Source organism: Eleutherodactylus coqui, chromosome 1 (assembly GCF_035609145.1).
Source record: "Eleutherodactylus coqui strain aEleCoq1 chromosome 1, aEleCoq1.hap1, whole genome shotgun sequence".
Taxonomy (NCBI): domain Eukaryota; kingdom Metazoa; phylum Chordata; class Amphibia; order Anura; family Eleutherodactylidae; genus Eleutherodactylus; species Eleutherodactylus coqui.
Genome location: NC_089837.1, coordinates 296,858,902 through 296,930,585, shown reverse-complemented (window position 1 = coordinate 296,930,585; position 71,684 = coordinate 296,858,902). Strand labels below are relative to the sequence as shown.

Here is a 71,684-nt window from a genome sequence, read left to right as displayed (position 1 = left end):
ACAGAGCTCCGTCTATGGAAAATGTAAAAAATTATAGGTCTTTGAATGCAGCCATATAGAAAAAAAATGATTTACAAAAAAAGAATTTTTATTGGGGAAAAGGGGAAAAAAACTAAAGAAAAATAATTTTGGTATTGTCATAATGGATCTGCAGAAAAAATGTACCATGCCATTTATTCTGTGTGATTAAGGGCACATTCAGACGACCGTATATATATATACGGCGTCCCTCTCTGCAGGGGGAGGAGGCTGGAAGAGCCGGGAGCAGTGCTCTGAGCTCCTGCCCCCTCTCTGCCTCCTCTCCATCCCCCTGCACTATTTTCAATAAGGAGAGGCGGGACGGGGGTGGAGCTAATTCCCGGAACTTGGCCCTGCCCCAGCCCCGCCTCCTCTCATTGCAAATAGTGCAGAGGGGCGGAGAGGAAGCAGAGAGGGGGCGGAAGCTCAGAGCACTGCTCCCGGCTCTTCCAGCCTCCTCCCCCTGCAGAGAGAGACGACGTATATCATCTGGTGTGCATACCTGGCTGATATACAGTTGTCTGAATGCGCCCTTAGGCTGTAAAAAAAAAAAAAAAAAGCAAGAAAAAATAATGGCAGAATTTATGTGTTTTTTCTCCCTGCTCTCAAAATAAATTAATAAAAGTTTTACAATATAGTATATGTGCCCAAAATGGTACCAATAAGAACTACAGCTTGCCACGGAAAAAAGAAGCCCTCATACAACCATGTCGACGGAAAAATAAAAAAGTAATGACTTTTTGAAAGTGAATTCGAATATCCACAAAAAAATCATTCTCTCCCTATGCCCAAAATTGGCAATGTCTTTAAGGGATTAATAGCCAAAATCCACATGCTGAAAGACCAATGCGTTTTTGCATGGATCCACACGACGAAAATTCGCTTGCTAATTTTGCCAATTGACGGCTAAATCTGTGTGTGGATCCACGGCAAAAACTGCAGCAGAATAGCTGTGGGTTTCTCTTGCAGTTTTACATGCAAATTTCAGGTGGAATCTGCCATGTGAACATATCCTTATTGTCCCCTCATCTCCCCACGTGTCACATTATTACCGTCCCCTCATCTCCCCACGTGTCACATTATTACCGTCCCCTCATCTCCCCACGTGTCACATTATTACCGTCCCCTCATCTCCCCACGTGTCACATTATTACCGCCCCCTCATCTCCCCACGTGTCACATTATTACCGTCCCCTTATCTTCCCACGTGTCACATTATTACCGTCCCCTCATCTCCCCACGTGTCACATTATTACTGTCCCCTCATCTCCCCACGTGTCACATTATTACCGTCCCCTCATCTCCCCACGGGTCACATTTTTACTGTCCCCCAAACAGAAGATACGCCTGTGTGAATGAGGCCCCGCTGTCAGGACAGTCTGTATCCGGCCGCTCTCTCTCTCTTAGGGTGCATTCATCGTGTGAGATGTGTGCATTACAAGACACATAAAACTCGCACGAAAATGCAGCCCATTATTTGTACCGGTGTATTTATATGGGAGATTCTTCTCCCGCAGCGATGCTGTGAGACGGATAAATAACAGCATGGTCTATATTTGTGCGACTCACACGATAATAGAATATGCAGATGTGCGGTCCCCCTGTGCCCATATGTACTCCTGGAATGTCTGTGTGCTGGGCAATGCGAGTCACGCCTGAGAATGTCAGACGCGACTCACTGTCACCAATGTGAATGCACCCTAAAGCATCAGATCCCCTCCCCTCCCTTCAGTTCCGTCCCATTGTTCGTGCAAGGCTTAAGCCGGTTGGTGGGGGAGTGAGTGGATGTTTTACAGAGAGAGAGCATGCTGCCCAGATACAGACTGTCCTGACAGTGGGTGATAGACATCACTCAGGAGGTGTGGGGGCACTGCCACTATTGGGGCCACGAATAGTGGCACTGATACTATTGGGGCCACTGCATGGGGCACTGTTACTATTAGGGCAACCTATGCTGGCACTGTTACTATTGGGACAACCAATGGTGGCACTGTTACTATTAGGGCCACTGCAGGGGGCCACTGTTACTATTGGAAAAATTCAGATTTAAGCAATTTTTGCTTGTGTAAATATATGCAGCATATATGTGAAACCGAAATGTGTTTACACTAGAGATGAGCGAGCCTACTCGCTAAGGCAAATTACTCGAGCAAGTATTGCCTTTTGCGAGTACCTGCCCGCTCGTCTCAAAAGATTCGGGTGCCAGCAGGGGGTGGGGAGCGGCGGGGGAGAGCTGGGAGGAACGGGGGAGAGATCTCTCTCTCTCCCCCACGCTCCCCCCTGCTTACTCCCGCAACTCACCGCTCACCCCCGCCGACACCCAGATCTTTTGAGACGAGTGGGCAGATACTCGCAAAAGGCAATACTCGCTCGAGTAATATGCCTTAGGCTGCATTCCCACGAACATATATCGGCTCGGTTTTCACGCCAAGCCGATATACGTCGTCCTCATCTGCAGGGGGGGAGGATGGAAGAGCCAGGAGCAGGAACTGAGCTCCCGCCCCCTCTCTGCCTCCTCTCCGCCCCTCTGCACTCTTTGCAATGGGGAGAGGCGGGGCAGGGGTGGGGCTAAATCTCAGGACTTAGCCCCGCCCTCACACAGCCTTCTTCCATTGCAAAGAGTGCAGAGGGGCGGAGAGGGGGTGGAGAGGGGGCGGGAGCTCAGTTCCTGCTCCTGGCTCTTCTATCCTCCCCCCCCCCCCCTGCAGATGAGGACGACGTATATCGGCTCGGCGTGAAAACCGAGCCGATATACGTTCGTGGAAATGCAGCCTTAGCAAGCATGCTCGCTCGTCTCTAGTTTACACCCATTTAAACGAGCCCTGGGGTTATATGCACATGGATGTATTAGAAAGTTGTGCCTGAGATTCTACAGCACAACTTGGACAAGTGGTGAGAAAAGATAAGTAGCACATTCTGTGCACAAATATAGCCTGCACTAAAAATTTTTACTTTTGGGCTTTTTGCACCCCGTTCCACACTTTTAGAGAGGTAGGTTGGGGACACCCACTATATTTAGTAGCGTTTACACCAGAGAACATAGCTACTAAAGATTTCTTCTTCTGGCACATGATCAGCCCAAGACACATGTATAAAGTGACATACACTTAACCCCTTAACGCCACAGGACATAAAGTTACATTAGTGGTTGCAATTACTGGTCCTAATAAATCAGCTCCATTGTGTTTGAACATAGAAGAAAACCGTGTTCTGTCCTAGTCCAGCATGGAGAGGGTCCTGGAGCCAGTTTGGAAAAAGTTGGGAGGATCCCCAACCCACATTCCATCCAATGAATTACACCTGCTGCTGTGACTGACCAGGTGAGAAGAGCTGACTCTTTCTATAGGAGTACTAGTGAGTGATGGCTGTAAGACTGGAGCAGACAAGAGGGGTAAGACCAGGGCATGGACTGCTGATGGGGCTGTGCTGCTAGTATGACCCTGCTAGGATGGAGGAGTACTAGTGAGTGATGGCTGTAAGACTGGAGCAGACAAGAGGGGTAAGACCAGGGGATAGACTGCTGATGGGTCTGTGCTGAAGTCAATGGAAGCCGTCCGATCCACGGCACACCCGCAGCTCTCACTGTGGACATGCCATGGATCCGCAGAAAAACAGGAGATTTTAAAACAAAAAGACAGCACTGTACATGAGCCGGGCCCTTTGGCCAACGCTCCCGGATGCATGCTCTGTGCTGCTGAAAGAAGATCCAGCCAGCACGGAGGAGACCCACGCTGGTTCCGGAGAGGTAAGAAACTGTCTTTTAATGTCCATGGCCGTGGGCACGGCTGGATTCTGCTGCAGGATTCAACAGTGGAATCCGTGCGTGCAAGTGGACATTAGGCCTAAGAACGTATCACTAGTCACAAAGATAAAAACAGGCAAGTCACTGAAAAATGCCATATATTTATTGATACAGGAGGGCAGGCATGTACATCACCTATCCCTCAGCACGCAGACAGCCAAATGAGGGGGCAAATTACACCTGTGGAGGACACCAATGAGACAGCCTCATTTGGCACTTTGGCTGTCTGCATGCTGAAGGATAGGTGGTGTACATGCCTGCCCTCCTGTATCAGTAAGTATATGGCCGTTTCAGGGATCTTTTATCTGTTTTTCTATTTCCCGTTCATTGATACTTTACTTATATTAGTGTAGGGACCAACAATAAGTCAGAAGTATTGACGCTGGCTTGTGAGCTCATATTTTGGCCAAAATATCATCTAATACCTTGCATATATTAGTAACGTGCAGTGCGGCTTTTTAAATGCCAGTAGAGCCCGGGGTGCCGGGTGAAATGTGGTTCACCTTTGGGATTTAGATATGGCATCACTAATAGGTTGCTGGCCTGCATGGTGTACAACATGTACCAGAATGTCTGACACCCTGTATTTACTACTACATGTAGGTGTATACACTAAGCCGCCACACCACATCAGGACCGTCTGCACACGACCGGATTTGCATTACGGAATTCGAAGCGGGCATCTGTCTTCAGATTCTGCAGCAAATACATTCCATAGCATACTATGGAAAAGTGATTCTTCCTGCACACAAGCGGAAGTCAATTGCAATTTCCACTCATGGAGGAAATATCGCAGCATGCTGTATTTTTGAGCAGATTCCGCTCGGACAGCTTCCATTGAAGTCAAAGGAATCCGTCCGACATGCGTCCAATCTGCAATTAACATTCCAAAAAAGTTGCTGGGCCCACGTAATCGCTTAGTGACGGCGCAGGAATATCTGTACTGCACATATCTAACTGCGAGTCACACTAGAAAAATGAATTTAATTTATTCTATTTTATGCCAGTAATTGGCATCATTTATGGTGTAAATGTGAAATTCTGGTGCATGGATGGGCACACAAAGATGTGGCATATCTAATAATGGGCCTCTTAATAAATTTAGAGCGTCTTGCGCCAAAGTTAGTAACAAATTCTAGTATTAGTAAATTCTCCACTTAACTTTACTGTCGTAGCAACATAGCTGTGTGATGTGGAAGCTTTATGGCTTTGCTTGGAATGAGTTGGTAGTAAAAACAGCAGTTGTACTCTTGTTTTAATTTTCTAAAATTGTACAGTATAAGTGCTAACTTTATTCTGCAGAGTAAGATTACTCCGATTCCATATATTTTTTGTTGAAATATTTTCGTATGTGAATAAGGACCAAAATAACACATACTGCGGTTTTTCACCAATGTAAAGTAATGGTGTTGTATGCTGTCCGTATTACATCCGTAAAACAATAACGAACGTAATATGGATGAAAAATACGCTTGAATGAGGCCTCCCTGTCAGGACAGTCTGTATCCCAACCAGCACGCTGTCTCTCTGTTCGGGTGGTTTCACAGAGCGATATCGCCCTCGCCATCCATGTGAAAGCTCCAGTGATGCAAGGCGTTTTCATGTGATCAACGGAATCCCCCGCCACAGCCATGGCAGAGGATCGCAGAGTTCTCCTATTGCTTTCAACGGCCCCGTTTGCGTTGATGCAGATGTTCAGTATCGCAAGATGATGAAACATGCTGCGTTGTGTTGCCCGCAGGAAAGATCACTCATGTGCATGACCCCATTCAAATGAAAGAGGTTCATATTTGTCCAAGATTTGTGTCTTGCAACGCACAAATCTTGCATGATTTTCTCCGCCGTGTGAAGCCGGCTTTAGGTTGCATTCACATAGGCATGAAAATCGTGCGAGTTGTCTGCGTTACAAGACGCACAAAACTCAAACGAAAATACAGCCCATTATTTGTAATAGGTATATTTATATGGGAGATTCTTCTTCCACAGCGATGCTGTGAGATGATAAATCACAGATGTGCGGCCCCCTGTGTGCCCATATGCAGTCTTGGAATGTCCATGTGCTGAGCAATGCCAATCGCATCTGACATTTTCGCTGTCACCAATGTGATTGCACCCTAAAGCCTCAGATTACCTCTCTCCCCCTCCCCCAAACGCTCCATCACTTTGTTAGTGCAAGACAACTGTCTGCCACAGAAGCCGGTTAGTGGGGGAGTGAGTGGCTGCTTTACAGAAAGAGAGCGTGCTACCCAGATACAGACTGTCCTGACAGTGGGATAGACATCACTCAGGAGGTGTGGGGGCACTACTACTATTGGGGCCAATAAGCGGGGCACTATTACTATTGGGGCCACTATAAATAATAGGGCTATTAAAGGGGGCACTGTTACTATTGGGACCACTGCAGGGGTCACTGTTATGGTATTAGTGTATCTTGACGCCACCAGAAGCTAGGGGTTTGACATAAGTAACGCCCCTCTCACACCCCTAGCTCCCGATAGGGTGACGAGACGAAGGTTCTAGCAGCACAGTGTGCATTGCTTCTTGCCGGCTGTGGTGGCTTAGGGTGAGGGTTACTTTGCCATTTAGGCTTACATTGTCAGCTGCAACCAGAAAACTAACCCTCACCATAAGCCACCAGGGCTAGCAAAAAGTAATGTAGAGGGTGCACCTGTCACTGTCACCGCTGTTGGTCTATGATGGCTCCTGGCCACAGGGAGGATGAGGACTGATTGATGGACGCCAGCTATGTCTTCCGTTCAGGCGGCGGGCTACCTGCTGCGAGCATCCCGGGTTCTGTGTGCTCCCTTAAGGTCGCTCCCCCACGCACACCTAGTCGCCATGTGTCGGCACCGCCGCTGACGATCCTGCAGCGGTACCGCGGTGCACTACGATCCCTGGTCTGCTGCTGCACTGTGCATCTGTCCGGCTGTCACAGTGCCTTCCCACTGCCTGGGGCCCTCCCTGCTGCGGCCGTCAGGGGTAAGCTACATGGCAGAGTCCACAAGTGGGCTGGAGGATAAGTCGACTAGTGGGAGAATGTGCCGGCGGCGCTCCGCTCACCATTGTGCTGCGGTTCTGCTGTCCGCCCGGTTCTGACAGTGGCTTCCCCCGCCACCATGGTGCACTCCCTGCTGCAGACGCCATCACAAAGTTACATGGGGGGGTGCTAGTTGGCTGCAGGAGAAGCCGCTTCACAGCTCTTTCACCTCACTGCATAGTAGCCTGGCTCCGCACAGGCCGACACTGTATGTCTTTCTACACCCAGGTTTAATCGCCTTCCAGGAACTACTGCATTGCCAGCTGTCCCCCCCCACTGTTATTATAGGGGGACCACTAAGGGGGGGCTCTGTTACTAATGCAGCCACTCCAGAAGGAATGGCCACTGCACAAGAACTTGCTAAACTTTGGGCCTGTACAGAGTGGCCATTCCCCCTGGGGATAACGGATTTCGGGGTCCTGTTTCTTTATGCCTGACACATAAACAGAAGGAGAAAACTTGTTATATGGACGCACAAATTTCTCAATTTTCATGTAGGTGTCAGTTCATGATCCAGAAAGTCAGATAAACACTTGCTGTGAGCAGATATAAATTCATACAATAATGTATGCTATATAATAAATCTGTCAGATTAAGTGCTCGTTCAAACTCAGTGAATAGAACCCATTGATGTCCTATCTTGGTGCGCATTATGCACTCATTGAAATGATTGCAGGAAACATTGCAAATATAAGGAATAGAGATGAGCGAGCACCAAAATGCTCGGGTGCTCGTTACTCGAGACGAACTTTTCGCGATGCTCGAGGGTTCGTTTCGAATAACGAACCCCATTGAAGTCAATGGGCGACCCGAGCATTTTTGTATATCGCCGATGCTCGCTAAGGTTTTCGTTTGTGAAAATCTGGGCAATTCAAGAGAGTGATGGGAACGACACAGCAACGGATAGGGCAGGCGAGGGGCTACATGTTGGGCTGCATCTCAAGTTCCCAGGTCCCACTATTAAGCCACAATAGCAGCAAGAGTGGGCCCCCCCTCCCAACAACTTTTACTTCTGAAAAGCCCTCATTAGCAATGCATACCTTAGCTAAGCACCACACTACCTACAACAAAGCACAATCACTGCCTGCATGACACTCCGCTGCCACTTCTCCTGGGTAACATGCTGCCCAACCCCCCCCCCCCACGACCCAGTGTCCACAGCGCACACCAAACTGTCCCTGCCCAGCCTTCAGCTGCCCTCATGCCACGCCACCCTCATGTCTATTTATAAGTGCGTCTGCCAGAGGAACCGCAGGCACACACTGCAGAGGGTTGGCACGGCTAGGCAGCGACCCTCTTTAAAAGGGGCGGGGCGATAGTCCACAATGCTGTACATAAGCAATGAGAAATCCAATCCTGTGCCACCTCCATTTGGAGCTGCACACGTGGGCATAGCAATGGGGAACCTATGCGCCACACACAATTCATTCTGTCAAGGTGTCTGCATGCCCCAGTCAGACCGCGGTTTTTTATAAATAGTCACAGGCAGGTACAACTCCGCAATGGGAATTCCGTGTGCACCCACAGCATGGGTGGCTCCCTGGAACCCACCGGCGGTACATAAATATATCCCATTGCAGTGCCCAGCACAGCTGAGGTAACGTCCGATTAAATGCAGGAGGGCTTCGGCCCACACTGCATGCCCCAACCTGACCGGGCTTTTTAATTCATAGACACAGGCAGGTACAACTCCCTATTGTGAAGTCCCTGTGGACCGACAGCATGGGTGGGTGCCAGGAAGCCACCGGCGGCACATAAATATATCCCATTGCATTGCCCATCACAGCTGAGGTAATGTCATGTTTAATGCAGGTGGGCTTCGGCCCACACTGCATGCCCCAGTCAGACTGGGGTTCTTTAGAAGTGGACACATGCAGTTACAACTCCCTGTGGACCCACAGCATGGGTGGAAAAATTATATGACTGAGCCTTGTGGGCCTAAGAAAAATTGCCCGTTCAGCGTGATTATGTGAGGTTTCAGGAGGAGGAGCAGCAGGAGGAGGAGGAATATTATACACAGATTGATGAAGCAAAAAGGTCCCCGTTTTTGATGGGGATAGAGAACGATGCTTCCATCCGCGGGTGCAGCCTACGTATTGCTTAGGTATCGCTGCTGTCCGCTGGTGGAGAAGAGAAGTCTGGGGAAATCCAGGCTTTGTTCATCTTGATGAGTGTAAGCCTGTTGGCACTGTCGGTTGACAGGCGGGTACGCTTATCTGTGATGATTCCCCCAGCCGCACTAAACACCCTCTCTGACAAGACGCTAGCTGCAGGACAAGCAAGCACCTCCAGGGCATACAGCGCGAGTTCAGGCCACGTGTCCAGCTTCGACACCCAGTAGTTGTAGGGGACAGAGGCGTCACGGAGGACGGTCGTGCGATCGGCTACGTACTCCCTCACCATCCTTTTACAGTGCTCCCGCCAACTCAGCCTTGACTGGGGAGCGGTGACACAGTCTTGCTGGAGAGCCATAAAGCGGTCAAGGGCCTTAGAGAGTGTTCCCCTGCCTGTGCTGTACATGCTGCCTGATCTCCGCGCCTCCCCTGCTACCTGGCCCTCGGAACTGCGCCTTCGGCCACTAGCGCTGTCGGATGGGAATTTTACCATCAGTTTGTCCGCCAGGGTCCTGTGGTATAGCATCACTCTCGAACCCCTTTCCTCTTCAGGTATGAGAGTGGAAAGGTTCTCCTTATACCGTGGGTCGAGCAGTGTGTACACCCAGTAATCCGTAGTGGCCAGAATGCGTGTAACGCGAGGGTCACGTGAAAGGCATCCTAACATAAAGTCAGCCATGTGTGCCAGGGTACCTGTATGCAACACATGGCTGTCCTCACTAGGAAGATCACTTTCAGGATCCTCCTCCTCCTCAGGCCATACACGCTGAAAGGATGACAGGCAAGCAGCATGTGTACCCTCAGCAGTGGGCCAAGCTGTCTCTTCCCCCTCCTCCTCATCTTCCTCCTCCTCCTCCTCACCGCGCTGAGATATAGACAGGAGGGTGCTCTGACTATCCAGCGACATACTGTCTTCCCCCGGCTCTGTTTCCGAGCGCAAAGCGTCTGCCTTTATGCTTTGCAGGGAACTTCTCAAGAGGCATAGCAGAGGAATGGTGACGCTAATGATTGCAGCATCGCCGCTCACCACCTGGGTAGACTCCTCAAACTTTCCAAGGACCTGGCAGATGTCTGCCAACCAGGCCCATTCTACTGAAAAGAATTGAGGAGGCTGACTCCCACTGCGCCGCCCATATTGGAGTTGGTATTCCACTATAGCTCTACGCTGCTCATAGAGCCTGGCCAACATGTGGAGCATAGAGTTCCACCGTGTGGGCACGTCGCACAGCAGTCGGTGCACTGGCAGATTAAACCGATGTTGCAGGGTGCGCAGGGTGGCAGCGTTCGTGTGGGACTTGCGGAAATGTGCGCAGAGCCGGCGCACCTTTCCGAGCAGGTCTGACAAGCGTGGTTAGCTTTTCAGAAAGCGCTGAACCACCAAATTAAAGATGTGGGCCAGGCATGGCACGTGCGTGAGGCTGCCGAGCTGCAGAGCCGCCACCAGGTTACGGCCGTTGTCACACACGACCATGCCCGGTTGGAGGCTCAGTGGCGCAAGCCAGCGGTCGGTCTGCTCTGTCAGACCCTGCAGCAGTTCGTGGGCCATGTGCCTCTTCTCTCCTAAGCTGAGTAGTTTCAGCACGGCCTGCTGACGCTTGCCCACCGCTGTGCTGCCACGCCGCGCGACACCGACTGCTGGCGACGTGCTGCTGCTGCTGACACATCTTGATTGCGAGACAGAGGTTGCGTTGGAGGAGGAGGAGGAGGGTGCTTTAGTGGAGGAAGCATACACCACCGCAGATACCAGCACCGAGCTGGGGCCCGCAATTCTGGGGGTGGGTAGGACGTGAGCGGTCCCAGGCTCTGACTCGGTCCCAGCCTCCACTAAATTCACCCAATGTGCCGTCAGAGATATAGTGGCCCTGCCCGCCTGTGCTTGTCCACGTGTCCGTTGTTAAGTGGACCTTGGCAGTAACCGTGTTGGTGAGGGCGCGTACAATGTTGCGGGAGACGTGGTCGTGCAGGGCTGGGACGGCACATCGGGAAAAGTAGTGGCGACTGGGAACTGAGTAGCGCGGGGCCGCCGCCGCCATCATACTTTTGAAGGACTCCGTTTCCACAACCCTATATGGCAGCATCTCCAGGCTGATAAATTTGGCTATGTGCACATTTAACGCTTGAGCGTGCGGGTGCGTGGCGGCGTACTTGCGCTTGTGCTCAAACACTTGCGCTAGCGACGGCTGGACGGTGCGCTGACAGACATTGCTGGATGGGGCCGAGGACAGCGGAGGTGAGGGTGTGGGTGCAGGCCAGGAGACTGTAGTGCCTGTGTCCTCAGAGCGGGGTTGGATCTCAGTGGCAGGTTGGGGCACAGGGGGAGAGGCAGCGGTGCAAACCGGAGGCGGTGAACGGCCTTTGTCCCACCTTGTGGGGTGCTTGGCCATCATATGTCTGCGCATGCTGGTGGTGGTGAGGCTGGTGGTGGTGGCTCCCCGGCTGATCTTGGCGCGACAAAGGTTGCACACCACTGTTCGTCGGTCGTCTGCACTCTCAGTGAAAAACTGCCAGACCTTTGAGTACCTCGGCCTCTGCAGGGTGGCATGGCGCGAGGGGGAGCTTTGGGAAACAGTTGGTGGATTATTCGGTCTGGCCCTGCCTCTACCCCTGGACACCGCACTGCCTCTTGCAACATGCCCTGCTGCTGCCCTTGCCTCCCCCTCTGAAGACCTGTCCTCAGTAGGCGTAGCAAACCAGGTGGGGTCAGTCACCTCATTGTCCTGCTGCTCTTCCTCCGAATCCTCTGTGCGCTCCTCCCTCGGACTTACTGCCCTTACTACTACCTCACTGATAGACAACTGTGTCTCAACGTCATCGTCCTCCTCACCCACTGAAAGGTCTTGGGACAGTTGCCGGAAGTCCCCAGCCTCATCCCCCGGACCCTGGGAACTTTCCAATGGTTGGGCATCAGTCACGATAAACTCCTCTGGTGGGAGAGGAACCACTGCTGCCCAATCTGAGCAGGGGCCCGAGAACAGTTCCTGGGAGTCTGCCCGCTCCTCAGAATGTCTCATCAGGAGGCTGGGAGGAAGGAGGAGCAGCAGCCAGAGGATTCTGAGTTGCAGCAGTGGACGGCGCAGAACTGTGGGTGGACGATAGATTGCTGAAAGCACTTTCTGCCATCCACGACAGGACCTGCTCACACTGCTCATTTTCTAATAAAGGTCTACCGCGTGGACCCATTAATTGTGCAATGAATGTGGGGACGCCAGAAACGTGCCTCTCTCCTAATCCCGCAGCAGTCGGCTGCGATACACCTGGATCAGGAGCTCGGCCTGTGCCCACACCCTGACTTGGGCCTCCGCGTCCTCAGCCGCATCCACGTCCTCTAGGCCTACCCCTACCCCTCAGCATGCTGTATTACCAGTAATGCAGAAACAGAACGCTGTAATTAAATGTGCCGCTTATTGGCCTGTGGTTGGAGGCTGACTTCGCTTACGGAACGCCAGGAAATAATTTTGCGCAAGCCTGCTGTAACACTTAGCTGGCTGCGTATGAATTTGGAGAACTACTACACCCAGCACAGACCCAGAGCACTGAGGACAGTCACAGGCAGCCCAGATAGATTTTTTTCCCCAAATTTTTTTGCAAAGGCCCACTGCCTATATTCAAGCAATATGTCTTCTGTCCCTGCCTAAGCGCTTCTGGCCCTGGAGTATTACTGCAGGGCGCAATGCTCTGCACGCCCGATATACCAAAAAAAAAAAAGGTGCAACACTGCAAAAAGCAGCCTCCACAGTACTGCACATGGTTAGATGTGGCCCTAAGAAGGACCGTTGGGGTTCTTGATGCCTAAAATACTCCTAACACTCTCCCTATAGCAGCTCCAACAAGATAGCACTTTCCCTCCTCTATGTCAGAACGCATCTGTGGCGAGCCGCGGGTGGGGCCGATTTTTATACTCGGGTGACACCTTATCTCGCCAGCCACTCACTGCAGGGGGGTGGTATAGGGCTTGAACGTCGCAGGGGGAAGTTGTAATGCCTTCCCTGTCTTTCAATTGGCCAGAAAAGCGCGCTAACGTCTCAGAGATGAAAGTGAAAGTAACCCGAACATCGCGTGGTACTCGTTACGAGTAACGAGCATCTCGAACACGCTAATACTCGAACGAGTATCAAGCTCGGACGAGTACGTTTGCTCATCTCTAATAAGGAAGTATAAAGGACATTTCCATTGGCCCAACTACATGTTATTTTGTGTATGCAAATAACAATAAGGCCTCATGTCCATGGGCATAATTGAGTTGTGAAATCCGCATGGGTCACCCGCGTGGATGATCCGCAGCTCAATATGCCAATAGACTATCATTGGGCATCCGCAGGTATTTAAATACCTGCAGATGTCATTTTTTTCCAGGCATGCGGATCGCTCACTGGGAAAAAATTCAGCATGCTCCATTTTTATGTGGATCCTGCAGCGATGGCTTCCATTGAAGTCAATGTAAGCCGTCCGGAAAGCACCACGCTTCAGCTAACCTTTGCGTATGTGCCGTAAATCCGCTGGAAATTTTTAAAAAAGAAAAAAGGCACCGCTCATGAGTGCAACACGCCTGCTGAGCCCATCCGCTGTGCAGAAGAAAGGGGATCCGTCCGCAAAGCTGGACACCCGTGCCGTGTCCAGACAGGAGAGTAAATGTATTTTTTGCCTCATGTATGTGGGCACAGCAGGAATCTGCTGCGTGCCTGTGGACACGAGGCATAAGAATTCACACCAGAGAACAGTTTCATAGCTGTTAAAGATTTCTTTTTCTGGCACATGATCGGCCCAAGACACATGTATTAAGTGGCATACACCTCAACGCCACAGGACGTAAAGTTACATTACTGGTTAGTTACTGGTCTTAATAAATCAGCCCCATTGTGTTTCAATATAGAAGAAACCATGTTCTGTCCCAGTCCAGCATGGAGAGTGTCCTGGAGCCGGTTGGGGAAGAGTTGGGAGTATCCTCAACCCCCATTCCATCCCATGAATTACACCTGCTGCTCTGACTGACCAGGTGAGATTGGGTCTTTTTCATGCTTGACCGTGCACCTATTCCTTTGTTTGTTCTCATCTTGGAATATTGGTTGTGCTGCTATCCATACATTTACTATTGGGATCACAGGTGAGAAGAGCTGACTCTTTCTATAGGGGTACTAGTGAGTGATAGCTGTAAGACTAAAGCAGACAAGAGGGGTAAGAACAGGACAGAGACTGCTGATGGGTCTGTGCTGCTAGTATGACCCCGCTGTCACGGGGGAGGTTTTTGGGTTGCTGGGATCAGTTGGTTACTTATGTTGCTGTGAGAAATGTCCCCTCCGTACAGACGGATAATATACTACAACATAGAGGAACCTCTGTTGGACTGTATAACTTCTTAGGATATGGGAACACTGTGGAAATGCTGTGGATCCCCCATTGCAGAGTTTATTGTGAAAAGTCTGCAGCGTTTTATAGAACCAGGAATGTGGATGAGACCTCAGGAATGAGACTAAAGGAAACCTATTTCATTCCCACAGCACCAAATACTGAGTTATGGCGCTGTTAGTACTTCTGACAGGGAGCTGTATGATGTATTTTTTTAGACACTCCCACGATGCCCCCTCTGAAGATGATGCATGGCACTCTTTTTAGAGTCCTGGGCATGCAAAGTAATGGCTCAGGGCCCCCATTATACCTAGACCCATGCCCAAATCATGCTGCCTGTTCTATTTTTGCATTTTCACGTTTTTTTAAATTCCATCTCCTCACCCATCACAATGATGCGAAAACATAGAAGCTTCGTTTTGAGCACCAGTCAAAAAAGAGAACTGAGTGCAAGGCTCTTTTTGTAGATCTCATTGAAGTAAATGGCTGCTAAGGAAACGGCACAGCCCAGCACACTACACTGTTATAAATATTCTAGGAGTTAAGGGAACAGCATAGTAGTCTGTGTTATGCTGTTTCCATAGCTTCCTTTTTCTTCAATGACACCTACAGAACTAGCGCTGTGCTGAACTCTCGACATAACCTGTAGGATCTGGACGGGTGGCCGGTACCCATGTTAGTGGTTTTTCCCTTTTAAGTACTTGCCTAGCACTGAATGACAATATGCCTTTACACCATCGTTCTTCTTGCAGAAGCTTGCTTTGAGGCCTGCCAGAGTGTATGTCCTCAGCTCAGAGCTTAGTGGGCCCTTAGTTCAAAGTACGATCCAGGTCACAGGCTACTACTGATAGTATGTATACGTGGACTTAAAAACAGCACACATTGTATTTAACAGGTCTTTATTTATCAGCTAAATCAGCGATACATTCACAAAACTTAGCACAGTTTTAAATATTTTGGCAATGCTGGCTTTACTAAACAACACTGTCTCTGCCTGCCAGCATTTGTAGGAAAAAGTCTCTTAAAGTATGGGACCACCTCTGTGTTGGGTGGAATGGGCGGGCCCTCTGATTTGCTGGAGCGGGGGTGGGCTTCTTTGTTGGCTGGAGCGGGGGTTGGCTTCTGTGTTGGCTGGAGCGGGGGCGGGCCTCTGTGTTGGCTGGAGCGGGGGCGGGCCTCTGTGTTGGCTGGAGCGGGGGCGGGCCTCTGTGTTGGCTGGAGCGGGGGCGGGCCTCTGTGTTGGCTGGAGCGGGGGCGGGCCTCTGTGTTGGCTGGAGCGGGGGCGGGCCTCTGTGTTGGCTGGAGCGGGGGCGGGCCTCTGTGTTGGCTGGAGCGGGGGCTTGCCTCTGTGTTGGCTGGAGGTGGGGCGAGCCTCTGTGTTGGCTGGAGCGAGGGGTGGGCCTCTGTGTTGGCTGGAGGTGGGGCGAGCTTCTGTCTTGGCCTCTGTGTTGGCTGGAGCCGGATGGGACTCTGTGTTGGCTGGAGATTGGGCGGGCCTCAGTGTTGGCTGGAGTGGGGGCGGGCCTCTGTCTTGGGTGGAGCATGTCTGCCAATCCGGTCTCTGGAAAGAAAAAGAAATGAATGAGTAAAGCAATTAATTTTTTAAAGGCCGGTCCCGCGTAGGGCCTCTCGGCCGGTCTGTCCCGCGTAGGGCCTCTCGGCCGGTCTGTCCCGCGTAGGGCCTCTCGGCCGGTCTGTCCCGCGTAGGGCCTCTCGGCCGGTCTGTCCCGCGTAGGGCCTCTCGGCCGGTCTGTCCCGCGTAGGGCCTCTCGGCCGGTCTGTCCCGCGTAGGGCCTCTCGGCCGGTCTGTCCCGCGTAGGGCCTCTCGGCCGGTCTGTCCCGCGTAGGGCCTCTCGGCCGGTCTGTCCCGCGTAGGGCCTCTCGGCCGGTCTGTCCCGCGTAGGGCCTCTCGGCCGGTCTGTCCCGCGTAGGGCCTCTCGGCCGGTCTGTCCCGCGTAGGGCCTCTCGGCCGGTCTGTCCCGCGTAGGGCCTCTCGGCCGGTCTGTCCCGCGTAGGGCCTCTCGGCCGGTCTGTCCCGCGTAGGGCCTCTCGGCCGGTCTGTCCCGCGTAGGGCCTCTCGGCCGGTCTGTCCCGCGTAGGGCCTCTCGGCCGGTCTGTCCCGCGTAGGGCCTCTCGGCCGGTCTGTCCCGCGTAGGGCCTCTCGGCCGGTCTGTCCCGCGTAGGGCCTCTCGGCCGGTCTGTCCCGCGTAGGGCCTCTCGGCCGGTCTGTCCCGCGTAGGGCCTCTCGGCCGGTCTGTCCCGCGTAGGGCCTCTCGGCCGGTCTGTCCCGCGTAGGGCCTCTCGGCCGGTCTGTCCCGCGTAGGGCCTCTCGGCCGGTCTGTCCCGCGTAGGGCCTCTCGGCCGGTCTGTCCCGCGTAGGGCCTCTCGGCCGGTCTGTCCCGCGTAGGGCCTCTCGGCCGGTCTGTCCCGCGTAGGGCCTCTCGGCCGGTCTGTCCCGCGTAGGGCCTCTCGGCCGGTCTGTCCCGCGTAGGGCCTCTCGGCCGGTCTGTCCCGCGTAGGGCCTCTCGGCCGGTCTGTCCCGCGTAGGGCCTCTCGGCCGGTCTGTCCCGCGTAGGGCCTCTCGGCCGGTCTGTCCCGCGTAGGGCCTCTCGGCCGGTCTGTCCCGCGTAGGGCCTCTCGGCCGGTCTGTCCCGCGTAGGGCCTCTCGGCCGGTCTGTCCCGCGTAGGGCCTCTCGGCCGGTCTGTCCCGCGTAGGGCCTCTCGGCCGGTCTGTCCCGCGTAGGGCCTCTCGGCCGGTCTGTCCCGCGTAGGGCCTCTCGGCCGGTCTGTCCCGCGTAGGGCCTCTCGGCCGGTCTGTCCCGCGTAGGGCCTCTCGGCCGGTCTGTCCCGCGTAGGGCCTCTCGGCCGGTCTGTCCCGCGTAGGGCCTCTCGGCCGGTCTGTCCCGCGTAGGGCCTCTCGGCCGGTCTGTCCCGCGTAGGGCCTCTCGGCCGGTCTGTCCCGCGTAGGGCCTCTCGGCCGGTCTGTCCCGCGTAGGGCCTCTCGGCCGGTCTGTCCCGCGTAGGGCCTCTCGGCCGGTCTGTCCCGCGTAGGGCCTCTCGGCCGGTCTGTCCCGCGTAGGGCCTCTCGGCCGGTCTGTCCCGCGTAGGGCCTCTCGGCCGGTCTGTCCCGCGTAGGGCCTCTCGGCCGGTCTGTCCCGCGTAGGGCCTCTCGGCCGGTCTGTCCCGCGTAGGGCCTCTCGGCCGGTCTGTCCCGCGTAGGGCCTCTCGGCCGGTCTGTCCCGCGTAGGGCCTCTCGGCCGGTCTGTCCCGCGTAGGGCCTCTCGGCCGGTCTGTCCCGCGTAGGGCCTCTCGGCCGGTCTGTCCCGCGTAGGGCCTCTCGGCCGGTCTGTCCCGCGTAGGGCCTCTCGGCCGGTCTGTCCCGCGTAGGGCCTCTCGGCCGGTCTGTCCCGCGTAGGGCCTCTCGGCCGGTCTGTCCCGCGTAGGGCCTCTCGGCCGGTCTGTCCCGCGTAGGGCCTCTCGGCCGGTCTGTCCCGCGTAGGGCCTCTCGGCCGGTCTGTCCCGCGTAGGGCCTCTCGGCCGGTCTGTCCCGCGTAGGGCCTCTCGGCCGGTCTGTCCCGCGTAGGGCCTCTCGGCCGGTCTGTCCCGCGTAGGGCCTCTCGGCCGGTCTGTCCCGCGTAGGGCCTCTCGGCCGGTCTGTCCCGCGTAGGGCCTCTCGGCCGGTCTGTCCCGCGTAGGGCCTCTCGGCCGGTCTGTCCCGCGTAGGGCCTCTCGGCCGGTCTGTCCCGCGTAGGGCCTCTCGGCCGGTCTGTCCCGCGTAGGGCCTCTCGGCCGGTCTGTCCCGCGTAGGGCCTCTCGGCCGGTCTGTCCCGCGTAGGGCCTCTCGGCCGGTCTGTCCCGCGTAGGGCCTCTCGGCCGGTCTGTCCCGCGTAGGGCCTCTCGGCCGGTCTGTCCCGCGTAGGGCCTCTCGGCCGGTCTGTCCCGCGTAGGGCCTCTCGGCCGGTCTGTCCCGCGTAGGGCCTCTCGGCCGGTCTGTCCCGCGTAGGGCCTCTCGGCCGGTCTGTCCCGCGTAGGGCCTCTCGGCCGGTCTGTCCCGCGTAGGGCCTCTCGGCCGGTCTGTCCCGCGTAGGGCCTCTCGGCCGGTCTGTCCCGCGTAGGGCCTCTCGGCCGGTCTGTCCCGCGTAGGGCCTCTCGGCCGGTCTGTCCCGCGTAGGGCCTCTCGGCCGGTCTGTCCCGCGTAGGGCCTCTCGGCCGGTCTGTCCCGCGTAGGGCCTCTCGGCCGGTCTGTCCCGCGTAGGGCCTCTCGGCCGGTCTGTCCCGCGTAGGGCCTCTCGGCCGGTCTGTCCCGCGTAGGGCCTCTCGGCCGGTCTGTCCCGCGTAGGGCCTCTCGGCCGGTCTGTCCCGCGTAGGGCCTCTCGGCCGGTCTGTCCCGCGTAGGGCCTCTCGGCCGGTCTGTCCCGCGTAGGGCCTCTCGGCCGGTCTGTCCCGCGTAGGGCCTCTCGGCCGGTCTGTCCCGCGTAGGGCCTCTCGGCCGGTCTGTCCCGCGTAGGGCCTCTCGGCCGGTCTGTCCCGCGTAGGGCCTCTCGGCCGGTCTGTCCCGCGTAGGGCCTCTCGGCCGGTCTGTCCCGCGTAGGGCCTCTCGGCCGGTCTGTCCCGCGTAGGGCCTCTCGGCCGGTCTGTCCCGCGTAGGGCCTCTCGGCCGGTCTGTCCCGCGTAGGGCCTCTCGGCCGGTCTGTCCCGCGTAGGGCCTCTCGGCCGGTCTGTCCCGCGTAGGGCCTCTCGGCCGGTCTGTCCCGCGTAGGGCCTCTCGGCCGGTCTGTCCCGCGTAGGGCCTCTCGGCCGGTCTGTCCCGCGTAGGGCCTCTCGGCCGGTCTGTCCCGCGTAGGGCCTCTCGGCCGGTCTGTCCCGCGTAGGGCCTCTCGGCCGGTCTGTCCCGCGTAGGGCCTCTCGGCCGGTCTGTCCCGCGTAGGGCCTCTCGGCCGGTCTGTCCCGCGTAGGGCCTCTCGGCCGGTCTGTCCCGCGTAGGGCCTCTCGGCCGGTCTGTCCCGCGTAGGGCCTCTCGGCCGGTCTGTCCCGCGTAGGGCCTCTCGGCCGGTCTGTCCCGCGTAGGGCCTCTCGGCCGGTCTGTCCCGCGTAGGGCCTCTCGGCCGGTCTGTCCCGCGTAGGGCCTCTCGGCCGGTCTGTCCCGCGTAGGGCCTCTCGGCCGGTCTGTCCCGCGTAGGGCCTCTCGGCCGGTCTGTCCCGCGTAGGGCCTCTCGGCCGGTCTGTCCCGCGTAGGGCCTCTCGGCCGGTCTGTCCCGCGTAGGGCCTCTCGGCCGGTCTGTCCCGCGTAGGGCCTCTCGGCCGGTCTGTCCCGCGTAGGGCCTCTCGGCCGGTCTGTCCCGCGTAGGGCCTCTCGGCCGGTCTGTCCCGCGTAGGGCCTCTCGGCCGGTCTGTCCCGCGTAGGGCCTCTCGGCCGGTCTGTCCCGCGTAGGGCCTCTCGGCCGGTCTGTCCCGCGTAGGGCCTCTCGGCCGGTCTGTCCCGCGTAGGGCCTCTCGGCCGGTCTGTCCCGCGTAGGGCCTCTCGGCCGGTCTGTCCCGCGTAGGGCCTCTCGGCCGGTCTGTCCCGCGTAGGGCCTCTCGGCCGGTCTGTCCCGCGTAGGGCCTCTCGGCCGGTCTGTCCCGCGTAGGGCCTCTCGGCCGGTCTGTCCCGCGTAGGGCCTCTCGGCCGGTCTGTCCCGCGTAGGGCCTCTCGGCCGGTCTGTCCCGCGTAGGGCCTCTCGGCCGGTCTGTCCCGCGTAGGGCCTCTCGGCCGGTCTGTCCCGCGTAGGGCCTCTCGGCCGGTCTGTCCCGCGTAGGGCCTCTCGGCCGGTCTGTCCCGCGTAGGGCCTCTCGGCCGGTCTGTCCCGCGTAGGGCCTCTCGGCCGGTCTGTCCCGCGTAGGGCCTCTCGGCCGGTCTGTCCCGCGTAGGGCCTCTCGGCCGGTCTGTCCCGCGTAGGGCCTCTCGGCCGGTCTGTCCCGCGTAGGGCCTCTCGGCCGGTCTGTCCCGCGTAGGGCCTCTCGGCCGGTCTGTCCCGCGTAGGGCCTCTCGGCCGGTCTGTCCCGCGTAGGGCCTCTCGGCCGGTCTGTCCCGCGTAGGGCCTCTCGGCCGGTCTGTCCCGCGTAGGGCCTCTCGGCCGGTCTGTCCCGCGTAGGGCCTCTCGGCCGGTCTGTCCCGCGTAGGGCCTCTCGGCCGGTCTGTCCCGCGTAGGGCCTCTCGGCCGGTCTGTCCCGCGTAGGGCCTCTCGGCCGGTCTGTCCCGCGTAGGGCCTCTCGGCCGGTCTGTCCCGCGTAGGGCCTCTCGGCCGGTCTGTCCCGCGTAGGGCCTCTCGGCCGGTCTGTCCCGCGTAGGGCCTCTCGGCCGGTCTGTCCCGCGTAGGGCCTCTCGGCCGGTCTGTCCCGCGTAGGGCCTCTCGGATTTGGAACAAATGAATGGGTGTTATGGTTTATAGCAGGTAAGAGGTGAAGGAGTCGTTTAACTCTTTTGTTACTTGGCAAATCCTTAAATTTTACCATATTCACAGTGTACCCATACATAACTCCTCCCTATCCTTCACAATGACCAGACAATACCCAGTATACTGACCTGTCCAGATAGCGAGATAATGACATGCTTCTCCAACTTGTGTAGGACAGTGTCCTGGGGACGGTTCTTTTATTATATTTTAACCCCTTAATGCTATATGACTCAAGTTTATGTCATGGCATCGTAGTTCTTAATGCGCCAGGACGTATACTTAACGTCATGTGGATGGCACGGGTTTAGAAGCTGAGCCCACGCAATCTTGCAGCGGGAGTTGGCTGTTACCGATAGCCAGCCTCCTGCTGTAACACCTGAGATCAGTGAACATTGGTCTGCACTTTTAACCATCTGCATGCTGCCATCTATGTAGATGGCGGCATGTAAAAGGTTTACAGAGGGAGGCTGCTCCCTCGTGACATACATAATAGCGATCAGAGCTGCTATGATTCAAGTCCTCTAAAGGGATATAAAAAGTGTAAGGGAAAAAAAAGTAAAACAAATATTACGAAAAAAATATATTGAGTGTCATTGGACACTCATGATGTAATCACGGAGGGTTGCAATGAAAACAGAATGGCGGACATTGGAGTCCCAGCTTGCTGTTGCCTGTGATCACTATTACAAGTGATACAGTGATAAATGTATCATGCCATTTATGCTGCATGATTAACACTGGCAAAAAACAATGGCAGAATTGCTGTGTTTTCTCTCTCTGCTCTCAAAAAATAATTTAATAAAAGATTTACAATGTAGCATAACTACCCAGGAATTGTACCAATAAAAACTACAGTTCGCCTCATTAAAAACAAGCCCTCATACAGCCAAGTCAACGGGGGGGGGGGGGGGGGTTGTATATGTGGATGGCGTTTGTTTAGAATCTGAGCCCATGCAATCTTGCAGCGGGAGCTGGCTGTTACAGCCTTTAGATGTAATCGTCGAGGTCCAATGGGCTGCCATGACAACAAGACACCAGATTTTGTTGTCCCGGCTTGCTCTTGCCTATGATTGCTAATACAAGCGATAAGGCATTGCAGTATGACATTTTACAATGCCTTATCATAGCGATCAGAGCTGCTATGATTCAAGTCCTCTAAAGGGATATAAAAAGTGTAAGGGAAAAAAAAGTAAAACAAATATTACGAAAAAAATATATTTTTTTGCGTTCTTTCTCTTTTTTGTATAAAAAATTTTGAAGATTGAATTCAATGAATGGCCAAGCGCTGCCTGTGATTGGCTGAGTGCTGTGACCAATCACAGGCAGTGCTGAGCTGTCATTCAATGAATGGCTGAGCGCTGCCTGTGATTGGCTGAGCACTCAGCCAATCAGACACAGCACTTTCAGGTGGCCGAGATTTTAAAGAGCAGTGCAGGGAGACAAGTGGCAAAACCCGCCGGACCCGAACAGCAACGGAGAGGTGAGTATATATATCTTTTTATTTTTTACAGAAGCGAGCCGGGGAGCCAAGCCGGGGACCTGACAGCGGCAGAGAGAGGTGAGTACATATCTTTTTTTATTTTTTATACAAGCTAGGGCTGATTTTCAGGGAAGGGCTTATATTTCAAGCCTTTCCCCAAAAATCACTGCTGGGATTGCCTGCATCCTATTGCTTTCAATGGGGCCAACGGTTATAGCATCATATCTCCTAAACTATACTAAATATTTTTAAAAGCATTACACTCCCAAGTTCAAAAAAATCATAGAATTTAAATTGCTAATAAAAAAAAGTGACATTTTTAACCTGTAAATAACTAAAAAGTGCGTCACTCAAGTAGTTAATGAACGGTGCTTTTCTTTTGATGGACAGTACAGAAGGCAGAAAAATAGCAGCCAGTTTTTGCAAACTGTTGGTGAATTTATGGACAGGAAAGAAATGTTCATTTCGGCAGCTTACATTATTTCTTCCATTGAAATCCTATGTAGGTCTGTACAATAAATGAACAACCTACAACACTGATATGAAGTATTCTCTATAGTGCTGTGATGATTTCTACTGTGTCACAGCAATTATAATTATTTATTCTTTAGATATATGTGAGAGGTTTTTAACTATTCCATATATTTTATTTAAAAAACATTAAACTTTTTTTAGTCCCATTAGGGGACTTGAACATGCGATTGCTAATGAAACAGACCGCAATACTTCTATATTGTACCTTGTCACTGAGGGGGGGGGGGGGGTTCACAGTAGCAGGATAAACACCTGGATGTCGATAATACTTGTCACAGAAAGGGTTTAGAGTGTCTCTCAAAGTGGTTGTCTCGCGGCAGCAAGTGGGGTTATACACTTCTGTATGGCCATATTAATGCACTTTGTAATGTACATCGTGCATTAAATATGAGCCATACAGAAGTTATTCACTTACCTGCTCCGTTGCTGGCGTCCCCGTCTCCATGGCTCCGTCTAATTCTCATGTCTTCTGGCGTTTTTAGACACGCTTGCGCAGTCCGTGCTTCTGCCTGGTGAATGGGGCCGCTCGTGCCGGAGAGCTGGTCACCGCGTCGTCATCGTAGCTCTGCCCCGTCACGTGTGCTGATTCCAGCCAATCAGGAGGCTGGAATCGGCAATGGACCGCACAGAGCCCATGGTGCACCATGGGAGAAGACCCGCGGTGCACCATGGGAGAAAACCGCGGTGCATCCCTGGGAAAGGACCGGCAGCCATCTTAGGGAGAAGATTTTTATAACTTCATATTTCGTCAGATCGGTGAGTAGCAAGCGGTTTAAAAAACGCTTTAAATTGCTATTTTATGCCAGGGGGGTGACCGGGGGAATGGGCTAATTTAAAATTTTGATGTTTGCCTCGGGACAACCCCTTTAAAACTTAGCTTTTATTAATAAAAATGTATATAAAAAGGATTTTTTGTGAATCCTAAAACAGACACAGATACAGACAACAAAAATTAGTATAACGTGACCAGCGTTATCTCCCGAAAAAATGTAAGCCAAAGTCCGGTATCTGGGGAGACGTTTTTAGGTTAAAAAACTCCCTTAGTGGATAAGTGAATCCTGTTACCCAGTACCTAAAAGGTAGTTATTGGCTGGGAATATTTCAAGGGTCAATTTTGGAAAATCAAGTTCCTGACTTGTAAATAGTTATATCAGCTAGCGTACTGTTCAAGAAGACGGTTTGTGCTTAAATGAAGAGTGCACGGTTATATCTTATAGAAGTCGCTGTCTGATAAAACACCTATCTTGGACACACATCAACGCATAGAGAACATGAATGTCCCAAATCAGGATGTATGTACCAAGAGAAAAAGGATGATGGATATAACCTGGTCAATGCCACGTAAGTCCCTATGTTTCTAGGCAACAAGAAGGGAAATTGAAAAAGACCCAACCAAATTTGATCAGGTACTAAATTTCCAAAGTACAGAGGTTCTACGCGTTTCCACTACATATCACGTAGTTTCATCAGGAATCAATCAGGAACACATTTGGGTTCCTGATGAAACTACGTGATATGTAGTGGAAACGCGTAGAACCTCTGTACTTTGGAAATTTAGTACCTGATCAAATTTGGTTTAGTCTTTTTCAATTTCCCTTCTTGTTGCCATAGTAGCGCATAGGCATCCTATGGTCATGTTGCTGGGAAAGGATGGAGGGATTCCCTCTAACGGCTTAAGACCCTTTCACATGGGACAATTGTTGTTCTGGTTGTTCAGGCTCCTGCGTTCCCGCGTGATTTTGAACGATAGTCATCCCATGTAAAAGCATGCAGAAACTGAATGACTAGACATGAATCATCCAGTCATTCAGTTTTCAGCATGCTTTAAATCCTGAACTTTCAATGAAGGTAGAGGGGCTGGGGTACAGCAAGGAAAGAACTCTCATCCAGGCGCCCTGCCTCCCTGCTGGCCGTGCTGTGAGCGATCCAGCAATACTCGCTCCTGTGTAAAAGGGCCTTTAGATGCCACGTTCAGCATTGAATGTGAAGATGAAGGGTTGTCTGCTATTTAATACATTGGGCACCCTCCGTGCTTGGAGCGGGATTGGCTCCAAAACAAGTACAACCTTTGTTATGAAGGGGTTAAAGGGGTTGTCTCGCGAAAGCAAGTGGGGTTAAGTACTTCTGTATGGCCATATTAATGCACTTTGTAATATACATCGTGCATTAAATATGAGCCATACAGAAGTTATTCACTTACCTGCTCCGTTGCTGGCGTCCCCGTCTCCATGGCTCCGTCTAATTTCGGTGTCTTCTTGCTTTTTTAGACGCGCTTGCGCAGATGGGTCTTCTCCCTTCGGCTCGGCAGCAGCGGCGTTTTGGCTCCGCCCCCTTGTACGCGTCATTGTGTAGCTCCGCCCCCGTCACATGTGCCGATTCCAGCCAATCAGGAGGCACGATGTATATTACAAAGTGCATTAATATGCCCATACAGAAGTACTTAACCCCACTTGCTTTCGCGAGACAACCCCTTTAATGAAATAACCAGCACTACTTACACCTACAAATAGTCTTTTGTGGACTGACAGCTCCTTATAGAACAGTTTCCTTAGATGAACATGAGATAGCTAAGGTGAATCAGCAGCGTTTACAATATAAGCCATGTGGATGACATTTTAACAAATCTCCCCCACAGAGTGCAGACGATCTCCCCAAGGGATACGCTGTGGACTTTATATCCGCAGCAGGTTAACTATGTGCTGCAGATTTCACCTTTTTCAATCCAAAGTGTGAAATCTGCGGCAAGTCAACCCAAAATGCAAGACAAAATCTATAACATTAAACTGTGAATTAAATGACTGCTAATCTTTGTGTGACTTGGTTGCTTACGACTCCAGGTGACCCCCTCGCTGGCGCTCCTGGAGGCTGACGCTGCGGCCGACACTGGCTTCCCCGCTGACAGCTGCAGATCACTGGTCCTATCAGGTAATAATCCAGTCCTTTATGTCTGTTCCTGCCGTCCTCCAATCCAATGTATTTGGCCCCTAGATGGGTCTCCGTTGTGCTTTGTCTGCCTGGTCTTTGCTACAGGATAGATTTCCTTGGAGCTCCGAAGGACTTGCTGTTGCCTCTTCTTTCTTCTCTATCTGCCACTGTCACCATTTTTCCTCTTCTGGCTTCTCCAGCTGTTCCTGGCAAAATCCTATCCAGTTGGGTTAACTTCTTGTCAGCAACAGCAACAGTTCTCATGTGGCCTCAAGATGGCGCCTGACTGACCAACTGCCACTTTTCCCTCTGGAAGGTCCGCCCACTTCAGGCTCCGCCCACTTCACTGCACTACACAGAGGATAACTATTATGTCTTGTCTCACAAGAACTAAATTAAAGGGCCCATATCACTCCAGTACAAATATATATATATATATATATATAGGAATGTAAATGATGATAATCCGAGGACTCTAGGAATGTTGGCTTCACACAGCGCATTTTTCATGCATTATATATATATGATCAATGATGATGATTATCACTAGTTATACTTGTACAACGCGCTTATGTAATAAAAACCATGTTTTAAATCGTTTTTTAAGATCTCTTACCTTGCATTTCATAAGTTAAAAACTCCCCACAGTGAGATCTCCGCTTTAGGGCTCATTCACACGGGCGGATGCTATTTTAGCCTGTATGTAATTTGTGCTTTTTTTTACTCCCGCAACAAAAGGCCCAACTGATGTCCGCTTTTCTTCACACTGTCTTCTGGTGTAAACGCAGTGAATACGCATGTAACAGCTGTAGCTTAGGTTTTTACACTTCTACAGATTTGAATGTGCAATTTTGGTCTGTAAACCAAAATAAGACATGCTGCAATTTTCTTTTTACTTGTGTAAAAAAAAAAAAACCACTGCATGTCTGAATACACCAATGCAAATCAATGGGGTGATATGTTTGGATTATATCCATAAAATATATGGACTGTAAATATTCCCGTGTGAATGGGGTTTTAGGCCGGGTTCACGCATTCTGGTAAAAGAAAGCCTAACCGACATGCAGTTCTTTGTGGTTTTCAATTGATAATTAACCCATTAATGACACGGCCCTTTTTTTTCCATTTTCATTTTTTTCCTGCCCCCTTTTAACAAATTGTAACTCCTTTATTTATCCATCGACGTCGCTGTATGAGGTCTTGTTTTTTGTGGGACGAGTTGTCTTTTTCAATGGTATTATTTGATGTAATAAGCGTACACGTGTGGAAGCCCACACTATTTACAGTGTACAGAGACACACCTGCTCACCAGGCCCTGGGCTTGTGTGACGATGCTTCCGAAGGGACTGGTACGTCACTTGAGGAACAAGCACTAGTCTGGTAGGAGGGAATAACTTTTTCTTTGCTTAGTGTCGCCTCCTAGTGGCAGCAGCTATACCCAAGGTCTCGCTGTGTTCACCAATGATACGGACGAGAAAGTAGTATTTAAGAAACAAAAGCTATGTGTACTATGTACACAGGGCAGGGCCACAAATACTGATGTGTAAATACAGGAAAAACAAAGGTACAGCATTTACCAGGAGTATATGTCACAGTGACTGCTTGTCACCAGGGCTGTGATGGCGCCGGACAGAGCTGATGTATATATAGTAGTGAATTTCAAAAACTGTTCGTCTGCAGTTCCGTGGATGGGGAGTGACGTCTTGGACATGTCCAAAACCTGAAGTGGGGAAATCATGTGTATAGACCAAATGCACACCAAGATGATGCAAGGTTTCATAGAAGGCTGGGATCAATAAATGACCAAGAACTCATTACGAGTTATAAACTATTTGTTTGAATACAAAAAGCTTACTTTGCCTTTATTAAAGGGGTTTTCCAGGGAGAATACTATTGATGACCTATCCTCAGGATAGGTCATCAATAGTTGATTGGCTGAAGTCCGTCGCTTGGGACCCTGACCGATCAGCTAAGCTGGCGCAAGCTGTCAGCGCTGCAAATACACAGAGGTTGGAGCGGAAGCTTCCACACCGAGCACTGCGTAGTGGCCGGAGCTTGTAACTGCAGGCTGGGGTCGCATTGAAATCAACGTGAGACGGGCATGCAGTTACAAGCACAAGCCACTATATAGAGGTCGGCGCTGAGACTTCCACTGCTTCTGCTGCGATCTCTGTGTATTTGCGGCGTTGACAGCATGTGCCCAAGCGATGGACCCCAGTCAATTAACTACTGATGACCTATCCTGAAGATAGGTCATCAGTAGTATTCTCCCTGAAAAATCCCTTCAATTCGAAACTCGAAAAAGAAACCAAAGCAATACCAATAATGGTGAATTTAATATGTTAGAAACTAGGTTACAAAAAATATTGAGAAATTCAAGGACATGAAAGAAAAGAAACACAGAAAATACTTGTCATCTTCACGATTCCAAGACTGATCAGGTGTATGTTGGCTGGTGAGAAAATCCCTCTCGCCCGCCTGCATACACCGACATCTCAGAGTCTGACCTGTCTGAATCGGAGGACAAGGGGAAATAGAAGGAAAGGCAAAAATATGAGAAATCAGCACCGTAGACTAGCGTTAATTACAACGGTACAAGCAATACAGGAAAATCTAATATTCCCCAAACATCTGAAAAATGTGTTCTAACAATTATATCAACACAGTCCTCTTTTCTGAGAAATACCTCCTCCCTCTCCTTATCTGTTCCCACAGAAGTTACTATGGAAACACCACACACGCCACTTTTGACACCGAGGACATCAAGTCCATATCTTCATCCTACTCCCTCCACTCTGAATGTGAATTCAGTCACGGCAGTGATGCATTCAAGGGCGTCTACTACTTTGATTTCTTAGGACAGCAGGCATACAAGACACAGGGAGAAACTAAAAGGGGGGTGGGGGAGGGGAGAATACAGTAGGGAGTCCCTACCTCCAATCAGTGTAAATAATTCAACGTATTGACCTACTGGTCATACTAAAGGAAGAGGCAAAAGGGAATACGCTGATTTGAATCATCCTTTTGTCTTTTACTAAAGAAAAAAAATTCTCCCATGGAATCCCACTAAGGTAGGGGTGTCACATGGACGGATTCTAATTGCAGAATCCACGATCGCCGTCCGTGCAGGGGTTCTGTAGCAAAAAGCAGGTATTGAATGGCATTAAGTTCTGATATTTCCTCCACACTCTTGGATACAAATTGCGTATGCTGGGAGCGGACGAAAAATTGCAGCATGCTCTATTTGGCCATGGATAGCCTCAATTGAAGTAAATGAAGAAGTCCGACCTGCAGCCCATATCAAATTAACATTGCATATGGGCTGCGTGTACACTCGTCATCACTTAGCGACGACGCGGGAAATACAAGCACTGCAAAATAAAACGGCAAGCCACCGCAGTCATGGCCAATAGAGAAAAATCAGGTACGCAGGGTGATGGCCTGGCTCACATCCAGAATACACTTCTGGCTTTCCGCATGCGAAATCCGACCCAATCGTGTGAGCCCGGCCTGAGTGTATCTATATGTTACTGGTAGACATCGTGGCGATCTCTAAATCTGCTATCACAGCGGAGACCTGGAGTAGTGCTGCAGGACATGGAGGGAAGAGGGAGAGCGGAGTATATTTTTCTTAGTTATTTTACTGCATGGGGAAGCCCCATTAGGTAAAACCCACTACTGCCCACAACTCTGCCAACCCCTTTAACCATTTGTGTTTGTGCTGCTGTAGGGCGGACAAGAAATGGCAGTATTTATCCTGCTTGGTGAGAGACGTAAAAAAATACTCAATGATAGAATTGCAGGGTTCTTTTTGATCACCCAATCTAGCAAAACATTTTAAGAAAAGTGATCAAAAAGTCAAATGTACCTTAAGGTGGATATCCACTTTTTTCAAAAATTTTCTTAGCCTGCATTACTAAAATAATACAAAACATACTCACCTTCCTCACTCCCACACAGCTACCATTTTGTCATCTTTTGAAAAAAAAGGCAGTTCCTGAATAAACCCTTTATTAAGTCACCTACAAAAATAACATTTCAACCTTCTAGATCAAGAATAGGCGAGAATACTTTATTTTCTAGTTACGCTCCATTCTAGCTTGCTGTACACTGAACAGACTGGATTACTGACTCCAGAGGGAAGATCCTTCTAACAACTCCAGCCTAGTAGATGGGAGAGCAGAAGTATATTTGTTTCACTCTTGGATTACTCCCAGAGTAATCTATGACATCAAAGACTGAATCATGTGACCTGTTGGAGTTCTCATGCTGGTGCAGATTCAATGATGAACAAATCGCACATCAGCACGCAGATCACACATCATGTGATCAGTGTGAAGCAGATGTAACCAAGTTCTTGTGAATTGTTGGTCCAGTAACAGCAACAAGCTGAACATTAATTTAAACTTAAGTTATAAAAAAAAATCTACAGTGAACCAATAAAATCCTATAACTTCTCCATGCTTCTATCATCAGTCTATACATCCTTCTAAATCACATGTGTCAAACACAAGGCCCGCATGCCGAATCCGGCCCGCTGCCTCATTTTATGTGGCCCACGGCATGCCAACAACCGCTCACCACTAAAGCGATTACCAGCTGGGGTGCCGCGGCTCCCCGCTGGTAATCGCGCTATTACCGCTGATCCCCATGCACACTGACCTCCTTCCTTCCCCGAGTCCCCTGCTCTTCAGTTCCGCAGGAGAGGACTCAGAGAGGAAGCGTTCCAGGCTACGCACTGACGTCAGTGTGCACCCGGGCTCAGCGTGAGCAGAGAGGGAGCGGCGCTGACTGCAAGGAGAAGGTAAGTATATGGGTTGGGGAGTGGGGGGTTAATATTGCTGCTGGGGGGGGGGGGTAATATTGCTGCTGGGTGGTGGAGGGGGGTTTAATATTGTTGCTGGAAGGGGGTTAATATTACTGACGGGGATAATATTACTGAGGGGTTATTACTAGTGAGGTAGTATATATTACTGTGGGGGTCACTATTACTACTGGGGCCTTTGTGGGGGTCACTGTTACTACTGGGGCCACTGTGGAGTACCCTGTTACTACCGAGGCCACTGTGGGGTACCCTTTTACTACCGAGGCCACTGTGGGGCTCGCTATTACTACTGGTGCCACTGTGGGGGGTCGCTATTACTAATTGGCCCACTGTGGGGGTCAATATTTTTACTGGGGCTACTATAGGGGTCATTATTAGGGCTCGTTCACATGGGCATAATCGTTTTTTGGTCGCACAAATACGCTGCGTATTTGCGCATTCGAAAATCGCTTATGCCTGCATACTTGGTTACGCAAAAAAGAACACAGATGGGCCCACTGAAATGGTGTGCACATATGCAGTGAATACATAGGTTTGCTGCGCATTCACCACGTATTTGCGCGGCCCATTCACTTCAATGGCCTATCGGGGGTGCGTTGTACCCAACATAATAGGTCATGCTGTATGAAAATATACATCATGTGAATGAACTCATTGAAATTCATGGTTCTATTCACTGCATATTATGTATGCAAATACGCTTGTGTGAATGAGCCCTTACTAGACTGTCTTACAATTGGCCCTTTGAAGGTCACCATAAGCCTGATGTGGCCTTCGGTGAAAATGAGTTTGACACCCCTGTTCTAAATAATCAGCAGGGAAATGGGTTCTGATTGGTACATCTGTGCTGCTTCTGCATCCATTTCAATACTCCACAACTATCTATGCAGGATACATAGACCCAGATCTGTTGCACTGGATGCTGTCATTTTGATGCTCTGCTTTCGGATGGAGCACAACTAGCACACTCCGGAATATACTCCAGTAATGATGAATAAGCAGAGCATATGCACCAGAGATGCTCCTGGCAATGACAAACAAGACAGTACAATGCAGATGTTAGCAAAGGGGGTTCTCAATCTGGAGTCATCTCTCAGCACTTCAAATAGTTTGTTTTATAAATGTTTGTTAAAACCCATGTAAGCAAGCTCACCTAATTAAAAATGTCATGATTTTAATGTCAGCTAAATATAAGAACATCCTGCTAATAACTCCATCATAGCCTGCTCTACACCGAACAGACTACAGTATAGACTTCAGAAGGTGCACCTCTTTTCACCCCCTTCATTCTAGCACTAAGATGCGCCCTTGAGTTTTCTGCGCATGCTCTGTTCCCTCACTAGGGCGGGGTTCAGTGTTACCACGTGACAAGACGTATTATCCTCTTCGCCGCTCCCATTCGCGCATGGGTATTCCCTTGAGCAGGGCGTAGTGTTCGGCATCCGTGTACGCCGCGCAGGCGCAGTCCGTATCCGGGCTCTCCTCACTTCCTGGTTCTCCGTCGGCGGTCCTCGTATCATGACAGAGGGCTCCGCGGAGCCTCCCCCCTGCCCCGGGGCCCGGCGCCGCCGGCTTCTCCTGTCTCTGCCCAGTGTGTTCCCAGGAAGGACTCGGGCAGTGCCAGAGCCATCAGTCCCTTCTCCACCGCCGTCGCCCCCTCCTCCGCCTGCAGTGTCGGCCTGTGCACCTCAGCCCCCCTCCTCCCCCGGGGGCCAGGACTCGCTCCTCGAGTGCCCGCTATGTCTGGTCCGCCAGCCCCCCGAGGAGCTGCCCGAGCTGCTGAGCTGCCGGCACCGCTCCTGCCTCCGCTGCCTGCGCCAGTACCTCCGGATAGAGATCACCGAGAGCCGGGTGAACCTGCGGTGCCCGGAGTGCGCGGAGCGACTGAGCCCTCAGCATGTGCGCGCTATCCTGCGGGACCCGCAGCTCACCCGCAAGTACGAGGAGTTCCTGCTGCGCCGCTGCCTGGCAGCCGACCCGGACTGCAGGTGGTGTCCTGCCCCAGACTGCGGGTGAGCCAGTGCTGCTGCGACTTGTAGTGCTTCTGGGTCTGGAGTCACGTCTGCTCTAATGTAACAGCTGGCATTCACATGGTGGCACTCTGCCTGGCCATAACGGGCACAGGCTGCCCAGTGTGCCATATAACAAAGCTGTAACTGGTCACAAACGTCTTGGGGTCTTCTGTGTCCCTTATGGGAGCCCCCTGGCCGAATGGGCCACTTTATGGTGGGCCGACCGACTTTGATAAGGGTCTGTTTGATTTCTGGTGGGCCAACCGGCATTTTATCAGGCCAAAAAGCCCTTCATACAGAACTGTATTATGTGGCACTTCATGCCAGCTCTACGGGGGAGGATTGGGGGGCAGATGTGACCCAAAGGGGCTTCTAGTGCTTTCAAAATAGTGGTGGGAGGTCTGCTTTTTAGCAAATATGGAACTTGGATACTGTCACCTACCCATAGCCCTATGAGCTCAGTGTATTGGCTGTCAGCAGGTGACCCCTGAGTCACTTACCTCCCCCGGGGTGAGCGCTGGAAGCCACCGCTCAGTGCATTGGGCGGCGCTGCTAAGTAATTCCCCCGTTCTTATTTTATAATGGGCGGACTACTTGGCAGCGCCACTGAATGCACTGATTGGGGGCTTCTGGTGCTTATACTGGGGGAGGTAAGAATAACATCTCTGGACTCCATGGGTCACCTACTTACAGCCAAAAGCTGAGCTCATAGGGCTATAGGTAGGTGACGGGGCGTAGGGCAGTATTGTACAGTGCGCTGTCGGGCATGGGGCGCATTTACATCAGCGTTTTGATTTTAGTGCTTTATTTTCTTTTAATGGAATGGATCACAATGGCTAATCCTGCCTCCTAACACACTGAAAGTACAAGCGGCGCTGAGCCCGTGTGTGCCAGTATTACAGGGTGAGGGAGGGGGGGTGTTTGTGTAAGCTTGGCTCCTGTGGGTGATTTAAAGGGATAGGTTCTTGTGAATGATAAGTTGGGCTACTGAGTAGTCTTATTAATTATGACAATTTATAAATCTATTTAACCACTGACTGACACTTGTTTGTTTTCTTTTTTTACATTTTTTTGGCCCACTTTGAAAAAATCATTATCTATTTTTCTGTTGATGTAGCAGTCTGAGGGCTTGTAAATGTGCGTTTTTTTTTTTTTTTATTTGTTTGGGTTTTTTTTTTTACTTTTTTTTTGGGTTTTTTTAAATTTTTTTTATTAAATCCCCTCAGGCGCCATGAACTTATTATCATTTGATCACTTATACCATGTACTGGAATACTTATAATAAATGCCTTAAAAAATTCAAGTGAAAACACGCTTTCACCCCTGCACCTGTGACCTGATTGGCTGTCACACTGGACATCACCTATATATTGCACTCTCTTCCATGAGCTGCAGCCTTCTGTCTGATGCTTATCAGATACCTTCTTCATGCTTCCTCTTTTAATGTGGTGTACTGGCAATCCCATGATGCATCAGCACAGCATCGCATGAACAGCTAGAGACAATACCATTTCTACTTGCTGGGAGGACAGTACAAAAATGATTACCTTGTACATTTTCCTAAAGGGGCTGAAGGCCCTAAGTATTCAGTCAGGAAGTAGGAACTGTCATCTTCAGTACAGCTGTGTGACAGAAGTCTTTAATCGTCATCAGTAACTGTAATAGGATTTTGTCTCCCTCTGTGAAGAACCTGTGTGGTACAGTCCATGTAGGTCCATCATACAGGGGGTCTTGATGGCTAAAATAACTTCTTGAGAGCACCTAATCCCAGGTAGTCATAAGTGGGTCACATGATTCTCCTGAGGAGGAGAACTTCAGGAAGTTTTAGTAGAAACCAACAAATATGGTAATGGTAGCCTGTATGTATGGGGTAGCTACATAGTGAAGTGTCCCTTTGAAAAGAGGTGGCCTAGTTTCTCTGCCAGAAATATACTTGTAGCATGATGGATCACTGAGTGCTCAGCTGCTGGAAGGCTGGCTGCACACAGGATCCCACAGCGGAACCTGACCCTGTGCCCGGGTGGTCACCTCCGTGTACCTGTCCGCAGTCTTTTAATCTGTGCTGCAGATGTGTCGGCCAGTGCACATGCGCACTGCAGATTATGCCACGCCGTTGCTAGACTGACGTGGATCCCGCGATTTTTCTGCAATGATGATTGCGGAAGCGCTGTGGGTCGAATGGCTTCAATGGAAGTGGTCTGTGCAGAATCCGCACAGAATCGCAGCATGCTGTGATTTCTCCTCTGCGAGCAAAAAATTGCATTCGATTTCTGCTTGCGTAGAGGAAATCGTGTTTTGCCATAGCATGTTATGGGCGGTATTTGCTGCGGAATCCGGAGGCGGACACCCATTTCGGATTCTGCAGTGCAAATTCGCCTGTGAGCAAGGCGGCCCTATTGTAGTAAAAATGACACTTTGCAAAAGCAGAAGATGCGCCAAATTTATGAAGATGATGCAGTGCACAGCATACACTTTTGTTGTCCGTGTACCTGCTATTATGCACCAGCTACTAGTCCATAATAAGTTTGGCAGTCATTGTGAGTTATTCAGCCACACCCTATTGATGATTTTGTTTCAGATTTTTCTAAGACAAGTGCGAGATGTTGGTAATATTGTTAAGTCATTGTTCCATTAAACCCGGCACCTGTAAGATGCCCATGACCAGTTGTGGCAGCAGGTGCAGAGCATGTCCTGTTAACCCCTTCTGCAGTGCAGGTGCTCAAAACAATTGCAGCCCTGTTGCACTTGAATGGGGCAAAGCTGCAATCCCCAGCACAGCCACTGCTGAATGGTTGGCAGGAGGTGTCGAGTGCTGTTGTTATCTTATCCTAAGCACAGGCTATCACTTTTGTGATCCCAGAAAATCCCTTTAAGTGAGGGTGGTCTCACCTGTGCTTGCACACACAAGCTATAGTCGCTCAGTAACTGGAGGCGGAGCGGCCAGAGATCTCTTCCAGGCACCCATCTTCATTGACTGCAAACAGGCAGCCGTTCAAAGACGAGTGACTACTTGTTTATACTGAGGGAGATGTCGCTCACTAGTTCTTTTTAGCAAGCTGAAGCAGAACAACTAGCGGCTACTCGCTCAGTACTCTGACCAGCGCCATGTTTATGTGGGCCGACAGTCGGCTGTAATCGCTCGTTTGATTATTCGGGTGACTATTTGTCAGTGTGGAAGTACCCTAAGGCCTTCATACAGAAGCAGATAGAGAATTAAATCGGTGGTACAGGCTTTGCCTCTCCTGTAGCCTTTTGATAGGCATGAGGGGTACTTGATTGAGTCCCCCTTGATCTCCTGCAGTCGTTGCTCAGAGCTTGTGTGTTTAGTGACTGACATTGGTGCATAGCTTCCCAAAATAAGTCCCCACCCAGTGCTGGGCACCAGTCACGGATATAGCCGCCTCCAGTAGCTCCTCTCTGGGTGACGATGCTGTTGCTTAGCAGTAGACTGAACATATTTAGACTGCCTCCTGGCACACAGCGGCACGGAGATCACTAGGGAACATTGGGAGTTTTCTTAAAGGGCTTTTCTGAAATGATAGATTTTAAACACCCTACTTTACTGAAAAATGCTAAACAGTCCAATGCTCACCCACTCCGGAGCTCGGCAGCTCCATGCCTCCTGTATTCACTGACGCCCCGTATACAGGCGGACTTTTGTGGTCCCCAGCTGTGTTCTGTGATTGACTGCAGCGGTTGGCATATATACTGGACGTCAGTGACTGTAGCATGTATATTGTAGTGTAGGGGGGGGGGCTGTTGGGTACAAAAGGGAGAGCATAGCCTCCTTAGGGGCACTCTCACACATTTGCTTTTTACCGCGATTCGTATGGCATTTTAAATGCACAGTAATTGTGGTACAACGCTCCCATTTATTTCAATGGGGCCTCGCAGACTTGCGGCGCGATTTTCAAGCGCTCTCCAATTTTGGCACATTTCTTTGGCACATCACTTTTAAACACATGATCGTTCTTTCCCTCCAACATTAGGGGGAGACATGGGATACCCCCATACATGTTAGATGGTTGGCAGGTTGAGACTGTTCATCTAATGAGTTGATTAGTGCCCCTTATCATTGTTGTGTTGTATTTTAGGTATGCTGTTATTGCCTACGGTTGTGCCAGCTGCCCTCGGCTGGTTTGTGAGAGAGAAGGTTGCCAAACAGAATTTTGTTACCACTGTAAACATGTGTGGCATCCAAATCAAACCTGTGACATGGCACGCCAGCAGCGGGCACCCTTATTTGGTGTGCGCCGGAAGCACCCCTCTGGGATCAGCTACGGTCAGGAATCTGGTTCAGGTATGTATTTCTCTTGACTTATTTGGTACATGTAACAGCAGATATAGATGATGGTGACCAGCAGAACCAGAGGTGCTTGGGTATACTGCAGCTTTTGATTCTGACCAACCAGAAACTGACCGAGATCTTTGTTCCACAGCTGATGACATGAAGTCTTGCCCTAGATGTAGTGCCTACATCATCAAGATGAATGATGGGAGTTGTAATCACATGACCTGTGCGGTGTGTGGCTGTGAATTCTGCTGGCTCTGTATGAAGGAGATCTCTGACCTGCACTACCTCAGGTAATTATCCTAGGTTATTAAATGCTGAGGATCGTGGCTTTTACTGAGGTCATTAAAACTGTTAATCGGAATCTCTTCCAGCCCCTCAGGTTGTACATTTTGGGGTAAAAAGCCATGGAGCAAGAAGAAGAAAATTATTTGGCAATTGGGAACACTGATTGGTGCTCCAGTTGGCATATCTTTGATTGCTGGTATTGCCATTCCTGCTATGGTTATAGGGATTCCAGTTTACGTGGGCAGAAAGGTTAGTTCTTAAGTTATGGTGTATTTTATTTGGTTTGCTTGTTGATCATTACACCACATTTTGGCCTTCCTACACGGACACTTTTTTTTACAGGACAAACAATGGGCCTCATTTACCAAGTGCCCAATTTTTATTTTTTTTTGCCTGAAACGACCAGTCAGACCTCAGTTGACAGTTCTTAGCAGAGTTTGATTGGATGCCGTATGGGCAACAAAGCCAGTTTCTCTGTAGGATCGCTTTGATAAATTGGACACTATTTTCAGCATGTTTCTTTCTCCAGGTATGCAGCTGCTTCTCCTTCTGAGACGCTCAAGAAAGTGGCCGCATTGTGTTGAGTGTAAGGGTCGTGGATTTGGTGTGAATTCCCTTGTCAGGTTCTCAAATCTGCAGCATGCTGATTATGACACAGATTTTCAGGGTGAACGTCAGTGGCAAAATCTGTGTGTAACACTGCAGCAATTTTTTTCTGCCACTCTTGAACTCTCCCTAACTTTTAAAAGGCATTTTGACCATATGTTCTAAGTCCTGGTGGTGGTAGTTGATCCGGGTATCTTCCCACTGCCAGTCTTGGAGTCAGGTAGGAACTTTCCAAATGCTGATCCAGGGATTATTCTGAATGCCATTATGGAGTCTGAAGGGACTTTTTTTACCTCCAAAATGGGGTAAATTGCTTCTGCCTCATTGGGGTTTTTTTTGTTTTCCTCTGGATCAACAAGGAAGTGGGTGGATGACATGTCTGTTTTGTTTTTTTTTTAGCCCAGCATACTATGTTACTGAGTAAAAGACATATTCTTATTACAATAAAGTTATAATGTGATGGCATATTGCTAGGGTATGCTATCACTTTGAGATCCATGAATCTGACCTCTAGGAATAAATCAGTGCTTGTAGGGGTTACAGAAGTTGGACCCTCCCTGTTCATAAAGCAATTGCATAGACTAGTGATATGCGATCCAGTTTATAAGATGAGAATAAGGCCTCACAGGCACGCAAAGTGGAATCCTCCAGCGGTTTCCACCCGTGTCCGCAGCCATGAGGCCAAAAATGACAGCATACTCGCCTGTCCGGATGCTGTGGGTTTCCCCTCCGTCGCGGCCGGATCTTCTTTCTTCTGCTCGGCAGATGTACTCGGCATGCCAGCAGCGTGCGACGTGCATGTGCTTCGCACAGTTTTTATTTTTTAAATCACTCCTGCCGATCCGCGGCACAGCACAAACAGCTGTGGGTATGGCACGGATACCGACTGCTTCCATTGACTTCAATGGGAGCCATCTGTTCAGGAGATCCGCAGGAAAATGGAAAATGCTGTGATTTCTTCCTGCGCGTGTAAACCCTTTTGAAGAAGCAGATTTTTTTTGGGGGGTGGGGGGGTCCACACGTAGCAGATTTTTGCGCAGCAGACACTGCAGATTTTACGTTATAAGTGTGATCCTCCTGCAATGGCCATGACTGGTGCGAGTTCAGATCCTAGGTGTTCATCACATCTCGCAAAAAGATGGACTGAAAACTGATCAAAAAGTTGGATGTATTCTAAAATATCAATGAAAACTACATCTTGCCCCACCAAAATCATTCCCTCATATAGGTTCATTGACCCCCTTTTTTTCCTATTGACACAAACTATTTTTACATGTGTAAAAATCTCATGTGCAGCAACGCATTTTTTGCCAAATATATGGCACTCGCACGAAAACAATCGTAGGTTTGTAAGTGCAATAGTGGTCAGTTTCTCACACAGATATTGCACTCTATTGCTTTTTACCCTTTCACTGAGGCAGAGGAATCCAATTATCTCTAGAAATTTCACTGACCTGATTACTAAAACTTAACTTTTATTAATACTCATCAATAAAATTATAGAATATTATAAACAAAGGCTGCACCCTGTGCTTATAGGTGAAGAACATCACCTAGTAGCAAACTATAACCACCACATAGTAGCAAACTATAACCACCCACCACCTTCATGTCTATGACAAAAGAAATAAGCTAGTAAGTTTCTAATCCTGAAGGAATAGATTGTTCTATCTTGGTACCTGCAATATTACATGCATCAGTATACATAGAATTATATAGTTTATAGGGGCTAGGGAAAACAGTGTAGGTGGTAGTATTAGTATGCAGCGGAATTGGCCACCTTGGAATAAACTTGGACTATTTTGTGGAAAGTAAATTCCCACCTATAAGTTGTGGGATTCTCATATGCCCACACATCTGGGAGAGTAGCCAAAGAGCCCCTGTTGCATATAGACAGTACCCTAGCTGTGGGGTGTGTAAGTAAGACTGTACGTCACACAGTTTTTTTCCATTTATACTCCCAGCACAGATCGTAGAGGCAATATGGTTCCAAGGACAATAAAAAAAAAGTCCAGATGATTTTTAAGGGACTAAATATTGATCTGTTATCGGGATTGAACGCACTAGATGACCTAGTTCTGGATTTATCGGCGATATCCAGATTAATTCAGTTCTCCCTTCTATACCCCTTGACCAGGTACCTAGTAGTAAAATAACTCCCAAAGATATAACTTGGTCCCTGAGTAGCTAGGTAATCGAGATTTCAGTTTTGTTGATGTATACAGACGTAGAATTGCTCTATGAAAGATTAGGTGCTTTTGGTTCAACACTTTTGTTCTTTGGTTTAACACGTTTCTGTTGACTGCATCCGGAATCAATTCGCTAGAATGTGATAATCAAAAATAAATACTGGATGGTGACTGCATTCTGTCCTAGAGTATTGTGGACTTAGAACAAATGCACTAAAAATGACGGTACATAAGCATCCTACACTGAGTATTACTGGTTTTGAATAAATGTACAAAAAATTTACCAAAACAAGCGATGATCAGCGCCACCAATGCATAAGATCGTTGTGTCAAAATAACAGGATAAACTCACCTGGTGCCAAGCGGGGCCCCTGTTAAACAAGGGAACATCCCGCTTGCACCGGAGATCCTGGTTCTCGTGTAACAGTTGCTTAGCGTCCTGAGATGATCCTGTGAGTCAGGGGAGCAGCAGAAGTAAAATTACCCCAATGATTTGGTAAACCAAATGGGGAAAGAAATGTACATCCAAAGGAGAAAAAAAAGGGACCTTCCGCGCTCCAACAAACAGGCTCTAATGATAATCACCCCTTGGTTATATGTCAAAACGACCAAAGGTTTCCATTTTTGGACATTAACATTAAACCTTTGGTCATTTTGACATATAACTAAGGGGTGATTATCATTAGAGCCTGTTTGTTGGAGCGTGGAAGGTCCCTATTTTTACTTTGGATGTACAACAAATAACAATGCATAAATATCCTGCACTCTGTAGAAAACTTATAGAACGTCCTCAGAGTAAATGTTCTGTGAGGGCAGATCTTCCAAATAGGGGAATGTCCGTATTTAAAATTCTAGTATAATGGCCTCGTTTACCTAGAACCAAGTAATCCTCCTAGATTCAAAAAAAGTATCTCTAGCTTAGACCCTTTTATGATCTTGGTTGGATAACCTAGACTAAGGCCGGCTGCACACGGCCGTGACGGGCTCCGCCGCGGAATTCCGCGGCGGACCCCGTCACGGCACCCCCCAGAGACCCCAATACTTCCGGAACCGGAGTCTTCCGTCCCACACGATGCTTCGGCGCGCATGCGCAATAGCGGGACGTGCCGCTGTGTTACATGACACGCCCACAGCGTCACATGACGCGGTGGGCGGGGAAGCGGTCTCACGCTACCTTCCACTGTGCTACAGCGGAAGATAGCGTGACGGGCGGCTTCCATTGACTGCCGCGGGTGAGGTCGGGTGATTTCACGGTGTGGAATTCCGCGATGGAATTCCGCACCGGGAGCATTGAGCTATTAGGCTCAGTAGAACCTAATAGCTGCGGGCAACGCGGCAGAAATCCGTCCGTGGGAAGGAGCCCTAAAGCCCCATTTACACACACAGATGATCGCTCAAAATTAATCACAAACGGACAGTTTTGAGCGATCATTTTGCATAGGCACTAATGCGCTAATCAGCCTATTAGTAGCTAACTAGATTCATTTGCATATATTTAGAGAACAGTGGGTGATCTGTTTTCTAAATACATTGCTATTGTCCAGCGAGACAGCTGCTGAAAGAATTATCAGCGCTGCCCATGGAGAACTCAATGTGCGGTCCGTCTTATCCGAGACGATGGATTTTAAGCTGAGCTGAACTCGGCGATGGACAAAAACTGCACGGTAAGTGCACGATGGGCACACATTTACACACAACGATTATAGCCCAAAAGATGGCTTTTGAGTGATCATCGTTGTGTGTAAAAGTACTTTAACTCCGCTTCAGATAACAAAATAATAAATAAAAGAAAAATTGCATTTTATTTTTCCATTCCACCCATAGTTAAGTCAATAACTCCTATGTAATGCATAAAAAAAATATGCAACGGTTTGCACAAAAAAGTAAGCTTTTATTTATTGATGGAAAAATAAAGTTGTGGATCTCTGAATGCAGTGAAGCAAAAATGAAAAATAATCACTGCATCCTTTAGTGGCTGTGTCCTTAGCGTGCGTTCACATGGGGCAAACTTTGATGCGGATCCACACCAAAATTTTCAGCATGGGGGGTGTGGCTTACAGCCAACATGGAGAGTCGATTCTAGCCTGAACTTCATGGGGAATCCAATTATCTTGTAGGTATCCTGTGCCACATCCTGTTAGTTGACCCAGTCATCTCTTGCTCTAGCAGCCTGACCTCCCTCAGATTGTTTCCAGCGGAGCAGTGAACAGCTGGGAAGTTTGAGCTGCTACTGTAATGTTGCTGCCTGTCGGCCCCTACACCTCCAGACTCCATGCTTGTACAAAGCACACCCTCCTTTGATAGCGGAGGATTCTGGCTCTTGCCAGCACTGTCAGCCGGGTGGAAGAGGCTTTCCCCGTGGGTCACTGCTTTCCTCTGCAGTACCCTGGATTGAGACTGGGTGCTACAGTATAGGGCCATTCTGCTGTGCTAGTATCCAGTAGGTTGCGGCAAATGGGATTTCCCAGCATACTATGCGCTCAGCAGTGTCCTGGGAGGCCTCCCTGTCTGCTCCCTTCTGGAGTATCAAATGCTGCCGTACGAGGTGGGGATTATATCGGTGGTCAAACTGATTACACCAGTGAATTTGGCCAAACAACCTCTCATTGCCGGAGCAGGTTACTAGGTGTACCTATAGGAGGGTGGCTACCATTTTAGACTTACCACAGAGACATCTGCATTGTGCCCTTCTGACCTCTGAGGCCTGTACTTTTATCTCTACTGGTTAGGTCAACATCCACAGCCATTAGGTATAGGGTATCCTCCTGCTAAACCCATATGAACGTGTGCCTGGCCGCCTCAAGTTTCCATCATCCGTTGTTCTGTTCTGGCTCTTAATCTGCTGGACGTTTCTCTGCCGTTCCTGCCCCACACTCGGCCACCATATCACCTTCATCCCACAGGTGGAGAGGCCATATGACCCCTAAAATACAGTGTAACTCCATACCATCCTTCTCGGGTAGTTTAAAGGAGTTCGCCAGGAGTTGCCTTAGGAACACACCACCCAGGCAGCCCTCACCAAATCAGGACTCTGCTATATCCTCTCTGAAGAACAGGAAGCTACATGGAGGCAAGTTACTTCAGTTACTGGAGGCTATCCAGCTGAATAGTGCCTCACTCATTGGCAAAATTAAAGTCAAATAGACATGGGTCTGCTGCGTTGGCACTTGCACAACCTTTGCTATACCTGGCAAGGTAGAGAACTGTACTTCACGACTGGAGGACATCACAGCTCCTATACCTGCCAAGGTAGCATAGTTGGCCTGAGCTGCAGGTTTGTGGGCTCAGCAAGCTGTCGTTTGGAAAATGGGCTGAGAAGAAATAAACTGCAATTTCTTGGCTTGTTGAAGCATTCAGAGGGTGCCAACCAATGTGTGTTTATGGAGAAGTGACTGAAAAATCGTTTTCTGGATGCATAGTTCTCGGCTGCCTTTTGCATTGAAAAAGCTCACCGGGTCCTGGCATACCCACCACCTGAAGGAGCTTCTTGAGACCTTTGTTGGCCTGCTTGCTCAGAAGTAAAGACAGATGCGGAGCTGCATGCTGCTCATTGGAAAAGAGAAATTAAGTTCAACAAGGCTACCATTTCATGGTTTCCAGATTTTTTTTTTTTTTTTTTTGCCTGCTCTTAAGAATACAGAGCAACCTTTTTACTAAGGGCTCTTTCACACGAGCGTATAAATGGCGACGGCTCCATATAAGCACCCGAAAGGACACTGTTCCACGGTCACGGCCAGCGTTTTTTCGTCCATTTACACGATCGTAAACGTCGTTTTTTAGCGAAAAAATACATCGCACCCTGGAAATCCCTCGCTCTGTCAAAATCCTCAGGATACCTTCCAATGCCTATATAGATGCACCTGTAAGCTTTTTGCAGCGTTTGATGCTGCCAAAAAGGCCTCCCTTCTCTTTCCTTGCTCCCATAGGAGTCTATAGGACCAGCCGGCATATATGGGCCAAAAGATAGTTCCAGAACTATCTTTTGGCTGAGTGTATGTGCGCCGGATGCGTATGTTCTATTTTTTACGCTGCTGGCGTATTTATGCGCCGTATATTCGCCCATGTGAATGAATGCATTGAAAATCAATGCCTCTCATGGGCGTGTATATACGCCCGGGCATAAAAACGCACCGTTTATGCGCTTGTGTGAAAGAGCCCTAAGGTTGTGTTGTCCACCAGATACCTCCATCCCATACTCCATGGCCTATCCTGCTCGACTCTTTATTGTACACAACAATAAAGCTGTTGTCTTCGCCACTAACAAACAAGCTGAGGACTGGCTTAACTCGCTTCCCCAGTCTCCCTGACATTAACAAGGCTGCTTTTGGTTTTCTGAGGTTCTAGGGATTACTTGATACTTGATGTTTAGTCTTGGATAAAGTGGTTTTACAAGCAGCACCTGCTTTCGGAGCCAGGTTTCTTTATAGTGCTTAACGTGGTTTATTAGTTTTATGTTTCAATGTTTTACTTCAGCCAGTCATATGTGTACTTATAATGGGGTCACAGGAGGAAGGCCTTTTTAGATGCTTCTACTCTCCATGGGATGGCGCCCCTATTTCCCAATTTCCTGTCCATTTCTATTTTTATAAGTTTTAATGGCTGACTTCACTAAAATGTCCTGGAACATAGGTGGGATGGGGAGTCGTCTAGTCCCAGATAAGACATCTCTACACTAGAAGCCATGGTCAACACATTCAACTTATTCTTTCTACTCAAGGGGCATGTCTATTGTAGCCCATAAAAGGGTATGTTGGAAGCCTTGGATATGCTTTGCGACCTGGAGGGGAGATTTGTATTTATACAAACCTGGGTTGGCTCATATGGGAATCTTCAAACTCCCTCCTTCCAGACTCATTAAAAGTCTTGCATCAAGCAGCTCAGCTTGATACTCAATTCCCAAATGCATCTGCAGTGTGCGTTGGAGACTTTAACCTAATTTTAAATGTGCCTCTAATTAGATTCCACACTGTTCAACCATTCTATAACCCATGCCATCAAACCACCCTGGCACAACTCTTGCAGGAACTAGGGTGGCAGGAGCTTTGGAGACTTTGGCACCTAAGTACTCTGATGTATTCCTGTCACTCTTTAAAACTCTATATTAAAAATACCAAGATTTAATGCCCCCTATCTTGGTGGCCTATAATGAGACTGCTCGCGAAGGTTCTTTGCCGTGGTCTTTCTATGAGGCTAACATCCGATAAAGACCCTCCTAGATTGTGGTTCAAAATAGACCAATTTCACTGTTAAACATTGGGTATAAGCTGTTTAGGCAATTTGCCAACATTTGTGTTAATTCTTATAAACTTCAATTAATCCATCTGGATCACACCGGGTCTATGCCTCGTAAGTCAACCCAGCCGAATCTCCTAAGGGTTCACGCCATTATTCAAATCGGGTGTCGCGCAAAGAAAACCGGGTCTTAGCATCTCTTGATGCCATGACCGCATTTCATTCGGCTCACGGACCTTCATAAATTTTGGCTTTGGAGAAATTTTTATTAAATGGTTCTCCCTATGGTATAAATCCCCCATGGCAGCGGTAACCATTAATGGCTCCCATTTTCCTTATTTGCTAAGGTTCTTGCCAGTCGGTGGATGGACCGTAAATAGTCATTATTTATGTGGAGAAAACTAGTGAACTTTATAATTCCCTTAATGTTTATAGAAACAGACACTGCCCCGAAAAATCAGATAGTGTGGGGCATAATTCACCCGCTACCATATATTACCGTTGGTCGCTTGCTTATTTCAGCGATAATTTTCCTTAGTTTGTCTCAGAGTGGAACCTGTGTTATCTTTCTGGTTTATTTTTTATCGGCATCAGGGGTATATATATACCAGCCACGGTTTGTTCATACTGTTTCGCTTTCCTAACCTATATTTCTGTGAGGACGCTCTTTAGACTGAATGAGTGACCCATCTGTGTTGTACTCGCCATACTGTTCTTGGTATGTCGTTTTGATGACTCTGCTGTGTTTTTCTCTGTTTCAATAAAGAGTTCAAAAAACAAAATTTGCAGCTTCTTTTCTGTTGTGCATCCTCGCCAAAGTCTACGTTAAAAATCTGCACTATGGTGTGCGCATTTTGACATGGGTCTGCGGCATTGTTCACCCTTTCAATTGGATGGGTGAAGTCTGCTGTGAATGTTTGCACATCCGCATTGCTTGAAAAAATCCACCAAATACACTGTGTTAAATGCACCCTTAAGGGGGTGGTAATTGTCTGCAATGTGCTGTTTGTTCGTTTTGTTTTTTTTTTTTGTTCTTGCCTTTGTTTTTTCTATCTTGCTCTTTTTTTCTTTATCATAATTGTTAGTTTTATAGTTCAATATATATTTTATTAAGTACAACAGCAAGGATATACATATATTCAAAACCAATAAGATTCAGTCAGGTAAGAAACATAACAACATAGTGGGATGCCTAGCAAAAGCCTGGCCATCCTCATTTTCTTTTAATGTGATAACTGACTTTCGCCCCGGGGTGTTCCTGGGTCAGGTACAGGCATCTGGTGGCAGAGACCTTGTAAACACCAAAAGAGATCGGGGATGAAAAAGAAGGAAGAGGTGGGGAAGGGGTAGGAGGCAGGCACACCAGCCCAGCGACAGCCATCCGGATGTGGACGCCATCGGGGATAGCAACCCTGTAACGATTGTATTTAGGGTGGTATCACCCCATTGGTTATCCATGAGTTGAATTTTTAGTGGAGTGTCAGAAGGTTACCCAGGTCGCCCATGTGGCGTAGTATATGGAAAATTTAGCGTCATCCCTAGCTCGTAGTTCTTCCATATACATATCATCTAAAGCTTTTACCCACATTAAGCATGTAGGAGCCTCCGTGGTATTCCATAGTTGTGGTATCACTTGTCTTGTGGCCAGGAGAGAAACAAATCTGAGAATGCCCTTCTTAATCTAGGCTATGGGGCCTAGGATGATGGAAAGGGAGCGCTCTCCGGAGAAAAGGTGTCTCCCTCAGTAAGGACATTATATAGGACATTTATCTCGCTCCAGAAGGGGGACACTAGGGGGCAGGACCACCAGATGTGTAGCATTGACCCCAGGTTGCCCAGGCATCTCCAACAATTGTTACTGACATTAGGGTAAGCGTAGCCAAGTGTGCCGGGGTGCGGTACCACTTAGATGATAATTGTAATTCAATTCGTGATGTCTGCCAGAGACGGACATCTTATGAGTCATGACTAGCGATTTGACCCAGTCATGGTCTGCAAGGGGCTGGCTCAATTCTCTCCCAACTCTCCTTGAAACTCGCTCCTCTGTCTCGCGTCCCATTTCCCCCCCCCCCCCCCAGCCACCAACATGCTGTAGACCGCAGAGATTTCCCCTTTCCGTCCAGGGGACGCAGCACACATCTCCTCAAAATGGGTGGACTGGAGCAGGGCCTCTGAGACCTCGCCCTGTGCTCGGATAAAATGGCTTGACTGTAGGTACTGAAACCACGCATCGGCCCCCGGTTCCCCATCCCTCAGCAACACCTCCATTGGTTTATTTCCATCCATCGTCATTACATCCCGGACTCTAGGGACAGGAATCCCCAAACTGCCTAGGAGTGGCAGACCATAATTGTTAGCTTTAGTAATTTCATCCATGGGAGGCTTGAGTTTCTCATCTTGTTAGCTGTGCTTTCTTTACAGATTCATGGCCGCTTTGAGAACAAGAAGACATCTAAACACAAGAAGAATTTGGCTGTGACCGGAGGTGTTATCCTATCTGTAATTGCATCTCCTGTGGTGGCCGCAGTCAGTGTTGGTAAGTGAGCGAAGCATAAAGACAAAAACTCCAAACCAATAAAATATGACCTGATCTTATGTCCCTGTTTTGTATCTCCTTAGGGATTGGTGTTCCCATCATGCTAGCTTATGTGTATGGAGTGGTGCCGGTTTCATTATGTCGTGGTGGAGGATGTGGTGTTAGCACAGCTAATGGCAAAGGGGTCAAAATTGATTTTGAAGAAGATGGGCCGATTACAGGTAATGTGGTAGTGCACTTTATGTTACATCATGAGACACTGTAAATAGGGGCATCTTTAGTGGTAAAATGTAGATGGTCCTTTATTTTGTCTTCTGTGATCTTCTTGATGCTTTATTTTATATTTTTAGTGGCAGATGCCTGGCGAGCACTGAAAAACCCGAGTATTGGAGAAAGCAGTATGGAGGGCCTTACTAGTGTGCTGAGCACAAGTGGAAGCCCCACGGATGGCCTTAGTGTACTACAAGGAAACTACAGTGAAACTGCTAGCTTTGCTGCTCTCTCTGGGGGTACTTTAACTGGTGGCACCTTAACTGGCGGCATGCTGAGTGGAGGCAGAGCCAAGTACTGCAGGTACTTAATGTAGGTTTCCAAGCCTGCATCTAGTGAAATACATGAGATCTTATTTATCGAAACTGTCTAATGGAAAAACCTACCTTTTTGCCCATATCCATCAATTGCATTGTCACTTCCATTTTTCCAGAGTTGTTTAGGAAATGAAGGCCAACACCTCTGATTGCTATGAGCAGCAAAAACAGTTTTTTTTCTTTATAATTTATAATGATAAATGTGACCCATGTTCTTAAAGGAACGCTCCAGAAAAATCTGATGCTGTTATTCTAATGCAGGGTTAGAATGGGTAATGTGTAACTCCAGAATTTAACTACACCTCAGAAAACTCAGAAGTCGTGCACCCCACATTGGACATTACACATCTTAGCAATTTTGCATGGTGATGTGTTTTTTTTTTTTCATTTTATAAGATCTCTTCAGTTCTGTAAGTGTCTGCACATTTCCAAGTAAAAATTCTGGCCTGTGCCTGCAACTGAATTGAAAAAAGTTTGCAAAGGTACCTTGTAATAGCATACTGTGTGTTATATAGTAGCAGTACTACTGGTTACTAAAAACATGAGAAATGGACCAGTTTTTGTTTCTCTATAATTTACAGATTTGTAGCCTATGTTCACATCTATGCCTGTCTTTCCATTATGAGCCTCCAGCACAGATCTATTAAAATAGAGCAGCACACTGTGCTGTGTTGTTTGGTAAAATGCTGGAGTGCGTGCTGGAAGCTGGATGGACTCCTAATGAATGGCTTCCATCTATTGCCATTTGGGTCTGGTATGAGCTGGATCTGGCACTTCCGGTTTTTCTGTTCTTTGCTTCCTAGGATGAAGCTGAAACAGCAAGCAGTAGTGCTGGTGTGAACCCAGCCTTAAGCCCCATTTACATGGGGCGACTGTTGGGCAAACAATGCCCGACACTCGTCCCCACACATACTCGCTCCTGTGCCGTTGCACAGGAGCTAGTATCGTTGGCTCGCAGTGGGGTGGCTGGAGGAGATTTTACTCCTCACTCTCCCCCACCCCTCTCCATTCACTTAACACAGCAGGCGTTCAGCTGCTGTTTACACTGAAGGATCATCGTTCAGCTCATTGTTTAGGCTGCATAAAATTATGAACGAGTGTAAACAGCAGCTGTTTAGTACTGACCGGCCGCTGTGTTAAGTGAATGGAGAGGGGCGGTGGTGAGCGAGTGGTGAAATCTCCAGCTATCCCGGCCCCCTGCTGGCCCCTGTGTCAGAGAGCCAGCGATGCTCACTCCTGTGCAGCAGCACAGGAGCGAGTACACACAGGGACTTGTATCGGGCATTGTTTTCCCGACATTTCGTCCCATATAAATGGGGCTTTACAGGATGTTTCTAGTCAGAATACAAATGAAATGGTGACTTCTGTATCCTAATCCTCTTAACTTAATTTAATTTTGCTTAAATGTGGTGTTCCAAGACAGGGGATAACTTTCTGATTGTTCGGGGCCTGACTTCTGCTAAGAATCAGGATCCCAAAGGTCCCCATATGAATAAAGGGGTGGGCAGCATAAACCGAAGTTGCTGAGCGCTTGCAGTCAGCTATCTCTGGCACGTCCATTGAAATGAATGGAATGGCATCACACATTTGAGATTGCTGCTTCATTCATACGAGGAACTTCAGCAGTCCAGTTCTTGGCATAGTCAGGTCCCCACGATAAAAAAAAAATGAAGAAAATTATCTAGTTAAGTCTCGACACAACTCGTTTAAGCTAAACTCCCTCTTACCCTCTTTGTTCTTCTTATTGTGAAAAATGTATACTCTACAGTGTAGGGTTTTTGTTAAACCATGGGGTGTGAACATGCATGTCTGTTTTCTTACTTTTTTTTATTTTTTATAAATCCTGTTTCTGCAGGCTGGAGGTTCAGGCAGATGTACAGAAAGATACTTGCCAAAAAGATTCTGTCAGCCTTGGAGCTGCAAGTGATAGTGCCAGTACTAGAGCAATGGCTGGCTCAATCATAAGCTCATACAACCCACAGGAAAGGTAAGTCTCTAAGTTTTTCAAAACCATTTTTACTTCCTGAAAATATATATTTCTGACACCCCCCCCCCCCCCCCCAAATCATCTCCTATTTCATATTGAGCAGTTTATAAAATATTGTGACTAGTCCACGACAGGCAGGGCTAGCGGTATCTTTTTGCTGAGAAACCTGTACACTCATTTTACTCAGTGGGGGAACTAAGACTGGCATTTCAAACACTGGTCTTAATTTACCATATATACTCGAGTATAAGCCTAGTTTTTCAGCACATTTTTTTAATGCTGAAAAAGCCCTGCTCGGCTTATACTCAAGTGAGGTAAAAAAAAAATAAATAAAACCCGCAATACTCACCTCCCAGACGGCATCTGTGTTCCCGGCGCGATGGTGTCCCCGGCGGTGCGGCAAGATGCTTAAGAATTCTCCCCACTGTCATCTCCCTGCTCAGCTTTGAATTCCCCCACCGTCAGCGCTGTGTAGGTAAGCGCTGTGATTGGATCAAGCGCCAGCCAATCACAGCCGGCGCTCGATCATTCACAGCCATTCAGTGGATGACATCACTGATTGGCTGTGATTGGTTTATCGAGCGCCGGTTGTGATTGGCTGGCGCTCGATCCAATCACAGCGCTTACTTACACAGCGCTGACGGTGGGACAATTCAAAGCCGAGCAGGGAGATGACAGCGGGGAGAATTCTAAAGCAGCTTGCCGCACCGCTGGGGAGGCCATCACGCCGGGGACACAGACGACGACTGGGAGGTGAGTATTGCATTTTTTTCTTTACCTAGTATATACTCTAGTATAGCTCGGCTTATACTCGAGTCAATAAGTTTTGCCAGTTTTTTTGCGGTAAAACTTATTGACTCAGCTTATACTCGGGTCGGCTAATACTTGAGTATATACGGTACTTTCTGCCGGTGCATGATGCGCCCAATGTAGGAAGAAGTGCATATCTCTTCATATATTGGGCATGTTTTCTCCAGATTCCTACAAAGAAATGTTTTCCGGGTCCAACCTGGCGTATATTTCTGCTATAATTTACACCAGTTTCTGCCCAAGCCACACCTACTTTGGGAAAAGTGGCGTAGAGAACAAAATTACAATATTTTTGTGCAAGCAAGCCTTGGTGCAAAATGTTGCGACTTTTTTTTTCTTATTTTTTTACCTCACACTGGTGTAAAACAGCTGGATGAATTTCCCCAGTGTTTTTTGGAAGGTCGTTGACCTGCACAGTGTAGTTATAGGAACCTGGCATCTATTCTTAATATATGATTCATGTTGCTATTAATGCAGTCATCGTGTTACAGCAATACGGTAGGTAGCCCCCAGGGCACTGCGGTCTCTTCAGATAGGCGCTCGGAGATGGCTTGTGTTTGTCCATGTACCATGATACACAAAATGTTGGCATTCACAAAGAGAAGCTGGTCTGCTGAGATATTATTGCCAAATGAAATGGCCACAAATTGCTTTTTTTTCTGCTGGGAAAATGAAGCTTTCTGAAGTTCCCGTGCATGGTCATGTAATGCCCATAGAGGTTATCCACACTATGCAGCGATTCCCCTTCTAGCTAATAGGGGAGGTCATGATTGCCCCTTTAGTTGTCACCACGCTCTCTGATGGGTCATATGAAAGCCGATTTTTAAACCCTTCCCCCCCCCCCCCCCCTCTGAAAAGCCTTAGGGCCCTTTTACACGGGCCAATAAGTCGTTCAGATTCTCACATGCGGTGGTAATCTGAATGATTACCATTTGGTGTAAATGTATGCACAAGCTGAACAATGAATGAGAATTTGTTTGCTTCTCGTTCTGCGTTCAGTTCCTAAATGCAAAAAACTGAACAACGAATCAGCCTGTGTAAACTGCGGTAAGCAGGATTAGTGGCAGCCACAACTTTTCTATCACTGTGCTTTCCGGAATAAGTGTGCAGTGGTTTTTCCACTACTTACATCAGTCTTTGAGTTACAGACTGATGACCTCAGCTTGTCATTGCTTAAGCTGCTCTCGGTGAGGACAATGTGACAGGTTTCCCTTTAACCCCTTAACGCTATAGAGCATACAGTTGCGTCCTGCAGCATTGGGGTATGTATGAAGGGAGATCGTGGGGTGATCTCCCTTCTTACAGCATGGGTGTTGGCTGTTTACTACAGCTGACACCCAACAGCAACAGCTCCCATAAGCCATGCCGCTCATCGGAGCTGTTAATGCTTTAAAATCCCTGGCCGATTTTCGGGGGTCCTGTACAGAAATAGCGGAGTGCTTGCCACCTCCGCTAGCTCTGGTCCCATTGAAAGTTAATGGAGCAGCAAGGTTAGTGTCATTCTCACTACAGGGGAAGTGTGTGTGTGTGTGTGTGTGTGTGTGTGTGTGTTTGGGGGACATAGGACCTCTGTTCTTGGGTTCGATGTGGGTCTCAGCGGCCCCCCACCAATCGGCAATTTATACCCTATCTAGCGATAACTTGGAATCCTCGTACAGCCCCCTTAAGCTTTACTGTTAAAGCCGTGTGGCCCTTAAATGAGTTATGCTAGCATTTTCCATGTACCTTTGAAAGCTTTTTAATGAAAGTGGCTAAAATGCCATTATAGTTCATTCTGGCGAGAGGAAAAAAAGAGCGTCAGGTCTTGACCATTAACCTTGCTTCTGTTGTGTGTTCTCATTCACCCAGCTAGACAGGTTTTGTTTATTTCTTGTTTTTCCTCAAAACCATAAAAAGTGATCCTAAAATTATGTACATTGTTTCATATTTAACATTTTTTTTACTAGGGAGGTCAATAATATGGAAATCCAAGTTCATATAGAAGCCAAACCTTCTCGATACCAGCTAATGAGTGAAAGCAGTACGGAGGAATCTTTGCATGCTGGTGCCCCTCTGGTAGAGGGGGAGGAAGATGATGCTTGCAGGGGTCAAGTGACTACTCGGGACATCACTTTAGCACAACCTGAGAGCATCCGCAGTGACCTAGAAAGCTCTGATGCTCAATCCGATGATGTGCCTGACTTGGCATCCGAGGAGTACGATTCTCCCCATCTCCTTCCTCAGTCTCCTCCTGAACAGCGCCGCGAGAGCCCTCCACCTCGCATGTGCGCACAGCAAGAAGGGCTGTGTGCGCGAGAGGAAGTCCTCTCCAAACTGGAATTTATAGAGGTGAGAGTGTGAAGGACTCATTTACCCACCTCAGATTTCTCAGTTTTTGTTTTCATTTCTCCCTCAAAAAGCTTAACAACTCCATATGAATGCTCATATAGAGGATCACATCAAGTCGGAGATCCGACCTCCTCCCTTTGGTGGCTTGGACCATTCGTACAGAGGTGAGAATGAAGCCTTAGGGAATAGTCCTTGTTCTGCTGTTGGTGGAGGGCCAATCAGTGCAAAGCCCTGCCATATACCACAAATGCTTTGTCTTGGACCTTTATATTCCACTGTTCTGCCTGTCACTGTGAAAGGCCTGTGTCTCGCTCATGTAAATTCCTTTAATTTATTGACTTTGAATGGATGTATAGAGAATTTATTTGGTTCTGTGGAACATAAAAAGGGATTTGGTGAATCAGATTTTTCTTTTTCTTTTTTTTTTCCTTTGTAAGGAATTGATTTAAAAAAATAAAACTTCATAAAGAAAATCTACTAAATTCCTGATTTTATTCTGGAGGTCGCAGATGTACTGTCGGAGGTGATGTTTGCCATCTGCTGCACTTGAGAACACTTAATATCCAATAAACTGAATGGGGAATGCAGATCTCATTTGTTCTAGTTTGATTGGTAGCACAAATGCATATGGGAAATGCCTATCTATGCAATTTCATATGTTTATGGAAAACCATGGTGGAAAAACAAATTTGGTAACTGTACATAGGGCTGGGTGATATTGCCGAAACGTTGTGGTTTTTTTTTTAATTTTCCCTTTTTTGCCAAGTGAACTGAAAAAATAGCCATATGAGGCCTTGTTTGTTTGCTAGGCAAGTTATAAGTTTTACTGGTACCACTTTGGGATATGTATAGTGTTTAACATTTACTACACTTTCTTTTGGGGCAGCGAAAAGTAATTCTGCCTTTTTTCTTCTAGTTTTTCCTTCTATTTTGTTACGGCATTTGCTGTACAGTATAAAATGACGTTCCCATTATTTTGCAAATCGCTGGGATTGTGGCGATGCCACACTTGTAGAAAACTATTGCGTATGAAAGACTTTAACAAACTTTTTTTTTTTTTTTTGGCCACATTCTAAGGATGTCAATTTTTTTTTTATGCCAACAAAGCTGTGTCAGGTCTTATCTTTGCAGGATGAGTTGTAGTTTTACTTTTTACTGATACTATTTGGGGAGACGTATAACTTTTGATTGCCTTTTTTGTTTTTCTTTTGAAGGTGAGAATCAAAAATTGCAATTTGTTTTTGCTAGAAAAAAGCTAAACTTTTTTTATAGCACTGGTTATGAACGTGGCAATACTTATAAAATAGTCTTTTAGTAGGATTTTTATTTTTTTAACTGGGCGTGTAGAAACAAAGATGGCTGCACTGCTTAGTATGCATCAATACTCCAAAGGTGCTCTTACATAGGAAGACATGTTGGGTGCAAGATGCCCGACAGATCATCCCAGCGATAATCTTTCCTGTTCTTTTGCACAGGAACGATTATTGCTATTGAACGGAAACGGCCTGTCCACCTCTATTCACAGTAAGCAGGCGGCAGTTCATAGGTTAACCTGTTTACATAGGCCAATTCATCATTCGGTTTTCTGCATAAAGAAACTGAACGACAAACGAGAAGCAAACCACTTCTCCTTCGTTTTGCGGTCGGTATATGCATTTACACTGAATGATTATCGGTCGGTGTAAAAGCACCTTAAGACACTACGCCTGCTTTGATTAACTAGTGCCATCCACATGAGCCGTGCTGGCCCATCAGAGCAGCATGTAAGGTCTTAGACTACCAATCCATACTAATACAGTGTGCATCAGGTAATCTGAGAAGTGGTGTGGTCAATTTTGTTTCTCCAGGACCAGACAGTCACTTTAAACTTAAGTTACTATTTTAACACTACTTCTTTTAGTCCCTCAAGGGGACTTGAATATGTGATCAGGGACAATGGCTCAACAGATTACCGCAAGAAATCAGCTGATACAGCAGCCATCTGGCCCCGCACTTGATTGCTGATTGGTGTCATTGTCAGCCGCTCTCACATATCAGTGATAAGTGGACGTGCCAGGCAGCTATTACATTACTCGTTTTCTTGTAAAAAAAATAACTGATGAGACAGGCACCCAGCGCATTTACTGAGCCCCAGATAAATCTTCCCCACCATACACTGTAATGTGAGAGAGGGAGTTGGTGCAATATAGAGCTAATGGACCTTTTCAATAGTTTTGTATTGCAGCAAGGTTTATCTGCTACCTTTTGTGTGAGATTACTTGCTAAGCTGTGAAAGGTGCTGGATAAATGCGCAAAAGAGCTCAATTAACGGAACGCTATAAGGGAGATGGAATAATGCCTCCACAGTGCCACCTCTTGGAAGGTAGCATTCCTACAAGCCAAAGTTAGACTCTTTTTTTTTTTTTTTTTTTTTTTTCTCTCTCTATATAAGCCTTGTAACAATGACTGGGAAATTAAAAGCAAAGCTATACTCCATGCACAGACAGCTGTTTCAGGGTATTTGCTTTTAATTCCCAGTCATTGTTACAAGGCTTATATAAAGAGTCTTAAGTTTGGCTTGAAGGAATGCTGTCTTGCAACAGGTGACACTGAAGGTGGTATTCAATCTCCCGTATTTGAATATTATTCAGAGGAGCATGAATGGCCTTTTGAGTCTCCACATTCACTGTCTAGGTGCTCTTCCTAAGGCGAAAAGATAGCGTTTCTGACCCCAATTCCAGGTCTCTCACTAGCAAAGCCAGACTCCTACTGTACACTGATGAAGGGCAAACACCCTGAAACAGTTGTCTGTACATGGAGTCTAATTTTGCTTTTAATTTCCAATCATTGTTACAAGGCTTGTATAAAGAGTCTTAACTTTGGTTTGAAGGAATGCTGCCTTCCAATAGGTGGCACTGTGGAAGTATTATTCCATCGCCCTTATTTGCAATCAATGTAAGAAATGCACTATTACAACAGCTGCCTGCACATTTACTCATCCCTAATTATGAAAACTCTGCCCCTCCGACAGCGACTAGAGTGCGGGGCTGGGTGGCCACCAACATTGGCAAAAAAAAAAAATCACTATTCTATCTAAAAGCAGAATCGCGAGTTTCCTGAGGTGCAAATTGATTCGATCGCCCAGCCCAGTGTACATGTTAATTACTCCACATAACATTGCATCACTTGTAGGGAAATTGATCACATGGTATTTCTTATATTCGTGGCTAAATCAAGGCTAGGATTTCTTGCCAACAGATTTGTGGTGACATCAGAACATACTATAGAGTGGCACAGGGTAGTTTGGGTATAAAATACAGCATTTAGAAGTGTTGGCACTTATATCATCATGCCAAATTATTTATTTATTTAAGATATTTTTTATTCTGTCTTAGCAATAGGACCTTCTAGAATGTTTCTATATAATTACTAATTAGGCCAGTCTCAAGACCAGATTTGAATTGCAGATTCTGTGACCGTATTATCCGCGTACTACCGCGGATCAATTAACTGCATTCATTTACGCCATTCCGATCACATCAGCGTGTCGAACTGCAGAATCTGGGACAGAAAATAAAACGCAGCATGTTCTATTTTACTGCGGATATCCGTGACACAGAGCCCATTGTTTTCTATGGTCACAGATATAACTGTAGCCCATAAGCAATTGTATTGTGTATGGGTGGCAGCTATCCACGTAATTGTGAGAATTATATATATATATATATATATATATATAAAAAAAGTGTACTGCACATGACTGCCTGCGTGAGTACACTGTCATGCGCAGTAGAACTTTGCAGCCATACACAGGGTCACGGTCGGGCTCACAGCTGTATTCTGCTTACAGCTGTGTGAGGCCGGCTTTACTCTGTGCACAAATGGCAGTTAAAAATTTTGATTATTCTCAAATTACACCAAGGTTGGGAGAACTTGGGTATTGGGTAGTTTCTTGATGAAGAAAAAACTACTTTATACTTAATTTACCCCACCATAGTCAAATGTTGGTAGGTATTCTGTAAAGATACCCAAATTTTCCTGTTTCACCCTATCCTATTTCTGTGGGATGGGAACTAGAAGTCCAGTGTGAAGGAAAATGTGCAGCCCAGAAAGAAATATCTCCCAATGTGATTATATAACATGTTATCAGAGTTTACAGGATAGTATCTATTATGCTTGTGCATTGTTACCATCTTAATTATATAGATTTAGGCGCTGATAAGGTACGACAGTTATTGGAAGCTATTTGCTCTACCTTCTGTAAACTAGGAATAACTTTCAATGTTAATTAAGAATATAGGCAACATAAGCATAAGATATTCTGCATATAAGTACCCTTCATAGAAAACCTAAATTGTTTGTATTCAGAGGACATGCTACCTGACTTTCTGAAGAATTCTAAATCGAAATAGATTTGTTCATGTTGCTTTATGACCTGCGGAAACAGGACGTGTAAGAGTTGTATAATTGTATACATGATGGCTAATAAATAGCACTGACATATTCTACAGAGCTACTGAGAATGTATTTATTCAAAGATTTCCTTGTCCAAGTGCAGCTGCAAGGGGTTTTATGGAATTAAAATCTCAAATAAAAATTAAACTTGATAAATACTTTGAATTCTTCACCATTTTCAAGATCACATAGCTCTCATTGAATCTACAGACTGAAAATCCTTAGGCCGCTTTCACACGGGCGTCAAAATCACTTGATTTTCCCACGATGTGACAGTGCTACAAATCGCATGTACGTGAAGCCCATGCTTTCCAATGGGCTAATTCACATTAGTGATGTTTTGTAGCCCATGTTTCCCTATGGAGCCTTCCTTTGTGTCGCTTCACATTGCATGAAAATTTTTTTGTGCCGTGTGATGCAACTTTTGCAGTAGGAAATCCTACAGTTTCCCCTAAAATAACCCCTAGCTGCATAAAAAAAATATATATATACACATCACATAACAGGCGCTGTCTGCTATGCCACATTTCTGCTCCGAAGCTCCAGCTCACTTGTTTGCAGTCTTCAATGTGATAGCTGTGATTGATCGGCTGAGCCATGGCACTCGAGAATCACAGCGGCGCTCAATGAGCCAATCGGAGCCGGTGTTTTTGAAAACCCTAACTAGGAAGCGCTGACAGACAAGACTACAAACAAGTGTTCCGGAGCTTCAGAAGCAGATGTGCGGCAGATTGGAGAGTGCCTCTTAGGTGATGTATTATAAATTTTTTTAGTTTTTTTTTTAATGTAGGCAGGGCTTATTTTCAGAGTAGGGCTTATATTTCAAGCCCCCCCCCCACATCCCAAAAATCTTGGCAACAAAGCGCTACAAAGTTGTGATATTTCTTCGAGAAAACGCAGCAATATTGCACAGAACACAAATGCGGTGTCGCTGCGAATTTCTCGCAGCGGTATCTGTCTCCCGTGTGAAAGAGGCTTTAAAGGGGTTTTCCAGGCAAAATGCTGTTGACCTGTGCTCAGGAAAAGTCTTCATAGTTGATCAGCTGAGTCCACTGTTCAAGATCTGTCGATCAGCTAATTAGGCGCCCGCCGACAACGCCACAAATACACAGGGGGCAGAGCGGAAGCAGATGCTCTGGCCCCTATGTAGTGGCCGATGCTTGTGACTACAAGTGCAGCTTCCATTAATCGGTGGACCCCAGCCGATCAACTATTGTGAGGATAGATCATCAATAGTATTTTCCCTGGGAAACCCATTAGAACACTTTGTCCTGCTTTCAGCTGAGAAGTGGAAGTGGTTTTATATACTTTTCACCTATAGGCTCTCCTTGCTGTTTGAAGTAGTCTAAGGCCTCATGTCCACGGGCAAATTAAGATTTTAAATCTGCAGCGTTTTTCCTGCACGCGGATCCGCGCCCCATAGGGATGCATTAGACACCTGCAGGTAGTTAAATACCTGCGGATGTCATTTTTTCCCGCAGGCGCCGGTCCCGCGTGCAGGAAAAAATCCGGACATGCTCCATTTGGGGACGGCTCCCGCAGGCTTCTATGGAAGCCGTCCGGATCCGCAGGAGACCCGCGCCTGAATTAAACTCACCTGCTCCGGGCGATGCAGGTCTTCCTTCCTTCGCGGCTGGAAACTTCTTTCTTCGGCCCGGCGGATATGCCCGGTGCATGCGCGCAGTATGCAGCTGACATGCCGAGCACATCCGCCGGGCCGAAGAAAGAAGATCCGGCCGCGAAGAAGGGAAGACACGCCAGGCCCGCAGCAGGTGAGTTTGTTCTTATTTTCAGCCCGCAGTTCTTGTCCGCAGGACAGGAGGGACCCGCTACAGATTCTCCATGGAGAATCCGTAGCGGGCCTGATTTTCCCCAAAGACATGAGGCCTAAAAGCCACCACCTGCCTGGCTTCCCTCTCATTGCAATGCTCGTTTAGTTTTACGGCTTCATATAGTCTCAAGGCCACCAGGAAATCGGTGCACAGAGGGCTGATTGCTATTAAATCACTGGCAGAATGATTATAAACTGCAAGCGAGTAAACCACCTGTGACATAAATTCGGATATCTGCTTCACACTTGGGCCATTTTCACTCAGCAATATTTTGTATTTGTAAGCCAAACAAGGAGTGCATTCAAAATATGGAGGTGTTTCTCCGATCTAGTTTTCTTTGTTCCACTCCTGGTTTGGCTCACAATTACTGCTGGAAAATGCCAGTGTGAGAAAGTGACCATATTGAGCCAAATGAGTCTCCGTGATGGAACATCCTGGAAATCCGCTTGAACAACTTATTTCCCTATGTCAGCCTCAAAGATATACAGACTTGTGCCAAGGGATGCTAATTAATAATTACCATCTGTTTGTGGACAGTAGGAGGAAACCCACACAAACATCACATACAATGTTTTCTGTGTACAAATGGTTTTTCTTAAAAGATTGCAGTTGGGTGCCATTAAAGAGTACAAAACTTTTCGGATGATGATTCAGAATGCATCGAGTGTGCATGAGGAATAACACTGTCTGGCCATTATATGACTTATATTCTGCATTTATCACCAGTTTCACCTCTGCAGGCTGTAGATCTCATTTTCAGTTCTTTTTGAGTGGTCAGAGGAGCCTGCTGTCACAATGGCCTCTATACACTGTTCGCAGAGAGTATTGCAGATTCTGTTGCCTAAGGCCACTTTCAGACTAGCGTATTGTGACATGTCCATAATATAGATATGATTGTAATATCATCTGTAGTACATGTCTTCCTTTTTTGATTGGTTTGCCTCCATATTTGCTGTCTTTATTTTCTACTGGGAAAATTTCTGATTAATATCTACCTAATAGAAAATGGCGATATGCAGAGAAAAATGGAAACAGTAATGTGCATTTTTAAAAGCTGCTATGAACAATACAGCTATATGAATAGATACAGCGATTTACATTAGCTCTGTATTCTGGTTCACAAAATATGGGCCAAATGTGGAGTTTAAATACGCTCACCTGAAAGCTGCCTAAGGGAGTGTTCACACATGGCAGAATTGTTGTGGAATTCCAGCTGCCAAATGCACAGTGGGAAAAAATCCACAGTGAACAAGACATGCGCCTGATTTGAAAATCTGCAGTATTCCCTATGTGGTGTGAAAAAGTGACCGATTTTAACTGTGGATGTTATTAAAGGGGTTGTCCCGCGGCAGCAAGTGGGTCTATACACTTCTGTATGGCCATATTAATGCACGTTGTAATGTACATTGTGGATTAATTATGAGCCATACAGAAGTTATAAGAAGTTTTTCACTTACCTGCTCCGTTGCTAGCGTCCTCGTTTCCATGGAGCCGACTAATTTTCGGCGTCTAATGGCCAAATTAGCCGCGCTTGCGCAGTCCGGGTCGTCTTCTTATCTCAATGGGGCCGCTCGTGCAGGATGCTGGCTCCGTGTAGCTCCGCCCCGTCACGTGCCGATTCCAGCCAATCAGGAGGCTGGAATCGGCAATGGACCGCACAGAAGCCCTGCGGTCCACCGAGGGAGAAGAATCCGGCGGCCATCTTCAACCGGTAAGTAAGAAGTCACCGGAGCGCGGGGATTCAGGTAAGCGCTGTGCGTTTTTGTTTTTTTTTTAAGTCCCTGCATCGGGGTTGTCTCGCGCCGAACGGGGGGGGTTGGAAAAAAAAAAAACGTTTCGGCGCGGGACAACCCCTTTAACTGTAATGGAATAAGTGAAATCTGAAACAGAATCCACGCACGGATTTATTTTACTCTGCAATGTGTGATTAAACTCTGTAGCGCACACACTTACGTTGGTTCCACACAGGGCTGATTTTCAGCAGAGTGTCTGCAGCGAGCATTCCATTGCAGATTAGCTGCAGAAAGCCTGCCTCCAGACTCCCACAATGCAGTGTGGGTTTTATTTTGAATTCCTGTGCAGAATTAACCCCCTTATTGAGCAGAGGAGAATTCTGCAGAGGACACGGCGAAAAAATTCACATGCCACGGAATTAAATTTTGTGCAGCAAGTTAATTTCAGTAGGGGTTTTGTCCATGTTTTTTTCCGCAGCTTGTGGACAAGCTTTTCAAAATCTCATCCACTTTGGCGCTACTGTAAATGCCATGGGATTACAGTGCTAAGGGTCCGCACAGGAAATTCTGCTGCATATCCACCCTGCATCAACACCACCTTTTAAAGTTTGTCTGTCAGTCATCTGCATGGAGGCACACAGTGCCCTTGCAGCTCCATACACACTAAATGTATGGGGTTATCATGCCCTAGAAGCAATTCCCTATCAGTGCAGGGATAGTGTTGCAGGATCATTATAGTCTTAAAGTATTTAGAACACAATTGGAATAAATCTTTCAATTAGTTTCAAGGATTATATAAGGACACCGGCGATCTTTAAATCAGAGCTTCCTAAAGTGGTCTATATGGCCTCTCAGGGGTCAATTTTGGACTTGCTGGGTTCCATGTCAGCGAGGGGAAAAAAAATTGGCAGATCAGTATTTAGGTGTTCTATAAATGACCTAATCCACCTTACAGGGATTGTGTACATAAAACTTATAATACACATAGGAATTACTTATCTCTTTGATACTGTAAACCATTGCATGAAATATCAGAGTTCGCACCAAACTTCTTGGGCTCTGGTGACGGACCGGACCGAACAGAACTGCACAGCAGCTAATTTACTTAGAAACTGTTTCTACTGAGCATCATTTTCATGTGATCCGTCAGAGCCCAAGAAGTTTTGCACAAACTATATTTGCTTTGTGGTGTGCTATGTTCGTGTGCAGGTTTTTACAAGTTTACATACCAGCAGCAAAAAGAAATCGATTGCAAATCACTGACAAATTAGTACAGCAACCAACATGCGCAGGATGAACCAAGCATCGCGAGATCCACCGTAACGCTGGAACTGTCTCCACTCCGGTACACAGGGACCACATCGCTCATACAGAGGATGGGCATTACGCTTACATCAAGTTTGGCACCTCTTATTGGCGCATGGCCTCTGGACGTTCCCTTCACCTCAATTCATCTCCACCCATCAGCCTGGTGGTGACAAGATACAAGAATACCCCTCTGCTTTAAATTATGCAGGCTATTCTGGTAATGTATGACCATATCTACAGTATCAAGGTTCCTAGCGTTTACTCATTCAGGGCACATCAACAGACTTGTATAACTGCCACTTGGTCGTCCTTCCTTTTTTAAATTTCAATTATTCAGTTCTTACTGACAGGGTATTGCAGATAGTCAAGAACTTGCATTTTGAAAGGATACTGTGCAAAGGACGGTCCCTCCCTAAAAACAGTGTAGCTACTATAAGGCCTCATGGCCACGGGGACAGATTTGCAGCGGGTGTCCTGCACGTGTGATCCGCGCCCCATAGGATGAATGGCTATGATTGGTTCATCAAGCGCTGGCTCTGTTTGGCTAAAGCGACGCTCCTGAATCAATCGGAGCAATCGCTTGCTGGAGGCGGGGTATTCAAGCCCCATCACCAACAAGAGATGTTCTGTTGGCATTGAGAAGTGCACGGAAGCCTGCTGGAGCGCCGCAGCCCACCGGTAGGGCCCCCGAATGATGCCTGCTAGGTGAGTATTGCTCTTTTTTTTTCTCCCCATATAGTGTAGTTGAGGCTTATTTTTGGGGTAGGGTATATTTCAAGGCCACCTCCACCCTTCCTCCAGAAAATCGGGGTAGAGCTTACTATCTGGATAAGGGCTCTTACCCTCTTGCGTTTTTGTAACGCGATTGTCAATGGGACTTTCTAATATTAAAAAAACATCACACACAAATCGCACAGCACAAACTTGCGCTGCATTTTTAACATTAGAAAGTCCCATTTACAATTGCATAAAAAAACGCAGCGATATCGCAGCATTAAAAAGCGTTAGTTGGTAAGAGCCGTAAATCTTATTTTTTGGGGAAACAGTATCAACCTTGCTTGCTGTAATGCTATTATGGTAATTACGTGTAGCTGCCACTAGGGGGAGCTTGCTGCACAAGGATTTGCACTATTTCATTACTAGTGCTATAAATCTATACTTAGTTTCTACTATCCTTGGCCTATTTTACAACCACAATAACAGAACAACCCTATACCAGTGCGTCCCGAACTTAAGTGGGCCAAACTGGTGAGGTTGCATCCAGTTGCTGGTGGGATGCAGAAGTGAATATGTTTCACAGGCCTTTCCATTTCAGTACCAGTCTCTAATTCAGTAATATAACTACTGATTCTGGTGACGAATTTTAAGATAAACTAAGGTAATGTTTAAAATTTTTGACGATAACGACTAATGGTAAGGCCCAAGAATTGCCATATTGGTGATTTCTCATTACAATAGGATTGCAAAGCCCCTCCTGATATAAAAGCATTCTGAAATTAAAGAGGACCTGTCAGTTCTCCTGACATCTCTAATTTGGTAAACAGTTGTATTTTTAAGTAATTGTTCACACGAGGGAATTTGCACAGCAAAGTTAGGCACGCAAAAAAAATTTGCAACTATTAGAACCAATGGTTTCCTATGGAAACATTCAGATAAAGGAGTTTTAGGAGCGCAAAAAAATCACACCAAAAAACAATAGGACATCAGCGACTGAAATTCCCTGCTGCACGAAAATATAGGTCATGACCTACTTTTAGTGTGCAAAACGCAGGCGTGTCCATTGACCCCTATGGGCGCAGGAAAAAAGGGAGGGGGAAGAGAGTTTAGCTGCGTCCAATGTTCGGAAACGAAGACAGGTGCCTGTATTTTACATATTAGAAATCATTAGGAGGATCCCGACCGAGGGAATTCCGAACAGCAGCATAATTTTTTTCTGCAACACGCAGCTGCAGATCATGTGAATGGGCGAATTTAACGCAAAGGAAGCTCGAAACTTGACCGAGAAAAATCGTCCATTCACACATTTTTTTTTCACGCAGAATTTGCGGTGATTGGGTCCCTCGTGTGAACAAGCCCCACTGAAGTAACAATTCTGGAACATCTTTTGTTAGAACTAAGAATTGTGCTGTTCCTAAAGGCCCTTTTAGACACAACGATTTTCACTAAATCGCTCAAAGCCATCTTTTGAGCAATAATCGTTGTCTATCTGCACTGACATCATCCAGTTTTCGTTAAGCCATCGCATGCTGAAAGATCAGTTATCAGGAATTCACAGCGGGATAAAGTCGATGCTATTGTGTCACCTGTATGCCACTCCCTGAAGACAGGTGGGGTATGAGGAACAGAGCGGTCCAACTGTGTTCTCCATACCCCGCTCGCAGTACTAGGCTGTATAACGGAACCACTTGTCTTCTGCATTCCCCGGTCGGAGCGCAAGGTGATTGCTAAACATTTGAGTGATCACCTTGCCCTGTAAAAAGCACACAACGATTATCGCTCAAAAGTTTTTTTGAGCGATAATCGTATCTAAACCAGGCTTAACACAGTTGTCAATGTATTCATAAATATTTAAGAGGCATGGCACAACACAAGTTTCTAAGGAAGGGTCCAGATGGGGTGAATTTACCACAGTATTAACAGTGGTACCAAACTGGATGAGATTTTGAAAATCTGTTCCACAAACTGAGGAAATAATCCACACAAAATCTGTGCCGAAATTGACATGCGGAGCAGAATTTAATGCCGCAGAATATCAATGCCCGCTGAAGACATTCCACTTCAAATCAGCCCCCCGTGTGGAGCCAGCCTAAAACAATAAATGCTCCAATGTTATTTTGAGGGGATACGAGTATTTACTAAAGCGGACATATCAATTTCCTACCACAAAATGGAATATGAGACCTTTGTTGGATCTCTCGGTGAGAAACTGTTCCCAACCTAATGGGGCCCTATGATTTCTCTCTATACCCCTGCTCCTTAATTTCTATGTTTTGATATGTAACTGTTATTCTGCTGAGGGGGAAAGTAATTACATTCAACTACATTCAACAGTACATTTAATAACTTTAATCTTCACAGGCCTGTGGCAGCACCCTTGCATTCCTACCCTTTATTTTTGCATGCCTTGAAATGTTCTGCAGTAGAGATGAGCGAACGTACTCGTTACGAGTACTTACGCACCCGAGCACCGCCATTTTCGAGTACAGCAGTACTCGCGCGTAAAGATTCGGGGGGCGCCGTGGCGGCACGGGGGGTAGCAGTGGGGAGTGGGGGGGAGAGGGAGAGAGAGAGGGCTCCCCCCTGTTCCCCGCTGCTACCCCCCCGCACCGCCCCGGCGCCCCCCGAATCTTTACGCCCGAGTACTGAAGTACTCGAAAATGGCGGTACTCGGGTGCTTAAGTACTCATTACGAGTACGTTCGCTCATCTCTATTCTGCAGGTAATCTTACAACATCAGCAGAGCTGAAAAACACATCATGTATGTATAAGGGTATTTTACATGATATGACTGTAGCTTCTCTGCTTTCACACAGGAGCGATAGTTGTTCAGTGAATAGAGGTGGAGCGCGCTGGAGATCTCTTCTGGCCTCCAGCTTCCATTCACTGTGAACGTGCAGTCGTTCAAAAATTAACTGCCGCCTGTTGCTTTGCTCAGTACCCTGTTAGGTACCACATTTATAATAGACCAATATCACTGAAAATTGCCTGTTTGAGTGATTTTTCGGCTAATAGTTGACCCATGTAAAAGAACCCTTTGCCTTATGCTAAATATTGTGCTGAACAGATCTTGGCAATTCTTTGATGGTGGAGAAAAAGTTCGTTCCTATATCCAATTTTTCTGTAATTGAGAGGCAGAACTTTTCTCCTGGGCTTGACTAAAAGTAACATTTTTCTAATCTAATAATATATAATAGGTGGTGTGTGATATTACACTTTTAGATCTTTAAAAAATAATTTGCTTGATTTGCCAAATTCACAAACTTTTAGCTGTTTCCTAAAAAAAACAAAAAACAACTATTTAAATTGCTTAACACAACTAATGTTACAAGTGATTTCTCTAAGTTCAACATAAAATGTCACTTTTAATTCTTACTGCAGTCTTAGAATTCTTCAACTCCTTCATGACAAGCTTCTTTAGTACTTAAAAAACCACCCTTTTGCTGTTATTACCTAATACAACGGTGATGCATAGCCAGACAGCAGCTTCTGACCGTGTGGAATTTTAGCCCATTCCTCATGGACAATGGCCTCCGGTTCACTATTATTTTGGGGTTTGCATGTTGCAGCCTTCGGCTACAAATCCTAACAAAGATTTTCTATGGGCTCAAGTCAAGCAACTGATGGGAACTCCAGAATCTTGTAGGACTTCTTCTGAAACCAGGCCATGGTGGCCTTTGAGGTATGTTTAGGATCATTATTCTTTTGAAAGGTCCAATTATGTGCAAGCTTCAGCTTGCTCTCAGAAGGCTGATGTTTTCTTTTAGGCTTTCCTGATACTTGCCTCAATTCATCTGGCCCTCCGCACACTGCAGATTTACTACTATTAGTAATATTAATTGGACAACATCCTAAAAAATATCAGTACAGACAACAAATGGGAAAAGTTTAAAAACATCCTAATCCCCTCATGTGAGCAGTTCATACCCTTAAAAAAAAAAAGAACCACAAGTAGAAAGAAACCAATATGGCTCGACAAGTCTGTAAGAGGGGCCAGAAACGAAAAAAAGAGTGTTTAAACTACTAAAACAAGAAAGCAGCGAAGAAGCATTAAAATCATACAGGGAAAAAAACTAAATATATAAAGGAAAGACATTAGGTGTCCAGCGGGTTGTAGTTCCGGGTCTTAAATTTAGGTAGGAACTATCAAAGGTTAATCAGGGATTATTCTGATTGCCATTATAGAGTTGGGAAGGAATTTTTCCCCCGAATGGCTGATTGGCTTCTTCCTCTTGGGGTTTTTGCCTTCCTCTAGATCAACTAGGGCAGCGATGGCAAACCTTTTAGAGACAGAGTGCCCAAACTGCAACCCAAAACCCACTTATTTATCACAAAGTGCCAACACAGCAGGGGGCAAGGCTTATCACAATGTATGATTTTAACCTCCGTCGTTATAAAAAGAACAGGGCCTCTTCAAAATAGACAGGGTGCAGATTTTGACTGCTTTTTGGATGCGGAAATGCTGCAGAATTTGCCACGCAAATTTCCGCTGAGGACATTCTGCAGCACTTCTGCCGTGTGTAAACATACCCCAGCGGTAATAGTGACCCCACACAGTGGTCCCAGCAGTAACAGTGACCCTCAAGGCGGCCTAGGCGGCCCAAGCAGTAACAGTGAACCCCCCCCCCCCCACAGTGCCCCCAACGATAAGTGACGACCCACAGCGACCCCAGCGGTAATAGTGACACACATCCCCCCCCCCCCCACGGCGGCCTCCGTCAGTAATAGTGACCCCCTGCGGCAGTAATAGTTACACACACACACACACACACACACACACCCCACAGCGGCCTCCGGCAGTAATAGTGACCCCCCCCCACGGCGGCCTCTGGCAGTAACAGTGACCCCCCTCGGCAGCCTCCGGCAGTAATAGTTACCCCTCCCCCCCCCTTCTCCCACAGCGGCCTCCAGCAGTAATAGTGACCCCCCACAGTGCCCCCAACGATAAGTGACGACCCACAGCGACCCCAGCGGTAGTAGTGACACACATCCCCCCCCCCCCCCACGGCGGCCTCCGTCAGTAATAGTGACCCCCCGCGGCAGCCTGCGGCAGTAATAGTTACGCACACACCCCACAGCGGCCTCCGCCAGTAATAGTGACCTTCCCCCCCCCACGGCGGCCTCTGGCAGTAACAGTGACCCCCCTCGGCAGCCTCCGGCAGTAATAGTAACCCCTCCCCCCCCTTCTCCCACAGCGGCCTCCGGCAGTGATAGTGACCCCCCACGGCGGCCTCCGGCAGTGATGGTGACCCTCCCACGGCGGCCTCCGGCAGTGATGGTGACCCTCCCACGGCGGCCTCCGGCAGTGATGGTGACCCTCCCACGGCGGCCTCCGGCAGTGATGGTGACCCTCCCACGGCGGCCTCCGGCAGTGATGGTGACCCTCCCACGGCGGCCTCCGGCAGTGATGGTGACCCTCCCACGGCGTCCTCCGGCAGTGATGGTGACCCTCCCACGGCGGCCTCCGGCAGTGAGGGTGACCCTCCCACGGCGGCCTCCGGCAGTGAGGGTGACCCTCCCACGGCGGCCTCCGGCAGTGAGGGTGACCCTCCCACGGCGGCCTCCGGCAGTGAGGGTGACCCTCCCACGGCGGCCTCCGGCAGTGATGGTGACCCTCCCACGGCGGCCTCTGGCAGTGATGGTGATCCTCCCACGGCGGCCTCCGGCAGTGATGGTCATCCTCCACGGCGGCCTCTGGCAGTGATGTTGACCCTCCCACGGCGGCCTCTGGCAGTGATGTTGACCCTCTCACAGCGGCCACCGGCAGTAATAGCTCCTGCGCCACCCCCCCCCCCCCCCGGCGGCCTCCGGCAGTAATAGTGATGACCCCCCCCACACACACACACAGCAGCCCCAGCAGTAATAGTGACTCTCCACAGCGGCCCCCAGCGGTAATAGGGACCGTCCCCCCACCCCACAGTGGCCCCAGCAGTAATAATGACCCCCCCTACAGAGGCCCCAGCAGTAATAGTGACCCCCCCCCTACAGAGGCCCCAGAATTAATAGTGACCCCCCCTACAGAGGCCCCAGAATTAATTATGACCCCCCCTACAGAGTCCCCAGCAGTAATAGTGACCCCCCCCTGCAGAGGCCCCAGCAGTAATAGTGACCCCCCCCCCCTGCAGAGGCCCCAGCAGTAATAGTGACCCCCCCCCCTGCAGAGGCCCCAGAAGTAATAGTGACCCCACTGCAGAGGCACCAGCAGTAATAGTGACCCCCTACCAGTGGCCCCAGCAGTAAGTGACATCCCACAGTGGCCCCAGTAGTAATAGTGACATCCCCCAGTGGCCCCAGTAGTAATAGTGACATCCCACAGTGGCCCTAGTAGTAATAGTGACCTCTCGCAGTGACCTCTGCGGTAATGATGACCCCCCCCCCCACACAGCGGCCTCAGCGGTAATAGTGACCCCCCACAGCGGCCCCAGTACTAATAGTGACCCCGCCCTACAGAGGCCCCAGCAGTAATAGTCACCCCCCCTACAGAGGCCCCAGCAGTAATAGTCACCCCCCCTACAGAGGCCCCAGCAGGAATAGTGACCCCCCCCCTACAGAGGCCCCAGCAGTAATAGTGACATCCCACAGTGGCCCCAGTATTAATAGTGACATCCCACAGTGGCCCAGTAGTAATACTGACATCCCACAGTGTCCCCAGTAGTAACAATGACATCCATCAGTGGCCCCAGCAGTATAGTGATCCCCCCCCTATAGAGGCCCCAGCAGTAATAGTAACCTCCCCCTACAGAGGCCCCAGCAGTAATAGTAACCTCCCCCTACAGAGGCCCAGCAGTAATAGTAACCTCCCCCTACAGAGGCCCCAGCATTAATAGTAACCTCCCCCGACAGAGGCCCCAGCATTAATAGTGACCTCCCCCTACAGAGGCCCCAGCAGTAATAGTGACCTCCCCCTACAGAGGCTCCAGGAGTAATAGTGACCCCCCCCCCCGCAGAGGCCCCAGCAGTAATAGTGACCCCCCCCCCCTGCAGAGGCCCCAGCAGTAATAGTGACCCCCCTGCAGAGGCACCAGCAGTGATAGTGACCCCCCTGCAGAGGCACCAGCAGTAATAGTGACCCCTACCAGTGGCCCCAACAGTAATAGTGACATCCCCCAGTGGCCCCAGTAGTAACAGTGACAACCCACAGTGGCCCTAGTAGTAATAGTGACCCCTCGCAGTGACCCCAGCGGTAATGATGACCCCCCCCCCCAGCGGCCTCAGCGGTAATAGTGACCCCCCACAGCGGCCCCAGCAGTAATAGTGCCCCCCCGCTACAGAGGACCAGCAGTAATAGTGACCCCCCCTACAGAGGACCCAGCAGTAATAGTGACCCCCCCTACAGAGGACCCAGCAGTAATAGTGACCCCCCCTACAGAGGATACAGCAGTAATAGTGACCCCCCACAGTGGCCCCAGTATTAATAGTGACATCCCACAGTGGCCCCAGTAGTAATACTGACATCCCACAGTGGCCGCAGTAGTAATACTGACATCCCACAGTGGCCCCAGTAGTAACAATGACATCCATCAGTGGCCCCTGTAGTAATAGTGACATCCCACAGAGGCCCCAGTAGTAATAGTGATTCCCCCCCCCCTAGAGAGGCCCCAGCAGTAATAGTGTTTCCCCCCTATAGAGGCCCCAGCAGTAATAGTGACCTCCTCCTACAGAGGCCCCAGCAGTAATAGTGACCCCCCTGCAGAGGCACCAGCAGTAATAGTGACCCCTACCATTGGCCCCAGCAGTAATAGTGACATCCCACAGTGGCCCCAGTAGTAATATTTACATCCCCCAGTGGCCCCAGTAGTAACAGTGACAAACCACAGTGGCCCTAGTAGTAATAGTGACCCCTCGCAGTGACCCCAGCGGTAATGATGACCCCCCCCCCAGCGGCCTCAGCGGTAATAGTGACCCCCCATCGCGGCCCCAGCAGTAATAGTGCCCCCCCCCCCGCTACAGAGGCCCCAGCAGTAATAGTGACCCCCCCTACAGAGGACCCAGCAGCAATAGTGACCCCCCTACAGAGGCCCCAGCAGTAATAGTGACATCCCACAGTGGCCCCAGTATTAATAGTGACATCCCACAGTGGCCCCAGTATTAATAGTGACATCCCACAGTGGCCGCAGTAGTAACAATGACATCCCACAGTGGCCCCAGTAGTAACAATGACATCCATCAGTGGCCCCAGTAGTAATAGTGACATGCCACAGAGGCCCCAGCAGTAATAGTGATTCCCCCCTAAAGAGGCCCCAGCAGTAATAGTGATTCCCCCCCTATAGAGGCCCCAGCAG

General features: G+C 48.6%; 1 protein-coding gene across 2 annotated transcripts; it reads left to right on the top strand.

Annotated features, from left to right (window-relative positions):
• Positions 1-31,973: 31,973 nt before the first annotated feature.
• Positions 31,974-57,090, top strand: RNF19B (ring finger protein 19B). 2 transcript variants are annotated; one of them, XM_066573848.1, is made up of 9 exons: positions 31,974-32,524; positions 36,619-36,824; positions 36,964-37,108; positions 37,190-37,352; positions 47,552-47,666; positions 47,750-47,887; positions 48,017-48,248; positions 50,109-50,240; positions 52,997-57,090. In XM_066573848.1, exons 1-9 carry the CDS (start codon positions 32,031-32,033, stop codon positions 53,388-53,390), a joined length of 2,019 nt encoding a protein of 672 aa, XP_066429945.1. In that variant the 5' UTR covers positions 31,974-32,030; the 3' UTR covers positions 53,391-57,090. The 2 variants fall into 2 exon arrangements, with proteins under 2 accessions (XP_066429945.1, XP_066429954.1); XM_066573857.1 differs by having other exon boundaries at positions 31,975-32,524; positions 48,017-48,239.
• The last annotated feature ends 14,594 nt before the right edge of the window (positions 57,091-71,684 follow it).

What these genes read in the sequence shown, in the direction of transcription:
- RNF19B (XM_066573848.1), top strand. Translation starts at nt 32,031, where the DNA reads ATGACAGAGGGCTCCGCGGAGCCTCCCCCCTGCCCCGGGGCCCGGCGC. An exon ending in CAGTTTACGTGGGCAGAAAG is followed by an intron (nt 37,353 to 47,551) that starts GTTAGTTCTTAA and finishes CTTTCTTTACAG; the next exon opens with ATTCATGGCCGCTTTGAGAA. An exon ending in TCATACAACCCACAGGAAAG is followed by an intron (nt 50,241 to 52,996) that starts GTAAGTCTCTAA and finishes TTTTTTTACTAG; the next exon opens with GGAGGTCAATAATATGGAAA.